The sequence below is a fragment of the Aphelocoma coerulescens genome, chromosome 29, assembly GCF_041296385.1.
Source record: "Aphelocoma coerulescens isolate FSJ_1873_10779 chromosome 29, UR_Acoe_1.0, whole genome shotgun sequence".
NCBI classification, from domain to species: domain Eukaryota; kingdom Metazoa; phylum Chordata; class Aves; order Passeriformes; family Corvidae; genus Aphelocoma; species Aphelocoma coerulescens.
This window is the reverse complement of record NC_091042.1, coordinates 3,130,412-3,198,102: the sequence shown is the minus strand read 5'-3', so window position 1 is coordinate 3,198,102 and position 67,691 is coordinate 3,130,412. Positions and strand designations below refer to the sequence as shown.

Below are 67,691 nucleotides of genomic sequence, written 5' to 3'. Positions count from 1 at the left end.
CCCCCTTTGCTCTTTTCCCAACATTTTCCCCCCATTTTCCCCCCTTTTTCTTCCTCTTTTCCCTCTTTCCCCCTTTTTAACATTTTTTTTTCTCATTCCCACTCGAATTATTCCCCATTTTTATTCCCTTCCCGAGCTTTTTTGGCCAGGAAAAAGACCCCAAACCCCTCCCTCCACCCCAATTTTGGGGTCAGGATCCCCATTTTCCCCATTTCCCCCCTTTTTCCCTCCCCTCCCTCTCCAGAGCCGCCGCGGGGCTGTGCAATAAAACCCTAAAATGTGTAAAAAACCCCATTTTTGGGCGGTTTTGCTCCAGCCCAACCACGTGCAATGGGAAAATTCAATTTTTGGGGTGGCGCCGAGGGGAAATTTCGGGGTTTGGGCGCTCTCAGAGGGGATTTTGGGGCTGTTCCATGTCCTGGAGGTGCGAAAATCATCCCAAAACCCCAAATCCACGCAGATTTTGCTGCATTTTGGGTTCTAAACCCCCCCCGGGCGGGGATGGAGGAGGGTGGGACGTCAGGAATTTTGTGGGATTCATCCCAGAAAAACCCAAATGGAGCCGCCTCCTTCTTGTCCCGCTGCTCAGAGGGGCGAAAACGCCCGGGAAACCCAAATAAAACAAAATAAAATGAGAAGAAAATGAGAATAAGTGAAAAGAAAATGAGAAGAAAATGAAAATAAAATGAGAAGAAAATGAGAATAAAATGGGAAGAAAATGAAAACAAAATGGGAATAAAAGGGAAAAAATGAAAATAAAATGAAAATAAAATGAAAATAAAATGAAAATGAAATGAAAATCAGGTGAAAAAATGGAAATAAAGTGACACTAAAATGAGCCTAAAATGAAAATAAGGGGAAAAAATGAGAATAAAAGGAGAATAAGATGAGAATAAAACGGAAAGGAAATGAAATCCCAACTCCCGGAGCCTCCCCGCCACAAAAGCCGAGGCACCAGCAGCGAAATGCCGGGAAAATGCAAATTTCTGCCAAATGTGGGTCCCAGAAAGAGGCGCTCGGTGGGGTTTGTCCGTCCTGTGTTTGTTCCGTGTCCGTGGCGTTGTCCCCCTGCTTGTATGGCCTAGGTTAGGTTAATTACCGTTGTTAATTAGCGCGGAAATCCCTTTCCGAAGGGGTTTTTTCAATCCTATGCAATGTCTGTCCTGTACAAAGTCGCTTCTGGCTGATAATTCTAATGAATGGAGGAGTTAATTAATGTATTCTGATGTCATTTCTGGAGGAGAAGAATAAATAAACTCAGCCCAAAGCCGCGCCGTGGTGATGGACTGTTGTTATTATTATTATTATTATTATTATTATTGTATTATGACGTTTTTATTTTTAGTTTTATTATTTTTCTTTTTATTTCTTTATTATTTCATTTTTTTATTATTTTTATCATTTTATTATTTTTATTTTTTATTATTTTTATTTTTTATTATTTTTATTTTTTATTATTTTATTTTTTATTATTTTAATTTTTTATTTTAATTTTTTATTATTTTATTATTTCTATTAATTTTATTCTTTCATTCTTTTCATTCTTCTATTCTTTTATTCTTTTATTCTTTTTTTTTTCTTTTATTCTTTTATTCTTTTATTCTTTTATTCTTTTTATTCTTTTTATTCTTTTTATTCTTTTTATTCTTTTTTTCTTTTTTTCTTTTTATTCTTAAATATTTTTTAATTTTTATTATTATTATTTTATTAAATTTTATTTTTAATTTTTATTTTTAATTTTTATTTTGTTCACGATTCTTTTGATGTGTTATTAGCAATTATTGTCCGCGGTTAAAATGGAAACAATCGCGGCCGAAGTTCATAAAAAAAAGAGGGAAAAAAATCAAAGCATTGGAGGGTTTATTGTGGGGGTTTGGGGTTTTTTGGGGGGGCGGAAAATAATTATTTAAAAAAGGTGATTCCGTGAAGTAAAATGTGCAGGGAAATTAAAAATATCGAGGGGAATAATTGGGAAAATTCCCCGGAAACCAAAAGCGGGAATTGAGCTTTGAGGGGGAGCGGAATTCCGCCCTAAAGCCGCGGTTTTGAGGGGAAAAAAGATGGAATTAGGATTTTGGGGGGGAGGAAAATATCTGGGATTTGGATTTTCGGGGCGTGAAAGGTGGGATTTGGGATTTTTGGGGGGAAGAAGCGGGGATTTGGGATTTTTTTGGAGAACAAAAGCCGGGATTTGGGGTTTTTTTGGAGAACAAAAGCTGGGATTTGGGGTTTTTTTTGGGAATTTGGGATCCTTTTGTCCGAGGGAAGCGCCGGGGGCGCTGCGCCGCTCCGGGGATGAGATTCCCCATGGAAAATGGCCCCAAAATGGGAATAATTCGGGGAAGAGCCGCGGTTTGAGGGGGAAAAATGGGATTGGGGTTTGGGATGGGGCGCGCGGAGCCCCCGGGGATTGGGACCGGCCGGAATTCCTTTAACGGGAGGAAAAAACCCCAAATCCCCCCAATTCCCATGGGAATAAAGCACATTTTGGGGGCCCCGAGTGGGGATCCCCTCCCAGATTCCCGGGATTTTCCTTTTGAGGATTTTGGGGCGGGGGAGGGGATTTTTTTGGGCTCCGGGAGGGATTTTTAGGGGCTCCAGGGGGGATTTTTGGGGCTCCAGGAGAGATTTTTTGGGGCTCTGGGAGAGATTTTTTGGGGCTCCAGGAGGGATTTTTTGGGGCTCCGGGAGGGATTTTTTGGGGCTCCAGGGGGGATTTTTTGGGGCTCCAGGAGGGATTTTTTGGGGCTCCAGGAGGGATTTTTAGGGGACGAATCCAGGGATCCTTCACCAGCCCCGGAGCTCGGAGCCCAGGCCAAGTCGGGGCAATTTTTGGGGGGAAAAAACACCCCAAAATTCAGCGGAAATTCGGATTTTTCCAGCCCAGGCTCCGCCAGGATCCTCCCAGGACAAATTTCGGGGGATCCATCCCGGCCTGGAGCCGTTTCCTGCTTTTTTTTCCCAGGAGCTGCCGGAATTGGGCAGGAAGGGGGAGGAAAAGCAAAATCTTTCCGTAGGAATGGGGCCCATCCCGGCCCCTTCCAGCGGCAAAATCCAGCCGGGAAGGAACTCGGGGGATGCGGAGGGTTTGGGATTTTCTACGGGAGGAAAATTCCCATTTTTTCATGGAAAAGTTGCTTTTAAAACACTTATTTTATTTTATTTTATTTTATTTTATTTTATTTTTATTATTTTAAAATTTATTTTATTTTTATTTGCTTTTAAAATTTCTTTTAAAATGTCTTTTATTGATTCCTATTTATTTTAATTTTATTTTTTTCCATTTTTCTTTTCTTTTATTTTCTTCTATTTTTAAAAAATTATTTTATTTTATTTTATTTTATTTTTTAAATTTTCTTTTATTTTATTTATTCATTCATCTCATTGATTTCATCCCCCTTTATTTTATAGGATTTTATTTTCGATTTCCATTTCCTGCTCTGTTTTATTCACCTTTTCACTCCATTCAATTCCATTTCTGCCCCCCCAGCACTTCCCGCATCCCTTATCCCGAAAAAACCCAAATCAACCCCAAAATCCCCTTCGATCCCCTCGTTTCTCCAGGAAAAAGCGGCCGGAGGAGCCGGAATTCTCCCAAAAATCCTGGATTTTCCTTCACCTCGAGCGAGAATTGTTGGATTTCAATCCCAAAAAAAACCCCAAATAAAAGGGAATTTATTGCCTGGGGACAAATTGCTGCTGGGCCATAAAAATTCCATTAAAATTCCATTAAAATTCCATAAAAATTCCATTAAAATTCCATAAAAATTCCATAAAAATTCCATTAAAATTCCATTAAAATTCCGTAATTATTTCTGGGATTCAGGCGCGGATTTCACTCCCTGGATTCCAAATTAATGAGGAAAAAACACCCCAAAGCCAACCCCAAATTCAATGCGTGACCCAAAAATTGGGGATTTTCCCAGCTGCCCCCAGAATCCTGGGAAAAACCCGGGATTTCCCTCCGTTCTGGGGCTTTCAGTGGGAAATAAAATTGGATTCTTGGGGATTTTTTTGGGATTCGGGGTTGGGTTTTGGCACCTTCGTGTCCAAAACTTCTTTGAACTCGTGGCCAAGCCCGGCCTAATTAAACCCGAGCTCATCTCGGGGCAATTAAGAGCGGCTGTAAGCCGAGTTTAATGAGGAAAACTGAGGTGAGAAGTCCAAATTCTCTTTTTTTTTTCTCAAAAATATCTTTTGTTTCCGTCCCAAATTTGGGGGGTTTGCACCCAAATCCATGCGGGAAGAGCAGAAGGAAAAACAGAATTAAAATTGGAGTAAAAACCCCGAAATCAGGAGGAAAAAAAAACCCAAATCGGGAGTGAAACCCCCCAAAATAAGGAATAAAAAACCCCAAAATAAACCCCAAAACCGCCCCGAAGCCAAGGCTGGAGTTCCAGGCCGGAATTTCCCCACCTGGAAAGGATTCCCCCCCCCAAACCGCCCCAAATCCCAAATAAATCCAATGAAAATCCAATTTTCCCCCTGGCAGCGGCGCTTGGGGCCTGGAGCGAGCGGAATCATTCCAGAGAAATCCCAATAATTCCAAATAAAAGCGATGGAATTCCCTCTTCCCGCGGCCGCGCTCCATCCTTGGGTCAATCCCATGAGAAATCCAATTTTTTTCCCCTCCTGTGCTTAATTTGAGCCTTTTCCCCCCCTTTTTTATCCCTAAAAAGCAGCTCATAAATATCCAATAAACCCCGAGCGGGGCTAATTAGCGGCGTTAATCAACAGCCGGGGCCCTCCCCAAAAAAATTGGGAATAATTTGGATTTTAAGTGAATTTATTCCAGCGGGAAACTTGCGGGTAAATCCTGAGGAAATGAGGGGGAAAATGGGGAAAAATGGGGAAAAATCGGGAAAAAACGGGGGGAAATCGCTTTTTTTTCTGGCTGGCTGGGCCACGAGGAGCCCCGGCGAGATTTTAATTAGCGAGGGGATAAATAAATGAATTAATGAACCTCGTTTAAAGGAGATGGATGAAGGCCCGGCCTCGTTAACCAAAGCAAGAGGAAAATGAGGAATAAAAGAGGAAAAAGCGCTCGGGTTCCGCTCCGCGCTGCGGGAAAACGGCCGCGATTTCCCCTCCTTGGGTGGGAGCTGGAAGAATTCCCTTTTTCCCCCCTTGTTATTCCCTTTTTCCTCCCTTTTTATTCCCCTTTTCCCCCCTTTTTATTCCCTTTTCCCCCTTTTTATTCCCCTTTCCCCCTTTTTATTCCCCTTTTCCCCTTTTTATTCCCTTCTCCCCCTTTTTATTCCTTTCCCCCCTTTTCATTCCCTTTTTCCCCTTTTATTCCCATTTTCCCCCCTTTTAATTCCCTTCCCCCCTTTTTATTCCCTTTTTCCCCTTTTTATTCCCTTTTTCTCCCTTTTTATCCCTTTCCCTCTTTTTATTCCCTTTTTCCCCATTTTTATTCCCCCTTTCCCCCTTTTTTTCATTTCCCCCCCTTTTCCCCCTTTTTTCCCCTTTTCCCCCCATTTCCCCCTCCTTTCCTCCCCTTTCCCCCTTTCTTCCCCCCTTCTCCCCTTTTTCCCTCCTTTTTTATTCCACTTTTTTCCCCATTTTCCCCTTTTCCCCCTCCTTTTTATTCCCTTTTCTTCCCCTTTTTTGGGGTCCAAAGGCACCACGGGGCCGTTTTTGGGGCTCTGAAAGGATCGGAGGGGCATTTTTGGGGTCTAAAGGGGTCCTGGGTTCATTTTTGGGGGGTGGCTGAAGGGACTGCGGGGCTTTTTTTGGGCCCTAAAGGGACGGGGGGGACTTTTCGGGGGCCCTAAAGCGACCAGGGGCCTTTTTTGGGGGCCCTTAAGGGGCCCAGGGCATCTTTTTGTGGGGTCTCCTGGGACCGTGGTGCGGTTTTGGGGTGGCTGAAGGGACCAGAGGGGCGTTTTGGGGCCCTAAAAGAACCAGGGCTCCATTTTTGGGGCCCTAAAGGGACCACGGCTCCATTTTTGGGGTTCTGAAGTGACCACGGCCCCATTTTTGGGGCCCTAAAGGGACCAGGGCTGCATTTTTGGGGTCCTGAAGTGACCACGGCTCCATTTTTGGGGTCCGAAGTGCCCACAGAGCCTTTTTAGGGTCCCGTGTCCACCCCATTTTCCCACCTTGGACTCCCCCCCTCCTCTTCCCTCCTTTTCCCACCCCATTCCCCCGCCCCGAATTCCCAAATTCCCACTTTTCCAGGCCCATCCCAATCCCGGACTTTATGGGGTTTCGAGCGAGCGTCTTCATCCGTAATTGGGGCTGAGGAGCGTTTATGGCTCCGGCAGAAAATGATCTTTATGGGGCGCCGCTGAAATAAAACATCTGGTCCTCCCCTGAGCGCGGCAGCTGCCACATCCGCACCCAAAATTCCCTTTTTCCCCTTTTTTTCCCGCCCCAAATCCATGACTCCAAACCCGCCCGCGCTCGCCTTAAATTGAAAAAAATCCCCGCGGCCCTAAAATGGGGATTTTTAAATTTTTCCCCTTTTTCTTTTACCTAAATGGGGTAAAAAAAAATCTGAATTTCCCGTGCTGGTTTCAGCGGGGCTTTGTTGGGGTTTTTTTAGGGGGCGGAAGGGATTTTAGGGGGGAAAAGGGGATTTGGGGAAAATCTCGGCGCCTCTTTGGGATCAGAGCGGATTTTGGGGGGAAGTTCGGAGGGAAAGGGAAGAATCCGCTGGAAAAAACCCCAAATTTCAATTTTTATATCAATTTCCCTCCCCCCTTTCCCTCCATCCCCACCCAAACCCGCCCCAAAAATCAGCGAAAATTGCGATTTTCCGGCACTTTTGGGGTCGGAGCGCGCGGGATTCTCCCCCGCCCGTGGTTTATGTTTATTTTTTAAGATCTTCATGATTATAATTGGATTTTGGCCCAGTTTTGGTCCCTCTCTGCCGCCTTTTCCCGGGATTTCCGCGCTGCCCGCGGGAGGAGCCGCCGGGATTTGCCCGTCTGGGTGGGCGGGCAAAGTGAAGGTCAAGTTAAGCTCAGCCTCGGCTGCGCCAATTCCCTTTTTCCCCCTTTTATTTCCCTTTTCCGCCCCTTTTTACCCCTTTATTTTAATTAAAACCTTTTTTTCCCGCCCCCCTCCTCCATCCCCCAACTCCTCCAGGTCGATTTTATGGAACATTTTCCCCCCAAATCCTGATTTCCCCCCGGTTTTTTTCTCTCCTCCACGAGGCTTCAAGCCCAAATTTTCGCCTTTTTTCCTTCGTTTTTCCCCCTTTCCCTCCCATTTTCCCCCATTTTTCCCCATTTCCCCCCCATTTTCCCCCATTTTCCCCCCATTTTCCCCATTTTTCCCAATTTTTCCCCATTTTCCCCCATTCCCCCCCATTTTTTCCCATTTTCCCCCATTTCCCTCCATTTTCCCCCCATTTCCTCCCATTTTCCCCCCATTTTTCCCCCTTTTCCCCTCATTTTTTCCCCTTTTTCCCAGCGAGACGCCGCGGAGGGGATGAAAAACCACCAGGGAAATCCCAACTGAGGTTTAATGTCCGAAAACAATGAAATCCGCTCGGTAAGAGGGGGAAAAAAGGGGGTGGAGGGAGGAAAAAGGGAAATTTTCCCTCAAAAAAAAAAAAGAGGGGGAAAATCCGATCCTAAAATAAAAACGGGGCTCGGGGGTGTTGGGATATTTGGGGTGGAGGGAATAAAAGAATTTGGGTTTTAAGGGGATTTTTAAGGTGGTTTTTGGGCGCTTTTGGCTCCGGGAGAAGGGTTGGGGTTAAAGAAGGAAAATTCAGGGAATGGGGTGGGAAAAATGGGGGGAAACCCCTTAAATTCACCCCAAATCCTTCTTCTGTCCCTCGCGTCCTCCTCGGAGCTGATTCCACCCCAAAATTCAGGAAAAAGAAATGGAAATCCCTTTAAAAACGCGGTGGGGACCGAAAACCCCAAAACAAAGAGAAAATCCCAAAAATCCCCCCCAGAGCCGGCAGGAATTGGACAAAGCTTGGCCGGGAGCGGAATTTGGGGGGGGTTTGCCCCAAATTTCACCCCAAATTTCGCTCCCCGGGTGGGGCCGGGCCCGCAGGGGGAACCCTAAGGGGGACAATGGGAATATTCTCAATTTTGGGGCTTTTTCCTCTTTGTTTTGGGGATTTTTTTGCTCTTTTGGGGGCGGAATTTTGTTCTTTGTTTTGGGGTTTTTTAAATTTTTGGGGGGGAAATTTTTGCTCTTTTTTTGGGGATTTTTTTACTCTTTTTTGAGGATTTTTTGCTGTTTTGGGGAGTTTTTTGCGCTTTGTTTCCCTCCACGGCGTTGCCCGAGCTGTGACCGAGGCGCCGCATCGCCCCCGGCGCCAAAAAATGGGGAAAAAACCTCAATTTCCCTCCAAAATCCCAATTATCCCCTGATTTTCACCCTTGGAGTGACTCAAAACCTAAAAAAAAAAATCAGAATTAAACCCGCGGAGGGGGAGGGGGAAGACGGGGGCGGCAAAAAAAAAAAAGCGTTTTTGCAGAAATTCGCCAAAAATTGGAATTATTTGAGGGAAATCTGCGTAGAAATCCCCGGGGATTTCAGCTGGATGGGGGTAAAGCAGCGATAAAGGGAATAAAATGCGAATTTTTGGGTAAAACCAGCGAGTTTCGGGTTCTTACAGAGGTGCCCGGGGTAGAAATTAACATTTTTAAAAATAAATATGGGGGGGAAAGAAGGAAAAGAGAGGAGGGGAGAAAAGGAGGAAGAAAAGAAGAAAAAAAAAAAAAACGAGGGAAAAAAGGGAATTTTCCCCATTTTTAATGAGATGAAGGGGGGAAAAAAAACCCCATAAATTTCTTGTTTCGCAGGGGAATGAGGAGAGAAATAAAGAAATCAATCAAAAATCTGATTTTAAAGGGATTTCCGCCCCTAATCCCGAGGATTTGCCAAGAGATGGAGGCGGGTTTGGCGTGGAAAATGCAGATTTTATAGGGAAAAAGGGCTGGGAGCGCAGGGAATTCCAGTGGATCCATGGATGGATGGAAAAGGGGACAATTTTCCTTCTTTTCCCCCCAAAATTCATCCCCCAGGAGCTGAAATTCCGCTGGGAAAATCCCCCTGGGAAGGATTTGGGGTCCCAAATTCGATTCCCATTTAATGCCGGGAGTTCTGGAATTCCGGGAGTTTCTCCCCCAAAAAAACCCTTTGGGATTGAGGGAAATCCAACTCTGGGACAGGAAAAAATACGGGGAAAAAATCAAATATTAAAGACAAAATAATAAAAATATTAAAAAATGCTCAGAAGTTGAATCCTTGGGAATGATTTCCTGGGGATTTTAGGGATGAAGGACCCGGGAATGCGCTCGGAGCAGGGACGGGGGAAGTTTCTTTTATCCCCAAATCCTCATTTCGGGGCTATTTCGCCCAGAAATGGGGTGCCCCATTAAAAAACTCCCATTTCCCCACCCAAATTCCCGATTTTTTCCATGTTTTTCCCCCCATTTTAGCGGCGCTGCTGAAGCTTTCCAAAGGAACCGCTGGAGAATAAAGGAATATTGGATTTTCCTAAGTTTCGGCGTGGTTTATTTGGGGTTAAAAGTGGATTTTTTGGGGTTGGGAGGAGGGGGAACAGGAGGAGCTGGCGCTTCGTCTCCTTTCCAGGGGGATTTCGTGGGAATTTGACTCGAATTCCCCAAAGTTTCACCTTTTTCGGAGCCGGGCGGGGGGAATACAGGCAATACAAAATGGGAATGGACAGAAATTGAGAATTCCCGAGGCCTCAGCTGAGGCAAAATGGGAATAAATGGGGGAAAATGGGAATAAATGGGGGGAAATGGTGAAAAAATGGGGGGAAATGGTGAAAAAATGGGGGAAATGGTGAAGAAATGGGGGAAAATGGGAATAAATGGGGGGAAATGGGAAGAAATGGGGGGGAAAGGGAATAAATGGGGAATATGGGAATAAATGGGGGGAAATGGTGAAAAAATGGGGAAAATGGTGAAAATACGGGGGAAATGGTGAAGAAATGGGGGAAAATGGTGAAAAAATGGGAGGAAAAGGTGAAGAAATGGGGAAAAATATGAAGAAATGGGAGGAAATTGTGAAAAAATGGGGAAAATGGTGCAGAAATGGGGAAATGGGAATAAATGGGGACAAATTGTGAAGAAATGGGGGAAAACGGTGAAAAAATGGGGGAAAATGGGAAGAAATGGGGGGAAATGGGAATAAATGGGGGAGAATTATGAAGAAATGGGGAAAAATGGGAAGAAATGGGGGAAAACGGTGAAGAAATGGTGAAGAAATGGTGCAAAAATGCGAATAAGGGCCCCGGCCGAGGGGAAAATGGGATTTTTCTGGGCGCTGCTGAATCCCAAAGCCTCCCGAGCTCCTCGGCCCCATCCCAATCCCAAACATTTTGATCCCAGACATTCCCGGCCCCGCTGCGGTCGGGAGAGCGGAGCTCCCTCGGCTTTTATCTTGATGGGATCCACATGGAATTCCCGAGCTCGCGGCTCGGGGACATCTGAGCCGGGATTTATTTGAATTATTTCAGGTTTTTCCCCTTTTCCCTTTGAATTGTTCGCGCCTTAGCTGAGTTTTTTGGGTTGGTTTTTTTTTTTTTCTCTCCCTCCTCTCGCAGCCGAATTTAATTTGGGGCCGATCCCATTTTTCCAGGCGCTTCCCGCTTGGAGCTGTCGCCTCTTCCCTTTGGATATCTGGGGTCGCTTTCCTCTTCTCCCTCTGGCATTTTGGAATTTAATTTAGGGTTTTCTATCATTTATTTCACCTAAAAAACTTTTTTTGTTGGTTTTTTTTTTTTTTTTTTTTTTTTTTTTGAACTCCAGCCGAGGAAATCCCTGAAGGAAAAATCCGGGAAGGGAGGGAAAAACCACGCCGGGAACACCCAGACGCACCCGGCAGCAGGAACTGGAGCAGCTGCTGAAAAAGCGCTTTTTTCACCCTCTCACAGCTCATTTTCACACCCTAAAATCGCTTTTTTTTCCCCCAAAACGGGAGGCGAAGCAAATCCTGCTCGGGAGGCCAAACTGGAGGTTCAAATGGGATTTTGGGAGAGCCCCGGGAGCGCCGTGCTCGGCCCGCTTGGTCTTTCCGCTGGTTTTTATTTCACTTTTTGGGGCTTTTAAAGTCCCTCCAACCCCTTTTTTTTTTTTTTTTTTTTTTTTTTTTGGAGTTTTTAACTCCCTCAAACTCTATTTTTCTTTATTTTTTAACTTTTTTTCCCCCACTTCACCAACAGGACAAAGAATCCTTTATGGCAAGGTCGCCAAAAAAAGGAACTTTTTGGGAGGCTGAAAACATTTCTTTAACTGCGGCCCAGGGCGGAAAAAAAAATCAAAAATTGTTGGGGAAAAAAAGGAAAAAAATAAAAGAAAAGATGATTTATTGGGAAGGGTTCAAGTCCAGGCTTAACCTAAATCAAAATCAAACTTCAGATGTTTACACAGCTCAGCCCGAGCCAACTTTCACAACTTCCAGGGATTTTTTCGCCAGGCGAAAGGCCTCGAACATCCCCCGAAAATCCCCAAATCCCAAATCTTTGAGGCTTTTTTTTTTCTTGTCCTTTTGGTGCTGAAAACGCTTTTAAAATGTGGGAAGTGCTCGCGGTTTCTCGGGAAAAGCAGGGGCTGGGATTTTGATTTTTTTTTTTCCGTCTTTTTTTGCTCTTTCTGGATGAGAATTTGGGATGGGGAGAAGCTCCGGGTTTCGGAAATGGGGGGAAATGGGGAGAAAATGAGGGAAAATGGGGGAAAAAAAGGGATTTTCGACTTAATTTTGGGGTGGAAAGAAGTTCCCCGTGGAAGAGGCAGGGAAAAAATGGGATTTTGCATTTAATCTGGGGTTTGGATAAGCCCCCGGCTGTGGGAAAAAAATGGGAATTTCTGTTTAATTTTGGATGGGGAGAAGCCCCCACTTGAGGAGAAGGATAAAAATGGGAATTTCCATATTTAATTGTGGAAAAGGCACCGGGAACTCGGGGCTTTTCCATCGCTGTGGCTGCTAAAAATCCCCCGAAAAAGGGGGGAAAAAAATCTCCGGATTGGGGGAATTTCATTTGTTCCACTCAGGGCTTCCAAACCCCCCCAAATCTGATTTTTCCTGCCCTTTTTCCAAGTCCCCCTGGATCTTTATTCCCTCCATTCCCACAAAAGCAGCTTTTCCTTCCTCTCCTCCGCTCTGGCAACTGAATTTTGGGGTGGAAACCGCGGGGATTAAACGGCTCCCGCTGCCTTTTCCCCTTTTTCTTTTCCTGCTTTTTCTCCCGGTTGGTTTTTTTTTAAGGAATCCGAGCCGCCAGCCCCATTCCCGGTTTATGGTGGTCACTTTTGGTGGTCAAATTCAAGTGCTGGGGCTCCGCAGCTGCCTCTGCCCTGCAGGAAGCGGCCAAATCCCCGCCTTAAACCCGGCTTTAAAACCCCAAACCCGGCTTTAAAACCCAAACCCACACCCAGGCTCGGGTTTAAATCCTTTTACCTCCAAACCCCCATAAATTATCCCCGCACCTAAAGGGGTTTGTTCTCATTTGGGGGTTTTGGGGGGTTTTTCTGGGGGACTTCAGGATTTTAGGACGGGCTCAAATCCCCCCCTCTGGATAAAAAAACCGCGCTCAGGTCTTTCCGTGGGGGTCTAAAAAGAAATAAATAATAAAAAACCCCTGGATTTTAGACCCTTTTTTTCCCGTTTCAGAGGGAGATGCTCCAGAGGAGGGAATTCGGGGGGGAAATAATAATTACGCTCATAAAAAATCCCTGAACATCATTAGTTCGGAGTTTGGGATTAATATCGCTCCATAAAAACCCGAGTTAAAGCAGCGCTGACACTTTAATTAAAAGTTTTGCCCCAAAACGCCATAAAAAAAAAAAAAAGCGGATTAGGAACCTGGAAAAATCCCCGGGTTCCTGCTCCGAGTTCGGATATTTATTCCCATTTTTATTTCGGTTTTTATGGTGATGTTTCAGGGGTTGGGGAGAAGCCTCATCCCGCAATTCCTGGGATATTTATTTGTGTTTCCAGCCCGAAGGGTCCCGCACGCCCCGATCCCTTATAAAAAAGGGATTTTATGGGAACGCCACTTGGAACGGGGAGGACAAAGCCGAGGAAAAGGGGGGGGGAAAAACCCCAAATTACCGGGAATTATTGGGGTTGGGAAGCTCCGAGTGAGGAGGGCGCAACCCTCCAAGAATTCCCAAAAAAATGCCCCCAAAGAAATCCGGGCGAAACGCCCCGATGGAGTTGGGAAAGCCCTGCTCAGATTCCCTGGATTTTTTTTTTCTCGGGAATCTCGGGATTCGGCTTTGCCATCGGGGCTCCTTTCTTCATAAAAATCAACTTTTTCCCCCTTTTCCCCCCAAATTGCTGCGGAATTTCGGGATGTTTTCATTTGAACCTCTGTCCGGCTCCTCCAGGGACGGTTTTTTTCCCGAGTTTTCCCATCTTTTCCCAGGAATTCAGCAACTCCCTTGGAAAAAATTCCAACTGCGGGGAGGATGGGAGCGAAATAAACGGAATTAAAGGGGGGAGAGGCGCTGAGGAGCCGCCCGGGGTGCCCGGCCCCAAAAGGCACCTCCTTGTTTTGGGTGAATTGGTCATTTTGGGGTGAAACTCGGGTGATTCGGGGGGGAAATTGGGGTTGTTTGGGGTGCGTTTGTTTTTTCCTGTGGGTTTTTTATCTCAGTGAGCGAAGCGAACCCGCGGCAGTCGTCGAGGCTTTTCCTGCTCCTGAGATTTCCCTTTCCCCCCTTTTTCCCCCTTGAATTTCCTGCTCGATTTGGACAAAATCCCCTCTAAAATCTTCTCCTCTCTCCCGGTTTTACCGGGAATATTCATCCCCCCTCCAAACAAATCCCAGACTGGAATTAATTCAGGTTCGCGGGCAGAAAAATTCCACATTTTTATTTCATTCCATTCAAAATTCCTTTTTTTTTTTTTTTTTCCCGGGGCGTTTAAAAGGGAGAATGGAAGGGGAAGATTCCTGAGGGGCATCCTGGAAATAAAAGGATGGGGGGAAAAAAAAACCGGGATTCGCCGAGATTTTTCTATCTGGAGATGAAAGCGGTCGCATCCTCCCGCCCGGGAAAGGTTCCCCGCCTCGGAATTCCCAACCCAGGTGAAAACCCGGTTTACTCCCGATTATTCCAGGGATTTTGCTCCTCCAGAACTCTTGGAATGCGGCGGGAGAACCCCGGTGCCGCAGGATTTTGGCGTCCTCCAGGTGCGCCTTTCCCAAGCGATTCCAGGAGGGAATTTTTTTTCCCCCCTTTTAAAATAAATTTTACTGATTCTGTGGCAAACTCTCCCAATATCCGGCAACGCTTCAATATCTCGATTTTTTCGGGATCAAAATCCAGCGGGACCGGGATCAGAGGAGGCTTCCAGGCGCAAGACAAACGACTTTAATCAGAATTATCTTTTTTTAATTCAGGCGGAATGAGCGATGAACGCGGCGTCATTGATTGACAATAAACACTGCCATGAAATATTCAATACCGGGATAAATATTTAAAGGAGAAGGGGAACTTTGGGATATTTATTGGGCAGCGATTTAATCCATTTATTTCTTTGATAAATCGCTGATTCCGTAGCAAAATTCATTTTAAAAAACCCCAAAAAACCACCCCGGGCCTGCTTGGAGTTTAAAGTTGGGAAACTTCGCGCACTCCCCGGCGCTGCCGAGCTGGAATTTTTTCCATAAAAAGCCGCCGCTGGAGCGTTGATGTGCACGTGGAGAAGGAGTAATTAGCGTTTGTTAGGGGCTTGTTAATTAGCGCTAATTCCCCCGGTCGGGATTGATTTGTAATTTCGCTGAATCCCCGTTTATTGGGAAAGTTCCTCCCGAAACTCCAGAGATTTTATTGAGCTGCCTGAAGCTTTTCCAGGGGATGGGAATGGCCGGAATAATAAATTAGAATAATCAGAGTAATTAAAATATTTCTAAAAAGGGGGGATTTTCCACCCTTTGGAGGCTCCCTCGCCCTCTGCTCGCCCCCTGCCCAGCCCTGGTCGCCCCCACCCCATCTCCAAACCCCGCTGGAGGCAGCGAGAGGGGAAGGAGAGGAGGGAAAAGGGGGAAAAGAGGGGGAAAAAGGGAAGAAAAAGGAAAAAAAAAAAGGGGGGGAAAGGAGGGGGAAGGAAATAAAAGAAGGGGAAAGAAGGGAAGAAAAATAAAAAGGGGGGAAAAGGGGCGGAAAAAAAGGGGGGAGAAGGAAAGAAACGAAGAAAAAAGGGGGGAAAAGAAGGGGAAAAGGGAAGAAAAAGAGGAAGAAGGGAGGGAAAGAACGGAAAAGGAGAGAGAAGGGAGAAGGGAAAAAAAGAGGAAGGAGGGGAAGAAAGACACAAAAAGGAGCAAGAAAGAGGGGAAAGAGAAGAAAGAGAGGAAGAAGGGGGGGAAAGGGAAAAGAAAAGCAAGAAGGGGGGAAAGGGAAGGAAAAAGAGCGAGAAATGGGGGAAGGGAAGAAAAGGGGAAGAAGGGGGGAAGGGGGAAAAGAGCGAGAAGGGGGGAAAGGGGAAAAAAAAACCAAGGGAAAAAAAAGGGAAGAAAATGAAAAAGACCAAGAAGGGGGGAGAGAGGGGGAAAAAAAAAGCGCAAGTTCCCAAGGCAGCCCTTGGACTTGTTCTGCTGTGGATGCTCGCGGGGAGGGAGAGAGAGAGGGAGAGCGAGAGAGAGAGAGGGGTGTGCCTTCCCCGGCGGCAGAAAATGCCCCCAAATCTGCGCCTGATTTTCATAACGCGGCTGCGGTGTTTGCAAACCAATCGTTTGAACCTCCGGCGCTCTTACCTAAGTGAAGCGACCCCTCCTCCGCCATCCCGAGCGCTCCAAACTGATATATGACAATATCTACTTTGGGATCACGTGGCGCTCGCCAGCGACTAAGACGGATCGCGCGTCATCTCGCCTCCCCAAATTTTTTCACCCTCCGTGCCTCGGCTTTCCCCAAAAAAAAACCCCCAGTCTCGAGGAGCGTGGCTTATATATATATAAAAAAAAAAACCAACCCCAAAAAAACACCTCCAAAAGCCGACCCCGCGCGCCGGGGCAAAGATGTTTAACTCGGTGAACCTGGGCAACTTCTGCTCGCAGTCGCGCAAGGAGCGCAGCGGCGATTTTGGGGACAGGGCGGGCTGCGCGTCCAACCTGTACCTGCCCAGCTGCACCTATTACGTGCCCGAGTTCTCCACCGTGTCCTCCTTCCTGCCGCAGGCCCCTTCTCGCCAAATCTCCTACCCCTACTCGGCCAACCTGGCGCAAGTGCCCGCCGTGCCTCGGGAGGTGCCCTACGCGCTGGAGCCCTCGAGTAAATGGCACCCGCGCGGGAATTACGCGTCGTGTTACTCCGCCGAGGAGCTGATGCACAGGGAGTGCATCCCGCCCGCCGGCATGAGCGAAATGCTAATGAAAAACGAGAGCGCCTACAGCCACCACCATCACCACCATCACCACCATCCCCCGGCCTCCAGCGCCCCGGCGCCGTCGGGTTTTTACTCCGGGATGAGCAAAAACTCCGTCCTGCCCCAAGGCTTCGACCGCTTCTTCGAGAATTCCTCCTTCTGCGGCGCGGAAAACGCGCCCGAGAGCTGCGCGCAGAAAGGGGACGAAGGCAAAGCGGCCGCGGAGACGCTGGAGAACGCGGAGGAGGAGGAGGAGAACACAAATCCCGGCTCTTCCTCGGCGTCGTCCTCGTCGGGAGCCAAGGAGAGCTCCAAAAGCGGCGCTGCGAGTAGGTAGAGCAGTAAAGGGAAAGGTTAAAAGGGGGGGACCGAGCCCGGCTGTGTTTTGTCGGGCAAAGGTTTTTTATGTGGAGTTTTATAAGCGCTCCAAGGATTTTATTAGAAGCTCCGAAGCGCTTTCTTCTCCTTTTTACGATGGGAAAAAAAAGCGCTGGGAGAACAAAAAAAATAAAATATAAAATGGAGATGTTAAACGCGGCCACATCTCCCTCTCCCCTCTCTCTCTCTCTCGGCGGAGTCTGTGAAATTTTAAAAGCGCGGCGTCGTGACAAATATTAACTTTGATCATGAACTTACACGGGCGTTTTAAAAGGATTCGGGGTTGCCGAGGGTAAAAGGCAATTGGGCAGAACGCGGCTGGAGCTGCCCGGGCTTCCCCGCGCCGCTCGGAGCTGCTTCGCGAGGGGTTTTGCGTTGTTTTCTAAATTAATATCTAATTAAAGCTCTCTGGCGAGTCCTCTGAGTCGGGGCGGGCGGGGGTTGAGGGAGGAATCGGCCGAATTCGCAGGGAAAAGGAGAATTTCCCTCGGTTTTCCTGCTGAAAGCGGCGCTTCTTCCCCTCCCAAGCCTGGGCTTTTGTCAGGGGAGGCTTTTCCCTGCGCGAGGGTCCCTTCGAGTCACCTAAAACCGGGATTTTCAAATCGATTTTATTTTTCCCACGCGGCCCCATTCCCCGGGCAGCCTCGGCGCCGCTTTCGGGGCTGAATCCCGGGAATTCCGGGGGCGCGGGGGCTCTTTTGGGGCGTTTTCCGGGGGTGTTTTGCCTCCCCGCTCGCTCTGAGGATGCAAATCCCCCTCTCGCAGCCCAGACGCGAAGTTCCCCCGCACTTTGATTCCTCTTTTCTCGCGTGTGTGGCGAGGGCTGGAGTTAATCAAAAACTTGTGCGGAACCAAATCTCTCGTTCCTCTAATCCCGACCTAACCCGGGCTGTTCCCTCTGCTGATAACAGCTCTGCGTTTGATCCCCCCCTTCCCCTCCCCTAAACTCCGCTTAACTCCGCTCCAAACCCGCCTTTTCTTTCCAAAAACACCCCGAAATCTGCGTTAATCCCTGTGCGGGGTGGAAATAATTCCCCAAAAACCCCACTTTACCCTCTCCCTACAAAGCGCTGCGCGCCTCTCTGCCCTCTCAGCAATCCCAATTTCCAGCTGCTCCCACCCCTCCACGCCGCGTTTTCCCGGGATATTCATCCCTCCGGGGCTCTTTATTCCCTCGGGATGTTTAATCCCGCTTTGTGCTCCTTTTCCCAGGTGCTCCCAGGACGAGGAAGAAGCGCTGCCCCTACTCGAAATTCCAGATCCGGGAGCTGGAGCGGGAATTCTTCTTCAACGTCTACATCAACAAAGAGAAGCGGCTGCAGCTGTCCAGGATGTTGAACCTCACCGACCGCCAGGTTAAAATCTGGTTTCAGAACAGGAGGATGAAAGAAAAAAAACTCAGCAGGGACCGCCTGCAGTATTTCTCTGGGAATCCCTTGTTGTGAAAATCCCTGGAAAAAGCCCCTCTGACCCAGGAGCCTTGGAGGGGACAGTGGCGAGCGGGGGCTCCGCGACGAAGCGACCTCAAAAATGAAGAATTTTCCTTTTTTTTAAAAAATTTTTTGCTGTCTGAGGTTTTTTCCCCTTGGGTTCTCTCCCCCCCTCTCCTCCCCCCGATTTCGAGGACTTGAATTCCACGGACTTTAATTTAATTTTTTTTTTCCCTTTATTTTTTTTTCCTGGACGGGTTGGGATTCCTTTTTATATATATATATATTATTATATATTATTATTATTTTTATTTTTATTTTTATTATTATTCTCCTTCAGGCACACGGGAATTTGAATTCAGTCGCGGGGCTGGCGCTGCCCTGGAGGTTTCAGTCCCCAAAATCTCCCTGCAGGATCAAATCCCCAAATTTGGGGCCGTCCACACCCCAAAAAGGAGCATTTCCACCTCCTCCAGCCGTCTTTCCCCCCCAAAATCCCAAATATCCGCAGCTTTAGGGGAGTCTGTGCATAGAAATCCATCTCTGTCCATCCCCACGCTTGGAGCTGGGATTCGGGGCAAAATCCAGGCAAAAAAATTCCCATTTCCAACAACCCCGGAGCGGTTTGTATATACATTTCGTAGCTTTTTTTTTTTTTTTTTTTTTTTTTTTTGTACTCTAATTTTTTTGTTATTTTCCGGGGAAAAGGGAGGCGAGGGACAAGAAGGAAAAAAAAAAAAAAAAAATCCCGAAAAAGCTGAATAATGATGAAAACAATTCCATTTCTTTGTGTATGTAAAGTGAGTCCCCGGGACACCTCTGTGAAATTCTGTGGCGAATAAAGACGTTGCAAGGCCTGTTCTCCATCATGATTTTATTTGACCATTTTATTAGAATTTCCCCCTCTTTAAAAGCCTCGTTGCGGTCATTGTGGTGTGGGGGGTTCCCTTCCAGCCGGGCCTGAAAAAACCCGGAGAAAAAAAATCGGGAATCTCCTCCTCCTCCTCCTCCGCTCGGATTCAGTGGGATCCATCCCAAATTTCCGCCTCGGAGTTGGGGTGGGGAGCGGCAGCGATTTGGAATTTAGAGGATATTATTATTTTTATTATTATTATTATTATTATTATTATTATTATTATTATTATTATTATTGCTACTACTACTATTACTGTTACTGTTACTATTGCTATTATTATTATTACTAATTTTTTTTACATTATTTTTATTTTTATTTTCTTATTATTTTTTATTATTTTTAGATGATTCATTATTTTTATTGTTATTTTTCGCCCCCTAATCCCGCTCCCCATTTGGCTCCAGCTGCTTTTTCTCCCCTCCTTGTCATCAAATTTTTCCCCCCTTTTTTTTTTTCTTCCTAAACCTTTCCAGGAGCTCGATCTCCTTCCCAAAAAAACCCATAAAAATACCAAAAAAACCAACCCAAAATACCCCAAACTCGGAATTCCAGCGCTCTGCGTCCCCTCAGTCAAGGATATCCCGGAGCTCCAAATGCAAAGTCAAGTCCTGCAGGAATAAAAACAAGTTCAACTCCCAGGCAAAGGCCACAAAGTGATTTTTTTTTTTTCCCACTTTTTGTTTTTTTTAGGGACCTCGAGGAGTTTTTTTGTTGTTTTTCCCCCGAGCTTGGGGAGGACAAAGGGACCCCGAAGGTGCCGCCGGGGATGCGGGGCTCGGATTTGGTGTAAAAAACGCCAATTCCGGGGTTGTTCCGGGGGGGGAGGGAGGGATTTTATGGAGTTTCCACTTTCCTGCGTTTTCATGGGATCGGGGATGCGGAGGGGGGGGATAAAAGGGGAGGAAACCCCCCCCAGAAGCCCTAAAAAATCCCATTTATTCCATTTATTCGCGTGTTCTTGTAAAATTCTCATCTCCCTTGAAACCGCGGAGCTGTTAAATGAAAAAAAAAAAAGAAAAACAACAAAAAAAAAACCCAAAACCCCTTTGATGGCGGCCTCGGATTTTATTTGACAAAAATATTGAGAAAACCACAAAAATCCTCTGGGTTCGCGCCCATCCCAATCCAACCCAAGCTCATCCCGCGGGAGATCTTGAAAGAATCATCCCGGGGATGTTTCTGATTAAAAGAGTGGGAAAAGGAATGGGAATCCAAGATAAAACAGGGACGGAGGGCGAGGCGCTCCTCGATTTTATTCCTCTTCGTTTTTGCCGCTCGCGCTGGGCCTCAAAGCTGAAATAATTTGATTTTTCAGGCGCGGGGAGGGCGATTTTTTGAGGGGGAAAAATGAGAATAAAGGCGGAGATCCGGGGTGGCTTCGAGGCAGATGCAGCGGGGCTGTGGAGGAGGCGTTTTGCTGTGGAAAAATAACCCCCCAAAAAAGCAAAATGAAGCCCCCAAAAAGGGAAAAATTCAATAAAAAAAAAAGGTCAAAAAGGGGAAAAAAAAAGGCCAAAAAAAAATGAAGCCCCCAAAAAAGGTAAAATTTAAAAAATAAAGGTCAAAAAAGGCCAAAAAATAAAAAGGCCAAAAAAAGAAAAATAAATACTTTAAAAGCCAAAAAAGCCCCCGAAAAAGCAAAAATAAATGTTTTAAAAATCTAAAAGAAAGCAAGAAAAGCAGAAAAAAACCCAAAAAAAATGAAAGAAAAAGCAAAAAAATAACCCCAAAATTTTTTTAAAATGCCAAAATAAAGCAAAAAAAAAAAAAGCCAAAATCCCCAAAAAAACTGCTTTTTTTTTTTTTTGGACGAGCCTTTCCCAACGCTTCCCAAGGTTAGGAAAAAGCGGCGAAGGTGAATTTTGGGGGGTCAGAAGCGCCACTTAATGCCCCGGAACAGCAGCGGCTGCCGGCGGACAAAAGCGGCCAGTCTAGACATTGTAATAAAGCCCGCGGCACTAAACAGCTTAATTTTTCTTAATTACCCCGTCTGGCTGAGGCCAAAGACTTCCGCAGTAAATAGTAAACAAATCAGGCCGCTCGGCCCGCTTAATTTGATTTTTTCCCTCTTTTTTCCCCCATTTCCCCCCTTTTTTCCCCCATTTCCCCCCATTTCTGGTGTTTTTTTTGCAGCAATAAAATCCTCGGCCGAGTTCAAAGTTGGTTTGGTTTTTTTTTTGGGGGGGGGGTTTGGTTTCTTTGGGCCTTTTTTAGGTTTTTGGTTTTGTTGGTTCCCCCCCCCCCCCCCTCGGAAAATGGAATGCGAGTTGTAAAATCCAAGTTTATGGAGCGTGGGGGAGTTTACGGCGGCTCCGTGTAGGAAAAGGGTTGTTAATGTTCCAGGGCAAAGGGGGAGGGGGGAAAATGGGGAAAAAACGGGGGGAAAAGGGGAAAATCGGGAGCGGGCCAAGGTGGGGACGGCTCCGATCGGCCCCGCGGGGAGGGGAGAGCCACAAAACCGCCCCAAAACCGCCCAAATTCCCCCAAAATCAAGATGAAAAATTAAACATAAAGAGACAGAGCGAGGGACGCGGGGTGGGCGCGAGGGGAAAAATGTGAATTTTGATGTCTTTGAACTTCAATAAAGTCAAGTCCATCACCTTTAACCTCCGCGGAGCGAGGGGGGCCCGAGGGGGACGCGGCTCCGCGGCCGCTCCGCCCCTCCCGCCGGGGGGGGGGTCCCGATTTTCCCCCTTTTCCACCCAAAAAAGCCCCCCCAAAGGTGGAATTTCCGAGGCGCCCGTGACGTTTCGGGTTGAACTCGGCGTTGGCCGCGCTTTGTTTTCGTTGTAAAAGCGGGGCCGGCTCCGGGGTTATCGCGGCTTTGGGTGTAAAAGTTTTACAAGGGGGTTTTTAAAATTAATTTATTTATTTTCCTTTTTTTTTTTTTTTTTTTCTTCCCCTCTTTTCTTTTAATTCCTGCCGGGTTTTATCTCATTAAAAAAAAAAAAAATCCTCTTTTCTTTTAATTCCTGGGGTTTTTTTAATTCTTATTTTCTTTTAATTCTTATTTTTTATTCCTATCTTTTAAAAATCCTTTTAAAATCCTTTATTTATTCTTTTAAAATCCTTTATTTATTCTTTTTTAATTCTTTTTTATTCCTTTTTTGTTCCTTTTTTATTCATTTTTTATTCCTTTTAAATTCCTTTTTAAATTGTTTTTTAAAATCCCTCTTTTTTTATTCCTATTTTTCAGTCCTATTTCCTTTTAATTCCTATTTTTCCCTTTTTCTAAATTCCTGTTTCCTTTTAATTCCAGATTTTTGAATTCTTCCTTTTTTAAATTCATTTTTCAATACCTATTTTCTTTTAATTCCTCTTTTTTGTTTTAATTCCTGTGTTTTAAAATATTTTTTTTTATCCTGTTCTTTTAAATTCCTATTTTTTCATCCTATTTCCTTTTAATCCCTATTTTTTTATTCTCAGGTTTTTAATCCCCCCCCTTTTTTTTTTTTTTAATTCCTTTTCTCCTTTTTTCCTCATTCCCACCCCATTTTTGGGGCCCTTTTTCCCCCCTCAACTTTTCCCGTCCCAACAAAAAAAAAATCTCCCTGCTGAGCCGAGGCGCGGCGTTAATGAGCCCCGCGCTAATTAATAATTAATGAATTCATTCCCAAGCTCTCCTCGGGATTTTCCCTCCCCAAAATTTTTGGGAGCAGCTCCGGGGGCGATTTTGGGGGGAAATCTCGGGAGGGGAGGAGGAGGGGGAGAGGGGCCGGGGCTTAATTGGATTTTGGGGGATAATTGGGGGGAGGGGGAGGGGTTTGGCTTCTCTGGAGAGAGAAGGAATTCTTCAAAACGTAGAAAAAATAGAAAGAAAAGGGAAAAAAAATATCCAGAGGGAAGAAAAAGGGGGAGGAAAGGAAAAAATGGGGTGGGGGGGAAGGAAAAGGGATTTAAAACGAGTAAAAGAAAGAAAAAGGAACGAGACGGGAAAGGGAGGGAGGGGAAAGAAATGAAGGAGAAAGGGAGGGAAGGAAAAGAGGAAGGAAAAGGAGAGGAAAGAAACAAAGAAAGGGAAGGAAAAAGGAAGAAAAGGGGGGGAAATGGAAGGAAAGGGGGGAAATAAAACCCAAAAAGAGGCAAAAAAGGGCAAAAGAAGGAACCGGAGCGCGGCCGGGCCTGGGGATCCCTCGGAGCTGGAAACGTTGGAATTTTGGGATGCGGAGATTCCCGGGGGCTCCGCGCACCCCGCGCACCCCGGGGCAGGCGGCGGAACCTCCGCGGGGGCGGAAAATCCGCGCTGGAGCCGCCAGCAAAGGCCTGGAGGGGGAGAATTCCCCACCTTGGGATCATTCCCGCTTTTCCCGGCTGGAGCTGGCATTGGGCAAAGGCGAAGAAAGGGGGGGGGGGGAACCGATTTATTGGGAAAAAAATGGCTTTTTTGGCCAAAAAAAATCGCTTTTTTTGGCACCCGGCCTCGGAGCGAACATCCCTGAGCGATCCCGGCGGGAATTCCTGGATTTGGGGGAGCTGGGCGGATTTTTCGGGAGCGATCGCAGCTCCCGAGGGCTGGGAATCCGAAGGAAGCGACCCCGAGCCGGGGGGAACCTTGGTGGCTTCATCATTTTGGGGGGAAATGCGAGGAAATTGGGGTTTCCTCGAGGAAATTTGCGGCTGGAATATTGGGAATCCACCGGGGGAAAAAAAGGAGGAGGGGAAGGGGAAGAAAGGAGGGAATTTTGGAGGAAGAAAAGCACGGATTTGGGGCGAAATCGACCAAAAAATGGGGTTTTTAAAGCGCTCCCCCCGCTTTAAAAAATGATCCGAAATTGGATGAAACTTCCAGGGAGAAATAGGAACTCGTGGATAATTAATTAATAAACAAATCGATAATTAAATAAATAAATATATATATAATTAAATGAATAGATAGAGAAATAAATAAATAGAGAATTAAATGAATAAACAGAAAAATAGAGAAATAGAGAAAATAAAGAGATCAATAAATCCTCCCAAACAAGGGCGCCTCAAAAACAGAATTGGACTCTTAAAAACACAGAAACCGCCCCAAAACAGCGCCGCAAAAATCGGAATACGCCCCCCCCCAAATTAAATTCCAGCCCCCAAAAAGGAACAATGAAAGAGAGGAAATGAGGGGGATATTGGGGGGAGAAATCAGGGGTTTACAACTGCTTGAAAAGGGGTAAAAAACCCGAATTTCCACGGATTTTGCCCCAAAATGGCGGCGGCTCCGCGGCCTTGGAGTGCCAGGGATGCTCCGCACATGGGAGCGGGAACGGCTTTGGAGAATTCCACAAAAACCACGGGAATGCGCCGGGAAACCTCGCCGGGATCCTTTCATTTCTCATTTCGAGCGGCGCAGCCGGAGCGGGAGCCTTGGGCTCAACCGAAACCCATAAAAAACTTCATTTTTGGGGCGGAAAAAAAACCCCCCCAAATTAAATTAGGGCCGGGAGAACGAATGTAAACATCGCGGCTGCTGATGTGCTACAAGTAGCGGGGGAAATTTGGGGGTTTTGATGGTCCAAAAGGGGCCTCTCTGCTCCCTTTTGATACCAAAAATCTGCGGCTTCTGCTCCAAAGATGTGCCTTGATTTAAACCGGCTGCGAGGGGCGAGCAGAGGGAGGGAGGCGCTCGGGGGGTTCTCTCCGGGCTCTGCAGGCGCGGAAAAATTCCCCAAAAATATTCCAAATTTCACATATTCTTGAAAAAATTCAATTATCCCCTCCGAAATGTCAAAGATGCCCCTTGAAATCGGATTTTTCGCGTCGTTTTCCTGCGCTGGAAAGGCCAAAATTCAATCGGATCCCGTTAAGTCGCGGCTGGTAAGGGGCGATCCTAAAGCCGGGCTTTGTCTCCGCGCTAAAGGTGTGAAACCGGGATTTTGGGGGAATTTTTTCCGTCTCCACGAGGCTCGGGAATGTCAACGCTCCCCTCTCAATGTGAAAATTGCCGTTGGCACAATAATGTTGATTTTAAGGTGGAAAAAAAATCCTTTTCCTATCGTCAGGTTAGGGAAAAATGGGAATTCCTTGAGGTTTGTCCCCAATTCGCAGGGCGGAGCCCCGTTTTTTCCTCATTGTTCTCGATTTTTGCCTTTCATCGTTTGCTCTTCGCCCTCGTTTTTGGTTTATTTCATCATTTTTTAACCTTATAAAAGAGGCTCCCAAATCCACATTTCGCCATCACCTCTCAGCTCCGTAAAATGTGATAAAACAACAAAAATAATTTCAATTTCCCAAGAATTCCCAGAGCTGCCGCCCGGATTTCTCCACCTCTGCTGGCAAAAAAAAAAAAAAAAATCAAAATTTTATTTCATTTTTTTTTAAAGGCAAATTTGAGGTTTGGAAATCAGAATTAAACCCCAAAATTCCGCTTTTTTTGCCTTTTTTTTTGGGGGGGGGGAATGGATTTTAAAGGAGGATCCAGCGCAGGGTGGGGGGTCAGAAAAAAAACCCTTTAAAATCATTCCATAATTCCTTGGATTTGGGTTTCCCGGCGGCGCAGGAAGCGGGGAAAGAGGGATTGTAAAGTTTGATGGATTTCTGGTGCTGAGAGTTTACAGTTTCTAAGCCAACATATAAAAAAAAAAAAAAGGCGTTGGGGTTTTTTTTTTCTTTTATTTTTTGGCGTCGCTGTTATTGTTCTCCCCCCGGGCCATAAATCAGAATTATTTCCGGCGCTGGGAAAAAAAAACCCAAAAAAACAAAAACCAAACCAAAACAAAAAATTCCAAATTTAAGGTGATCATTAAAGGCACCCAACAACTTCCTAGAGGGGAAAAAAAATGGATGTTTGCCATAAAAAAAAAAAAAAAATCCAAATAAAGCGGGGAAATTCGGGAGGGGAAAAATAGAAATTTAATGGAATCGTTAAAGGCACCCAACAACTTCCTAGAGAGGGGGAAAAATGGATGTTTGCCATAAAAAAATCCGAATAAAGCGGGGAAATCCGGGAAAAAAAAATTACGGGGAGAGCTCGGGATAATAATTCACGGTGAAATAATTAGGGAGGGGGGGAGGGGGAGACAGGGAAAATATTCCCGGGATATTTATTTGGGAATTGTGGACATTTATGGACTCGCGGGGATGATGGGTGGGATTGGGGGAGGTGGGATCTCCTCTCTTCCCTCCTCTCCACATTCGCGGTGATGTTTTGGGGGAAATTACGCCTTTTTGGGGCGTTGGGGACACGCGGGGACAACCCCAGGGGGGTTAAAAGGGAAAAATCCTCATTTGTGGGGTTCGTTGGACAAAAACCCCTGAAGTGACCCCAAAATGTGTCCCCAGTCTCCAAGGGGACGAGGAAAGGCAAAATCCCCTTTTTTGGGGGGGTTTATTGGACAAAAATCGTCCTGAAGTGACCCAAAAATGTCCCTCATCTCCAAGGGGACGAGGAAGGGGGGGAATCCCCGTTTTTTTAGGGTTTGTTGGACAAAAATCCCCTGAAGTGACCCCAAAATGTGTCCCCAGTCTCCAAGGGGACGAGGAAGGGGAAAATCCCTTTTTTTTTTAGGGTTTGTTGGACAAAAATCCCCTGAAGTGACCCCAAAATGTGTCCCCTAACCGCAGAGGACGAGGAAGGGGAAAATCCTCATTTTTTCAGGCTTTATTGGCCAAAACCCGCCCTAAACTGCCCCAAAAAAGGCCGGGCTGGGGCCACGCGGCTTTCCCGGGATTGAGGCCATGGAAAAGGGCAGGAATTCCCCCAAATCTGCCCAATTCCAGGCGTTTCCCGCAATTCCTCGCCCTCCCCTTTTTGCGTTCGAGGAGCATTTGGGGGTATTTATTTCCCGTAATTGGAGCGCGGCGTTTTTCCCCACGGGGGTCCCACTTAGGCTGATGAATTTTATTCCTCTCTCCCCCATTAATGAGCCGCTTTTTATCAGACTTCTTAATTATTTTGAACTTTAAGCAATATTCGCTCTCCCGGAGACTCGCGGAGGTTTCCATCCCCCCTTTTTTATTCCCCAAAAATGAATCCCCGGTGCGATCCCGAGGAAGTTTCAGGCCGTAATTTATGAATAATCTGATTTTTTTTTTTTTTTTATTATTTATTCGTCACTTCGCGGCCCCAAGATGCCGATCAGGAACTCGCAGAAGAGCCCTAAAACCTTTCAAATTTCGCACCGGGAGCTCGAAATTGGCAAAATCTGCTCAAAACCCGCTGTAAATCCAGATTTTACCCCCGCAGCGGCCACACTTCCCTAAAATTGGAGGTTTCCAGCACTTTTTTCCCCATTTTTCCACCCATCTTTGTGGGAGTTTCACTCGGGATGCTCCTGCGCGGAGGAGAAAATTCCAATTATTTGAACGGCTCGGGGTGAATTTTTTCAAATTTCCATCGGCAGCAGCAAAACCGGGAGGAGAGGGAGAAAAAAATCGGGAAAAACGCCGGGATAGAGGGCGAAAAAATGGGGAAAAGCCCATTTAATGTGCAGGCAGGTCAAATGTGGGTATCCCAAAAACCTGCAACTGCTGGAGGAAATTCTTGGGCCGCCAAAAACGGGGCGGAAATGCGGAAAAAAATCAAAATCAAACCAGCGGGGGGGGAGGAAAAAAAAAATCAAATTAAATGGGATTGGGAGGGGGGAAAAAGCGGAATACAACCAAAATCCGGTGCTGCTCTTTAATTTCATCACCCATAAATGAGGAAATATCGGCTCCCACACTAAAGTTTTATCCCGAGCTTATAAATATGAGCTGGAATTTTCCCTGGATCCCATAAAACCGAACGATTCCTATCAAAGCGCTTCCCAAAGTCCTGCGCAGATCCCACAAATTGAGGCAATAAAGTCGCAAATCGCTTTTTTTTCCCCTCTCCCCCCCTTTTTTTTTTTTTTTTTTTTTTTTTTCCAAGGGAACCAAATGGCGCCGGAATCCCAGGAAAGCTCGGCCCGGGCTGGGTTTAGGATCGGCCTCTTTTAGGCCTAAAAAAATGGGAATTTGTCGCATTGGATGCGGGGGGAAACTCCGGGAAGGGGAATCGGGGCGATTTTACAGCCCTGGCTTTGCAGAATCTTTGGGAAAACAGCTTTGGAGACGTGAGAATATTTAAGTGGGACTTTGCCCTAAACCGTTACAAATCGCCCCAAACGGTCAAGTTCCACTTTTTTTCCGCCCCTTTCCTCCGCGATTTTCTTTCTTTTCTTTCTTTCCCTCGATTTCATTTCTTCCCCTTTGTCCTTTGTTTTTTTATTCCCTTTCCCCCCCATTTTTCCGCATTCTCCCCTGGTTTTTGTTGGTTTCTCTTTTCTTTTTTTTTTCCCTTTTCCCCCCCCCCCCTTTTTTAAATGAACGCTGCCGTTTTCTTTTTGTTTCCCTTGAAAGTGACTCTGAACCCGCCTCTTTCCCCCCCGTAATGATCTTGAAATTCCCGGACTATTTCCCATTTTATCCATTTATTCCCCATTGTCCCAAACCCCAAACGATGGAAAAACCCCATCGATCTCAATTCCGACGCGATTTAGGGAATAATAAAGGAAATAAAGTTGGAGGGGGAGGGCGCGGCGGCCACGAAAAGCTCCAATTCCGGAGGTTTTGGGCATCAAATTTTCTCCGGGAGATTCAAAATTCCCAAAAAACCAACTTGAGCTGGCCTCGATGGGAATCGCGCCACGGAAAAAGAAGAGAAAGGAAAAAAACAGGGAGAAAAAAAGTAACTTTACTCCGTAATTCGCTGCGGGAAAACGAGAATTGAATTAAAAACTGCAGGAAAAGAATGAGAATTAAATTAAAAACCGCCCAAATCTGGAGAGTTTCGGTTTAAAGATTTTTTTTTTCTTTTTTTTTTTTTCCGCGTGGTTTCAGCGAGTCCGTGGATGGATCGGAGAATTCCCGGAGAAAAAGAGGGATCGGAGGGAGCCAGGCGGGAGCGGACCCAGCTCAGCCCTCGCCGTTCGCCCTCTCCAAGTTCCTCCTTTTTTCCCAAATCCGACCTTTTTTTCCCCCCTCCCCAGCGGGGTTTTCCCCCCTCTCCCTGCGCACTCCACAGATGCCATTTTATCCCAGAAACTTAAGACAGTTCGGGAATGAGAGCGGATAATTAAAAAAAGCTGCTTGGGCAGAGCAAGGGGAGGCGAAGCTGCGGGGAAAGGGGGGGAAAAAGGAATTGAAAAAACAACAACCAAAAAAAGGGGAAATTAAAAAAAAAAAATAATGAGGATTTCACCGTCCTTTCCTTCATTAGGGGAAGCCGCTCGGGAAAAATCCGACCTGCTCCGAGGAGCGGCGGTGTTTCGGGAGAAGCCCGGATGAGGAATTTTGGGGATTATTCCCCAAATTTCTCCCCCCGCAGCCCCCGCCCCTTTTTTCTCCAAAGGGCCGAAGCCAAGCGCGACCCCCAAAGCCCCTCCAGCCCCGAAATAAACGGAATAAAAATAAAAACGCGGCCGAGGAGCGGCGGCGGCTGAGCCCGGAGCGAGATCGGGAGGGGGAGGAAGGAGCAGCCGAGGGAGGAAGGAGAAGGAGGAAGGAGAGACCAGGGCGGGGGTCGCTTGTTGGGAAGCGAAAATTAAACCCCCCCCTCAATTTCAGGCCACAAAAACAGAGGTTTTGACCCATCCACGGAAGCCGGAATTAAATTAAAAAACCCCAACAACAAGAGGGCAAATTTTCTCTTCTCTCCCTTTTTTTTCCCCCCCTTTTTTAATAACTCCACTTTCCCCCCTTTCTCCCCGCGTTGACGCCACCCCCGGGGGGGTGGATTGGGGGTGGGAAATTGGGGGGTTTTTCCCCGTTTTTTCATCCCCACGCGGGGCTGGGTTGGTAAACAAACGGGGCGGGAGGGCAGCGGCAGCTCGGGCTTTGTTCAACGTGAAGGTCCCGGCCGGGAGCGGGCAGATGTCGCTGTTGCTCCACGGTGCCGCTCCCGGTGGCGACAACTTGACCCCCGTGACGTCTCCGCCGTCTGAATCATCAAGGCCATTTTCAATCCTCATTGGCCTGAACATCACGTGGGGGTGAAGGATGGAGGGGGAAAAAAAAAGGAAAAAGGGAAGGGGGGGGGGAGTGAAAAGCGATGCGTGGATAATTATGGGGCTTGATTTTTTTTTTTTTTTTTTTAAATTTTTTTTTTTTCCTCCCTCTCTCCTCCTTCCCCCCTCGCTAAAAAAAAGATGTCAGCCCCTGGCTGGAGTATTCCTCCTTAAAAGCCCTCTCGGAGAAAATGTCATGTCCCAACAATGTGACTCCCAACTCGTTTTTGATGGACTCGTTGAGCCGCGGGGAGAATTTCGCCTCGGGCCAGGGGATGTTCGGGCAGCCCGGCGGCGATTTCGGCTGCGGGGTGATGCGGAACTGTGGCATCCTCCCTTCTCTCCCCAAACGCGACGAGGTTTCCCTGGGATCCTACCCGTCCTACCTGGCTCAGCTCGACACCTGGGCCGACCCCAAAAGCGCTTTTAGGATCGAGCAACCTGTTGCGAGGCAGCTGCCGTCCTGCTCCTTCCCGGCCAGCGTCAAGGAGGAGAATGTCTGCTGCATGTTCACGGCGGAAAAAAGGGCCAAGAACGCCCCCGAAGGTGCCCTGTTCCCCTCCCCGCTGCCCGAATCGTGCCTGGGCGAGCACGAGGTGCCCGTGCCCAGCTACTACCGAGCCGGCCAAGGCTACCCCTCCCTGGAGAAGGCGCAGAATTGCGGCAATTCCGCCGATTTCGAGGCGACTTTTGAAGCCCGGGCGAGCCTGAGCGCCAGGAACGAGCATCTGGAAGCGGCTCCGCCGCCCCCTCCGCCTCCTCCGCCCGTGGTGGAGCGAATTTCGCCCAAATTCCAAGGGAATTTCCCCGAAAACGCCGGCGCGGAGCAGCCGCCGAGCGAAATTAAAACGGAAAAAAGCGGCGCCGCTGGAAAAGGCGGCGCGGCCGAGGCGGAGAAGGAGCTGAATAAAAGCACCGACACCACCAGCACCGATAATTCCGACAGCGAGGCGAAAGGTAAGCGAGAACCGTTCCTTATTTAATCGATTGGAGTGGTTAAGAAGAGAGAATATTCAGGGAATGTTCAGGGAATATTCAGGAACGCGCTCTCTGCCCCGCCGGCTTCTCCCGCAGAAATTGGCTTTGAAATAATCGGGATTATGGAGGGAAAAAAACCACCCAAAACGCAGATATTCTGCCTCAAATCGGGCTGTTTTCAAACGTGTTCATAAATTGAAATACCAGAGCGGAGAAAAGGGAGCAGAGAGCGCGGTCGGAGCGGAAGAAAATCTGTTGTGCGCGTGTTGAATGCCAGAAAAAAGATGGGAATTCGGTGTTTGCGGAGAGCGGGAGTGGCTTTGCTTTGGAATCGCGGAGATTTGGGGCTCTTGGGGAGGGGTTGTTGTGATTTTTTGAGGCGGATGAACCCCGATTTTCGCCCCTTTTTCAGGGGGAATTCTCCATTTCCGCGCGCGAGGCGAGAATTGGTTTCCTCTGGCGTTGGCTCGGGGTTTAAAAAAAAAAAAAAAAAGGATTAAAATAAAAATAATGGAAATGAAAACGCGCGGAGAGGAATTCGCAGCTCCAGGCGGGAATTGTGGCTCTTCCCAGGCTTGGGAAGAGGCTCAGGGAGAGGAAAAAGCTTTTTTTGGATTTAATTTTTGTTGTTGTTGTTGCTGACGAACCGAGGTCTCGTTTGCGGAGGCAAAAAAATGTTTCTGTTGTGCTGAGCAGATGTTTTAAGTTTGGGATTTTTCCGAGGCGAGGCTTTGCATGGAAGGCGCTCGGATTTTTCGCTGGAGAGGCTGGAAATCTGGGAATATTCGGGGTTTATTCCCCCCTTAAATCCAAGCTGGGTAAATCCAGAGGCGGATTCAGCGAGCGGGAACGATGGGAAGGGATGGATTTGGGTTTTCCGGGGAAAAAAAAAAAAAAAAAAAAAAAAAAACCCAAACCAAAAAATCTGGAAAATCCCGCTCGGATCTAAGCCTGGCTTTGCCTGTGCTGGGTGGATTAAAATATCCTCAAATTCAGGCTCTGCTCTCTTGTGGACTCCCCAAAAATCCTGGCCCCCCAACAAAACCTCTCCTTCCCCATCAAAATTGGCCTTGGGAGAAGCAGAACCCAAAAATTCCTTTTTTTTTTTTCCCTTTCCCCTTCCCCCGCCCTCTTTATTTTATTTAAGAATTCCCATTTCTGTTTTGGGGTCCGGAGGGGAAATGATTTGATCCGACAGCTGAGCTGCGATCACACCCAGCAAAAACCCACAGAAAAAAAAACCAAACAAAGGGGAAAAAAAGCAAAGTCAAGGTTATCAAAACGCTGCAAACTTAATCTGCACAAAAGCGCCTTCAACGCCCGCGCCGGGAGAGGTTTTGGTGCGAGATAACCCCAAAATAAAGAGGTTATTTTGGGCTGGATTTGCGCTGTGGGTGGAAAGAACTGGAAAATAAATAAAGGGAGCGGGTTTCTCTCAGCTCGGATGTGGAATTTGGAGCGGATGCGCGGGGCTGAGCAGATTTTGGAGCTTTTTTGGGGTCGTTGTCACCGAGGTTTCACGTTTGGAAGGGTCCGAGGCGATTTGGGGAGGATTCGGGCGGTTTCTGTTCCTGGCGCTTCGTCGGGAAACCGCTCAAAGCTGCGATTTTCGTTTCCGTCGAGCCCGAATTTTGTGGTGTTTTTTAACTAAAAATCCCTTTCTGGTGGAATTTCAGCATTTGGGGGAGGGGGCGGAGAGCGTTCCAAGGGGATTCCCAAGGTTTGGTGGCATTCAAGGTTCTGGGGTCAACCCTGAAGGGCGAACCCCAAATTTTCACGGATTTCCCCCAAATCCGGTGCCGAGGATTTGCTGCGATTCTCTTGGATTTTCCCTGGGATTCAGGCTCAGATCCCGGCCGGGGATTTGGTGCCGGAGTTTTTCCTCCTCATGACCAAATTCAAAGCCCAAGGATCCGCCGGTGTTTGTTTAGGGACGTGTGAAACGCGGGCGCCTTTCCCGAAATTCCTCCAAATTCCCCCCGTTTGTGCCCTCGCAGCTCAGCCGGGCAAAACCTCCAGGGAAAGGCTGCTCGGGAGCAGCGAAAATAAATTTATTTCACCCCAAAAATATCCCCAGAACGCGCCCATTCCAGCCCCTGGATGAGCTGGTAAAGGATGGGGGTTTTGGGGTGATTTGGGGAAGCCCCCAGAGCTGCGGCGGACCCCACAATTCATCTCTGACCGCAGGGAGTTTTTAATTAGCGGTGTTTAATTGCCGTGGGGGAGGCAGGAGATCTTCACCCCGCGACCTTTGCGGGTTCCTCGGCGGTGGAGGTGCTTTCCCCACCCACTTCTTCCCTAAAACCCCCTCTTTTTACCTCCTCCAATCCCCATTTCTCTCCCCAAACCCCGATTTATCTCCCCAAACCTCGATTTATCTCCTCCAGACTCGATTCTTCTCCCCAAAAACCCCATTCCCCTCCCCAAACCCCGATTTATTTCCTCCAAGTTCGATTCTTCTCCCCCAAAACCAATTTCCCTCCCCAAAAATCCCGGTTTCCCTCCCCCAAACCCCAAATTTCCCTGCCCCAAATCCCCATTCCCCGCCCCAAACCCCAACTGATCTCCTCTAAACTGGATTCTTCTCCCCCGAAACCCGAAATTTCCCTCCCCAAAACCCCTTTTCTCTGTCCAAAACCCCCATTCCCCTCCCCAAACCCCAACCGATCTCCTCCAAACTGGATTCTTCTGCCCCAAAACCCCTTTTCTCTGCCCAAAATCCCAAATTACCCCTCCCCAAACCCCACCTGCTCTCCTCCAAACTGGATTCTTCTCCCCCAAAACCCCTTTTTTCTGCCCAAAACCCCACCTGCTCTCCTCCAAACTGGATTCTTCTCCCCCCAAACCCCTTTTCCCTGCCCAAAACCCCAACTGAACTCCTCCAAACTGGATTCTTCTCCCCCCAAACCCCCTTTTCTCTGCCCAAAACCCCCACTCCCCTCCCCAAAACCCTGAACCCAGCGCAGCCAGCGCATCTCTTTTTTTTTTGTTTGTTTTTCTTTCCAACCCCCCACCACCTCTCGGCAAAAAGACCAACCCACCTCCACAAACGCACCCAAACATCTTTATTTTAACGCGATTTTTTTTTTTGGGGGGGGGGGGAGGGCGGAAAAAGAGCCGTCTCAGCGCCTCGCTGCCCCTGCCAGGGTCTCTCACGCCGGGCTGTTATTTTTAACAGAGGACATAAAGGCGGAGAACGCCACAGGAAATTGGCTGACGGCAAAGAGCGGAAGAAAGAAGCGGTGTCCGTACACCAAGCACCAGACGCTGGAGCTGGAGAAGGAGTTTCTGTTCAATATGTACTTGACCCGAGAGCGCCGCCTGGAGATCAGCAAGAGCATCAACCTGACGGACAGGCAGGTCAAAATCTGGTTCCAAAACCGCCGCATGAAGCTCAAGAAGATGAACAGGGAGAACCGGATCCGCGAACTCACCTCGAATTTTAATTTCACCTGAGTCGCGTCCTCCTCGCCCCGCGCAGCGCCCGGAACCGCCCGCGATTTGTGGTTTTTTTATTTTTTTTTTGGGGGGGTGCGGGGTGTTTAGTATCTATTTTATTATTATTTTATTATTTTATTGTTATTTTATGTTATTTTATTCTAATCGCCCCCTCGGGTAGAAAGGCGAGGCGCCCACCGGCAAAAAAAAAAAAAAAAAAAAAGGAAAAAGAAAAAGAAAAGAAAAAGAAACAATCCCAAAACGACTGAAATAAAATCAAATCAAAGGACCTCGAGTGATTTTTACAGAGGGAGAAGACGCAGCGCTCTGAGCGCCAGGAGGAATTCTGCACCCGCGGTTTCTCGGTGGAAAAATAAAAGGTGGAGACGGTCGCTAAAAAAAAAAAAACCAAACCCGACCTTATCAGATGCTTTAAGTTATTTCCGTGCAGCACAAGGCAGAAGGACTTTCCCCCCGGTGTGTTTTGTACGTTTAGGAGGGAATAAATGCGTCCCGAAGTTGTTTTTTTTTCCCCCCCATATCCTAGCGTAGCCTGCCCATTGTAAAATAAAAACGGCGAAAAAAAGGAAAAAAAAGATGTATTTCATGGAAGTGTCTGTAAATTCAAGTTGCAGTGGGGACACCTCACGCCCGGCGTTGTGCAGTTCCTCCCAGGGAAAGCGATGCCATCCATGAAACAAAATATTTAAGGGGAATAGAGAAGAGGGGGGGGAAAAAAAGAGGGGGGAATAAAAGAGAAAAAAAAAATTAAAAAATCGAGCAGTGTTGGGTGATCCGCTGATGGGGGGGAAAAAAAAAGAAAAAAGTCCATTTCTCGTGGCTGTGGTATTTAAATATATCCTGTACGTGTTATCCTTTGCATGTATCTTCCTTTATGGAGCGAAAATAAATTTCATAGAACCGTGGACGAGCGGGTTCCTTAAAGTGTTTGGGTTTTTTTTTTTGTTGGTTTTTTTTTTTGGGGTGAAGAACCACTTCTTTTCCATCTCCCCCTCAACCCCCCCCCCTCTATATAAGGGTTTTTTTTTTTCTTTCTCTCTCCTCAGGACTCATCCTTTTAAGGCTTCCAGGAGCCTCTCCTGGCGGGGGTTTTTAATATAAGCGAGAGCCCATAACGTTGATTTAAATATTATCCAGGTGACCACAATAAGTCAAGGTCATAAAACAGTAATGTCAGGACAGTCTCGGTAAGCGCTGGAGGTGGATTTTATGATCTGCAAATATAATGTGCCGCAGCAGTAAAAGATGCATTTAAAGGTGACTGTGGAGGAGGGAAGGGAGGCAGAGCTGAAGCAGCAACCTTGGGATGCGCAACTCCTCCGCGCTTTGGGGTTTTTTGGGAAGCCGCGCGCGCTCCCCGCGGGCGCTGCCGAGGAGGGATCGCCCTCCCTGGGAATACACCTCGGAGGCAGCGGGATTTGGGGTGGCAGCCGCAAGGTAAGGCAGGCGATTTCTCTCTCCGCGTGGATTTCTTTTTCCTCCCCCTCCTCCGCGCCAAAGGTAAAGCGGCGGAGCCGCGCTCAGCCGCAGCTTCTCCGGACGTGCCTCAGCTCCGCGGCTTTCCTGGAGGATTTGGGGGCTCGCCCTCCGCGGGAGCGGCTCCCTGCGCGCCTGACAGCGGAATTTCCGCGGGGGCCATGCATGCTGCAGGACGGATCGCGCGGATATTCCCATTTTCCCCCGGATTTTCTGCCCCAAAGCTCCCTTTCCTGGAAACTTCTTTGCGCGGAGTTGGCTCGGAGAGCGGCAGCGGCTTCGCTAAACGTGGGAATTGGCGGAATGTCGGGGTTTTTGGGGGGGACCAGGAGGGTTTGGAGCGTGCGGAGGTGCCAGCGCTGCTGGCAGAGGTGCCCGCGGTGCCTTTCTGAGGAGGATGCTGAGCGCAGCGCGGGCACGAGGTGATTTTATTTGGCTGCTGGCAGCCCCGCTGGCCGCGCAGGGCTCTCGGGGAAGGATTTTTGGGGCTGGATCAGCGCGATTTGGACGGGAGAAGGTCAGGACGCGGCCGCTTTGGCAATGAGAGAGCGCAGCCCGCAATAATTCAGCATTTTCGAGCTGTTCTCGCCCCAAACGCCTCCGCCGCCGCCGCGGCGAGCAGCGAGCCAGCGCCGGTCACAGCGATTTCATGGACACATTAAAGATGCCGCTTCGGGGCTTTTATTTTTGGGGGTTTCCCTTCCTTTCTCCCGGCCCCCAAAGCATTTTCTGGGCTGCGAATTTCGGCCAGAGACGGGAGGGGGGCGAAGGGAGACCAGCAACAAAGGGGGCGAATTTTCTTCTTTTCCTCTCCTTTTCTTCCTCCTTTTTATTTTTCCCCCCACCTTCCTCCCATCCCTCTTTTCTCTCCCTCCTCCTCCTCCTCCTCCTCCTCCTCCTCCTCTCGCTGTCTGCTCTCCCTGGATTTTTTTTCCCCCTCTTCCCTCCTCTCTGACAGAAAATGCGTGGATCTTCCGCCCCTTCCCAGCGCAGCTGATCTGTGGTTTAGGTAGTTTCATGTTGTTGGGATGGGCTTTTAGCTCGGCAACAAGAAACTGCCTTAATTACGTCAGTTCGTCTTCATCAAGGGCAGCACTCGCAGCTCCGCCGGGCGCGCCCCGGGGCGCTCCTTGCGCGCCCCGCGCAACTCGCAGCGAGCGCCGGCCACCCTAAAAAAAGCCCCCCAAATCCCATCCCGTCCCCACCGTGATGGGGATCAGCACCAGCACGACCTAAACCTTCACCGACCCCCTCCCGGAGATTTTTGCCCTTTTTCTTTGATTTTTGGCCCCTTTCCTTTGAGTTTTTTGGCCCCAATTTCCCCCCTTTTGTTGCTGAAATGAGGAGGACAAAGGCAGCGCTTTTTGCGCTTTTCCACCCCAAATTATCGGCAGCGATTGGCAGAGCCCCAGCACGGGGGTGATGCCTTTAAAAAAGGAGATGAAAAAGGAAATAAATCATCATAATAATAAAAATTAAAATCAGAAATCCCACCCTGTCCCCCCTCCCCGTGGCGGCTTCTGCATTCATACAATTTTTTAATTTTTTTTTTTTTTTTTTTGAGCTGGGAAGGCGATTTGGGGATTTTTTGGGGTGAGGAGGGGTGCTGGGGAGCGCTGATTTTTTTTTTTTTGGGTGGGGGTTGTGCTGGTGCAGGGAGCTCCCCTTTTTCTGCTGATCCCCCCTGGCACCTAAAAAAACCCTCCAGAACTCGCAGCGTTCCGGGGAGGTGAAAACGGGGGAAAAAAAAGCAGAATTTGGGGGTTTCGACTTCTCCTGCTGCCGGTGTCTCCAGGCAGGGATTAAATTCAACATCCCCCCCTTTTTTTTTTTCCACGCTTTAATCTGGATTTCCAGCCCCAGGTTGCTCTGGGAAGCCAGGATTGGGAATTTGTCTGGAGTAAAAACACCTAAAAACCTCAGGAATTGGGGATGGAGGAAATCAGGCGTTTGTGTCACACGAGTAGAGGGGGAAAAGTTGCTCTTTTACCCCTTTTTCCCCCCTCTGGGAAAGTTGGGAAAGTTGTGCCAGCGTTTGGATGCCAAAAAAAAGAAGGGGGGGAAAAGGAAAACTGAAGGAGTGAAACAAAGCAAAAATCGCGGGGAAAGAGGGATCGGTGAGGATTGAAAATGCCAAGAGGCGAAGGTGAACGGCAGAGGGGGAAATCGGGAATTCCGAGAGCCCTTTGCTCCTGGTTTTGGGCGGATTTGCGCGTCCTGGCATCCCAGAAAAGCCGCCCCGTGCCGGGTGTCGGGGAGAGCTTGCACGGCGCAGGTTGGCGCCGAGGAATTGAGGCGAAATCTCGGAGTATTTGGGTTTTTCGGGGCCGGGCTCGCAGGTTCGCTGCGGGCAGGTTGAGCTTTGGCCGCAGTGGTGGTTTCTAGGTGCTGCTTTTGCTGGTGCGTTGTGATTTTCCCGTGTTTCCCCCGCTTTTGGCTTCCCCCCCGCGAGCCTGAGGGCGAGCTTGCTGTGGCAGGAGTTGATTTCGATTGCAGAAATCGCGATTTTCTCCATCTGGGGCTGGGAGTTGTGGCCCAAAGGAGAATAAAAGGAATGAATCTTTGAATATCTGGGTTTTTATGCTCTGTTCGGTGTTAAAAATGCTCGGGTTTAAGCTCGGAAAATGCGTCAAGTGTTGCTGGTTTGGGGCAGAGCGCTGCTGGTTTGGGGTATTTTCATCAGCCCGGGGGGCAAAAAAACGGAATTAAAAAGTGGCTAAAAGGGCAAAAGAAGCGGAAAATAAAAAAGAAAAGAAGAAGAAAAAAACCACCCCGCACTCCTTTAAATTAATATTTCAACAGGGACAAGGTTGATTACTGGTACGTTTAACCATAATTATTTGATATTAGTGCTGTGATAATTGAATGATTTAAAGGATTCATTACATGTATGATGAGTTTTGCCTTCTCGGGATTAACAATCTGCAGATTTCTTCCCCTTTTTTCTTCGAACAGCGTGAACCAGACAAACCAATTTCTATTCTGTGCATATTAAGATTGATTTTTATTTCCGAGCCACCCCTGGAGAGAGAGAGAGAGAGGAATAAAAAAGAAAAAAGCAGCGAAACTTAAAATATGCTCAGCAACCCCAACCCCAGAAACGCCATAAAAAGTTAAAATCTCCCCCACTGGTTTTTAATTATGATATTGGAGCGGCGGAGGGGCGCGGGGGGGGATTTATGGCTCCGAGATTTTCCTGGGATGCGCCGCTTTTTTATGGAAAACCAGGAGTAGTCACAGGGACCGCACGCTGCTCTCCGCGTGTTTGACATTTCTGCGCTTTTCCCCTCCGCTCCCCGCGCGTTGATTCCGCGTTATCAGGGTCGGATATTGGCGATATCGCCAATTTGGCGGTGCCTGATGTTTTTTTTTTTTTTTCTGGCGGCTTTTCCTGGAACGCTCCGCTCCCAGCAGGTGGAATTTCGAATTTCGAAACCTGGAGGTTTCTCTGTGTGGACGAGCAGCGCCCTGGGGGGGTGGAATTTATCCTTTGCTGCAGGGGGGGTGTGGAAAAATCAGAAACTACCTAAAAACAGCCCCCCCAAAAAAGCAAAAACCTCCCGGAAAAAGCGCTGGGGTGGGGAGAAGCTGCGCTGATGAATTCCCTGTATTTTTTGGGGGGGAGCTGGGATTTATTTTGGCGGCGTTCGCAGGGATTCCATCAATTCTGGCTCCTCGTGGGCCTTGGCTGGTGCGGATTTGGGGGAAAAGCCCCCCCAGATCTTTGGGCAGAGAGGAGCCGGGAAAGGGCCTGAGAAATGCTGGGAATGGTGGGGAAAGGCAGGAATCGCCCCAGGCTGCGGCGCGGAGCCGCGGGGGATCCGCGCAGGTACCGGCCCCGCACTGCTCTCCCCGCACCGCGCCCCGCGGGGCAGCTGGGATGGGACAGATCCCGAAAAACCCATCCCAAGGCTTTTTTTTTGGGGGGGGGGGGGGGGCCGGGAAGCGCCGGCTTGGAGGGGCGCGCGGATTTCCCGCAGCAGGCCGGAGATGCTGGGCTGGAATCCATCGCCTCCAGCAGCCACCTCCGTCCTCCCTCCGCCCCGCTCCTCCCTCCCCCGCCGCGGTTCGGGGCTTTTTTGTCTCCTCCGAGGGCACCGGGCTCTTCCCCAACACCTTTGGGGCTTGCGGGGGTGCCAGGAGCGGGCAGACAATGGGATTTCGCAGACACAACTCGCAGCTCGCGCCCGTGGTTATCTATGCTAATTACAGCCTGTCTGACAGAAACATAATAAATGCAGAGGCAGAAAGGATGGAAAAATGTTTCTCCAGGCAGTGCTCGCCTCGCCTCTCTGGGTTCAGGCTTGTTCCCCGCTCCTCTTTTCATTTATGAGTCGGGGTTTTTTTTAGGGGTTTGTGGGTTTGGTAATTTTTTTTTCCCCCCTTCTCTTGACCCGCCGCGCGCATCGCACCCAAAAAAAAAAACCCCGGGCGAAGCTGGAGAGAAACGCGGATTTTGCGCCTCTCCGCGCTGCTCGCGGGGCTTTGGGAACATCCGCAGGAGGCTGCGGCGGGCGCAGACCTGAAATTTTATTTTGGGGGGGGGGGGGGGAAGAGACCACAACGCACTTAAAGAAATCGTTCCGAGCTTTAATTGCGGCTCGGAATTTATTGTCCACCCGCGGTACCTCCAGCGCTGGAGGGACAGGAATTCTGAGCCGCAGACACGAGGGGGGGATGCGAGCGGGGGGGAGGCACCCGAGCAGGTAAAAAACTCCCGCAGCGGAATTTTTCCGGCGGAAAAAATGGGAATTTTTTTTACCTCCGTGGCTCAGCTCGGCGTTTCCAGCGGGTAATTCTTGTCCCGGACAGGTTTTCCATGGGAGGACTTGGGATAAATGGGATTTTTTTTTGTTGTTTGGTTGGGTTTTTTCCCCCCGAGGATTTTAGCAGGGAGGGAAAGGCAGAGGGAGATCCGCGGATGGCCTGAAATTGATTTTTCCCCGCATTTATTTACTCCGAGAGACAATCCTGGGATAATCAGAGGCACCGGGAAATATTCCGCAGCCTCTGCCTCCATTGTGGGCAATTTCCCCTCTTTTCTGGGTTTTTTTTAGGGAAAGGAAGGACGAGGCAGGAACAAAAGGGAGCGAGCAAGAACTTGGGCAGGCAGGAGAGGAGAGGAAGGGGACGGAAAAGGGACAAAGAAAGGCAGGAAAAGGGAACTTTATTCGGGATGAAGGTTGGAAAAGCGGCCGGGAGCGCCAGCGGGAGCTGCCCGAGGGCTCCTTTCGCTCGGCCAAGGCGGATTCGCCTTCCCCGAGCGGGGCCGGGGGGGCCCGAGGGGCGAAAACGCCGATTTCGGGTAAAATCCGACCTTGACTGTGGGAATTGAACCGCGGATCGGGCATGGATTTGGGATTTTTGGCCCCCCCGCGCTGTCCCCCCTCCCCCGGACCCCCCCGGGACCCGCAGCATCCCCGGGGGATCCCGGGGTCCGGGGACCCCGCTCGGGGCCCGGAGGTGCGCTGGGAGAAGGGGGAAAGCTCCCGAGCTTCCCTCAAATCCCGGGCGCCTCCGGCTGCCTCTGCCCGGCCGCCACTTCCCGCAAAAAAAAAAAAAAAAGAACCAAAAAAAATCCCCAAAAGAATTAAAAAGCCAAAAAAATCCCCCCAGAAGCAGCGTCAGCGCGGCCGCGAGCGGGTTTATTTCTTTTATTTTCCTGTCCTCACTCTCCTGCTCCTTTTTATTTCTTCATTTTATTTTATTTTCTAATTTTTTATTTGGGTTATTTTTTTGTCCCCGTTCCTCCCAGTCAGGGCAGAATTTCTCGGAGCGAAGGCGAAAGATTTGGAAGTGAGGGAGGCAGATCCCGGCTCGGGAGCATTTTTTAGGGACAAGGGCAGGATTTTAGCTCCAAAAAGGTGCCAGAAGTGGCCGGGACGGGGCTCAAACAAAGGCTTCATTCTCTGTAACCTCACCCGCTGCTCTCCTTCCTGCTTTTCATTATTATTATTATTATTATTATTATTATTATTATTATTATTATTATTATTTTATATTTGAATTTTCTTCTCTCGGCCAGGAAATAATAAATCTGAAAACCCGCGCGCTGCCGGGGGCTGAGCTCGCTCGGCGCTCTCGGAGTTTCTTTTTTCCCCCCGCGGATTCCAGAGGGGAGGTGAGAGGGAAGGAGCAGGGATTCGCCAGGCAGGGATGCGACGGTTCCACCCTCACTGCCAGGAAAAGGGAATCTCCCCTAAAAACCACCCCCGGAGCCGCAGAAAAGCTGCGAGCCCCAACCTGGGAGCTGCCGGATCCCAGAGCCGGAATTCCAGCCGGGATCCTGGGAAAGGGGAATATTCCCGGAGCTCGCTGCTCCCCCAGAGGACTTTTCCCCCCAGAACTTTGCCCCCATCCACGGCGATGTTTTCGCCTCGAGACGAGCGGGAAAGGGACGAGATTTTATAGGGAGAAGTGGAAATTTTATGGGGGGGGGGGGTCCCACCGTGGTGAATTTTATGGGGTTTCCCGTCGTGGTGCGGGATTCAGGGGGGGAACCGCTGCCTTAAGCCGTGGCTTTAGCCTCAAACCGAGTTTTTAGCCTCAAAACCTTGTTTGAACCTCAAAAAGACCTCTGATTTCAGCCTCAAAACCGCGTCTCCAGCCTCAAAGCCGAGGCTTTAATTCGCTTTAAGGTGAAGCGTCCCCATCCCCGCTTTGTGCTGCTCCATCCGCGGCCGCCCCGCGCTTCGCGCTGCGATCCCGAGGGGGATTTTTAAAAAATTCATTCCCCACCCCACGCCGGGGGAGGGCGGGGGGGGTGGGAGGTGAACAAATCCCGCGTTCCGCGGGTTTTCCATGTGGAAATCCAAGGAATCCTCGCCTTTGTGTGACACCGACATCCGCGGCTTCATTCCGTGACCTTGCCTGGCCGCGCTGGGCTCGCAAAATCCGCTCCTCGCCCCAGCTCGGATCGCTCCTGCTCCTCCCGCCGGTCGCCTGTGGGGTTTTCCTGACAGAATTCCCTTTTTCCCCCCGCTGGAGAAACCTCCCGGTGCTCCTCTCCCCTCATCCCGCTCCGTCTTCGCTTCCTCTCTCCCTCCTTCCCTCTCTGCCTCTTCCTCCTTCCTCCCCTCTCTCCCTTTCCCGGCTGCTTTTGTCAGGATTTCTCCTTTAAAGATCCCCCCCAAAAGTGGGAAAAGCCAGGCGGATTTTCCACCCCCTCCCCTCCACCAGGAAGCGTTTGGAAAATGGGGATAAAGAGAAGAATAACGAGGATGTTTTTATATTTTTTTACCCCCTCGTCAACGTAAAAATACCCCCGAGTGGAGGCCGGTGATTGACAGATAAATCGGGCTCTGGGAAGGCCAGGGAAGACATCCAGAGCCCGCTGGAATATTTCCCTTTAAGGGCTCGCAGAAAACAGGAGCCTCAAAACGGAGCGAGGCAGAAATTCTGGCGGGGGGCAGCGAGGCGAGGACTTTTTGGGCAAAATCCGGAGTTTTCCGAGACAAATCCCTGGTTTTAGGTGAAAATCCCATTTCCCCCAGCAGCTCTGGGACATCCATTCCTTCATTTTTTGGGTTTTCCTGGGGTGCGGTGCGGGCTTTGCGCGGGGGCGGACTTTGGAGGGGCTGGGGGGGATTTTCCTGCCAGTTCCGCTCATTTTGGGCTCTTTTGCCCGGTCCCTGCCTCAATCCTTGCCTCGATTTTCCTCAGCCCTCTCCTCCTGCTGCTCGCGTCTCTCGTGCAGCATAAAAAGGGGGAAAATGAGTGAAAACCGCGGGGTTTTGGGTCCGTGGGACTCGAGCAGAGCCACTCTCAGAGGTGACATTGGGGACACCCCCCCAGCGCTCCGCACTTTTCCCTCTCCTCCCCAATTTCGCCCCATTTCCCTCCCAGCTTTAGGAAACCCGAGCGGTTGGAGAACCCTGGAGAAGGCAGAAAATCCATTTTCCAGGGGGGTTCTGTCTTTACAAAAAAAAAAAAAAAACAAAACAAAAAACCAAATCCTGAGAGATAATTTCATTTTTAAAGGGATTTCATTTATTTTATTTTATTTTTTTGCTTCCGAAGAAATCGCCCAAGTCCCTTCTTGGAGACTCCACGGGGCGGGAGCTCTTCACCTACCTGTCTTTCCTTACAAAAGCAAGGTTATTCCCTCAAAACGCAGCCGGGCTACCGTGGAATTTTTAACTCTCCCAACTTCTCCACTCGCTTTGGCGCAAAAAACCCAAAAGTTTCCGGGCGTCACCCAAAAAAAAACAAAACCAAAAAAACCACAAACCCAAAAAGGCAAAAATAAAACCATCAAACTCATGTGCCCAGCACACGTCGCTGCTTCCTCCTGCCACCAAAAGCTCCCTCGCGTCCCCCCCCGAGCTCCCGCGAGCTGAAAACTCCGTCCTGCGCTTTTATTTAATGAACGACACATTTATGAACAATCAAATGATCCTCGTAAAAATTTTATTGAAGGACATAAAAAACATCCCCGGCTCCTCCTCGCCCAACATCGCAGCCTTTGCCTCGCAAAAGCGCAGCTTTCCCTTTTTATATTTTTAATTTTTTGGGGTTTTTTTTTGGGGGGGGGGGTGAAGGAGGGGGTTTATCATTATTATATCCTCCCTCCTCTTTTTCTAAAGCCGCCTAGAATTCTCCATAATTTTATTTTTTTCGCTGCTGGAGAAGCTCCTTCCTCCAAGCAGGACCCCGCGGATCCCTGGAGCAGCCCTGGCGAGGAGACAGCGCTGCCAAAGATGACAAAAGCCCTTTTTTTTCCCCCCTTTTAGGCTCCGAGCTTCTCTTCCCCCCCTCTCTCTTCCCCTCCCCGGCTCCGGGTGGGGATCCCACCTCCAGCGCACTTCTCCGCTCGCCCCTTTTCTCACCGAAATTCAATTTAACGCGTCCATTAGAGCCGCGGGAGGAGAGGACAGAGATAAATTACGTCAAGAAATAGTTCCTGGGCTACCTTCCACAATTACCTTCCACCTTCTCTGCCTCTCGCTCGGAGCATCGGGGAGAATCTCCCCCCTCCCAGCCCGCGGGGCTGAGCATCCCCCGGCCGCCGAGCAGCCGAGCATCCCTCCCTCCTCCTCCTCCTCCTCCTCCTCATCTCCGCCCCCGTTTCCAGCCGCTTTTTCTTTTTTTTTTCTTTTCTTTTTTTTTTTTTTTTTTTTAAGGAAAAGCCGGGTGGCGTTATGAGATTTAAAAAAAAAAAAAAAAAAGGGAAAAAAAAAAACAGGGGATAGGAGGGGAAAAAAAAAAAAGGGGAAAAAAAAAAAAAAAAAAAAGCCCTGCGGATTGATCCAGGCGATATTTTTGGGTAAATACAATCACGTGAGGGCGGCAGCCAATGGCACAGTGGGAACGGCTGAAAAAATAATTACCTGCCCTGATTGTTCTATGAGCAGATAAAAAGTACACATACACTTCATACAATAATCTTATGAATGTAAAAGAGGGGGCGAGCGAACCATGTCGGCTTCGGGCCCCATCAGCAACTACTACGTGGACTCGCTGATCGGCCACGACAACGAGGAGCTCTTGGCCTCGCGGTTCGGCGGCCCCGGCGCCGCTCGCCCCGCAGGATTAGTGCCGGACTGTGGCGACTTCCCCTCGTGCAGTTTCGCCCCCAAACCGGCCGTTTTCACCACCTCGTGGGCCCCCGTGCCCTCGCAGCCCTCGGTGGGCTACCCCCACCCGCACCCCCCGCCCCCGTACGGGCCGCAGGCGGCCGAGCCCAGGTACGTGCGGACTTGGCTGGAGCCGCTGGCCGGGGCCGTGTCCTTCCCGGCCTTCGGGGCTCGGCCCTACGGGCTCAAGGCGGACGCTTTTGGGGGGAGAAGGGCGGAGTGCGGCCCCTCCGACGGCCGCGGCTACGCGGATTTCATGTACGGGGCTCCCGGGGAGCTGCGAGACAGAGCGGCGCAGACAATTCCGTCTTCCCCGGAGTCCGAAGCCATCGCTTCCAGCAAACACAAAGAAGAAAAGCACGAATTAGACCCCAGTAAGTCCAAGTCATTCTTGTTTACGACCGCGGAAGGCATTACGGCTTCCAGGACCCTACTCAATAAAATGAAATTACCTTAGAGAGAGAGAGAGAGAGAGAGAGAGAGGAGAGGGACAGAGCCCGACCCTAAAACTCCAGAGCCGCAGGAAGATTCTGGGGGTTTCAGCGAGTCCACTTTGTTTCGGGCTCTTTGGGATGTTTTTCACCCCCCCCCCCTCCTTTTTATTCTTCTCTATTTCCCCCCTTTTTTAAAAAAAGATTTTTATTCCACTGACGGGGCTGCTTTGATCCCCACCCCCTTTCCAGGGGGGGAGAATTAAACCAAAAATAATAATAGTCATCATCATCATCATCATGATAATAATAATAGTTCTAGAGGAAGAGCGTGCGTGTGCGAGAGAGGGGTAAAGCGGAGGGAGAAGCCTCTTTGGCTCCCAAAAATTCCCACTTTCCAAGAACAAGGAAGAGTTTGGAGATGCCTGGGAGCGAACGTGCGGATGTGGGGGTGGATTTTGGGTTTGGTTTCTTTTTTTTTTTTTTTTTTTTTTTTTTTTTTTCCCAGGGAGGGGAAGGGAACATCTCTGGGTGAACGCAGAGGTGCCCCCTTTATCTCTTGGAAAAATCAATAAAAGCTCCGGCGGCGCGGTTATTCCTAAATTATTCCCCCCCCCAAAAAAATCCTCCTCCACGTGGGAATAAAGGGAAAGGTGGGAGCCTGGGGAGGGCTGCAAAGGAGAAAAAGGAGGAAAATCGGGATTTTAGAGGCAGCTGAGGGGGCAGAAGGCAGCGAGCGCAGGGCACTGGAGCTGCTGAGGAGGGAGGGGGGAAACTCCCAAAAAAAACCCCCCAAAAACCCCAAACCCGAGGCGGGCATCAGCAAAACCTCGAGCACTTCCAGGGGCAGCGATCAGGTAACGGCCGCTGCAGGAAGAGGGCGAAAATCGCCTCAAATCACCCCAAAACCTCGCGCAGGCGAGCTTGGGGACACTTTTGGGGCGACTTTGGGGCCAGCCCCGGCCCGAGGACGGGGGGATTTGGGGGCGGCGGGGCGGTGACAGCCCCTGGGCACCGCGCTGGCAGCGGGGCTGGGCTGGCACCGCTGTCCGTGACAGGCGGGCCGGTGCCAGGCACGCTCGGGATGGGAATGGGGCGAGGAATTCGGGGGGGAAAAGCTCCCCTGGCTGCCCGGAGCATCCTAAAAACGCCCGCGGGGGGAAAAGCTGCACCCCCGAACCAGCGGGGCGAAATCCCTTTCAAAAGGCAAAAAAAAAAAAAAACAAAAACCCCCTAAAAATCCGATTTTTGCGACACCCCGCGTGTCATCCCGAAGATATTAAAAAAACCCAGCGCGGCTTTGCAGGTCCGGGAGAGCTTCTGGGGAAAGTCTTGGCGAGCTGAGGTTGTAAAAAGAGTTTATGGGCCTATGAAATGGTGGGAATTTTGACTTTTTATGACTACGTTCTTCGATTACCGCCAGCAGCAGCAGCCGCCATGTGGAGAATTATTATTATTTTAAACCCATCGCGCCGGTTTTATTTTTGATTCTTGATTCTTGATTTTTTTTTCCGATTTTTTTTTTTTACTGAAAGTTTTGTTGTGGTTTTTTTTTTGGTTTTTTTTTTTTTTGTTTTTTTTTTTTAACGTGAGAACGGCAGCGAAAAGAGAAAGGAAATGACCCCCTCCAAAATAAACAGATTAAACCCTTGTGAAGGTCACTTAAAATATTTAGGTAAGAGCTGCTAATTAAACAGGTTCTGGCTGTAGGGCGTGGAGGGGGGAGGGAAAAAATTTTTTTAAAAGGCCAGATTTGTAAATTGATATTTTCCCCAGGCCCCCCCCCAAAAAAAAATTAAAATATTTTAAAATTTAAAAACCATAAAAAAAAAGAAATATATCTATAAAAAAATCTTCTTTCTCAGACAACCCCGTGGCAAATTGGATTCACGCGCGCTCCACGAGGAAGAAACGATGCCCTTACACAAAATATCAGACCCTGGAACTGGAAAAAGAGTTTTTATTCAATATGTACCTCACGCGGGACCGGAGGTACGAAGTGGCGCGGGTGCTGAACCTCACGGAACGCCAGGTCAAAATCTGGTTTCAGAACAGGCGAATGAAAATGAAGAAAATGAATAAAGAGAAAAGCGATAAGGAACAGCAATGAGAAAGTTTGGCGGAGAGAAACGAGGGTGGAGAGGAAAAAAAAAAAGAAAAAGAAAAAAAACCAGCAAAAAAAAATACCGAAAAAAAAAACCAGAAAAAAGAGGGGAAAAAGAGGATAATGATGATAAAAAAGGGGTGAAACGTTTCTGACTTTGAATGTGCGGATGAATGTTTAGCGTTAGAGGTCTGGGGACTCGAGGCTGTTCTGAAATGCGACTGAAAAGAGAAAAAAATAATAAAAGCAAAATGCCCGGGGGGGGTTTGGTTTTCTCTTCCTTTCTTCCGCCTTGCTCTGCCCTCAGCAAAAGCGACACGAGAAGTACTTGAATTTTTATTTTTGTGGTTTTTTTTAATTATTATTATATTTTATTTCCTAAATTAAAACTTCATCCAGTATTTTGAAATTTTTTTTTTTGAATTTTTTTTTTTTTTTGGAATCCCGCGAGCTCGCGAGTGAATATTTTGTACAAAAAAAAAAAAAAAAAGAGAGAGGAAAACAACAAAAAAGGAGAAAAAAAAACAAAACAAAAAAAGGACTGGAGGGAATGATGGCTCTCGATGCTGATGTTCTGTCACGGTGTTGAACGTTTCTGCTGTACCGATTTTGTGTATTTTATTCTCGTCTCAGACCCGTTCTGTAATATTTGTTCTGTTGCCTATTGTAGAGCAGCTCTATGTAAATATACCTTAAACAAAAAAAAAAACCAGAAAACACCCGAAAACAACGAAACAGCAAAAAAAAAAATCGGCATTGGAGGTGTCTTTTTCTTTCAAAGCAGCCCCGGGGCTCGGCCCGAGCATCCCCGAGCGGGTTTTTTTTTTTCCTGCATTTTCCATGCCCGAAACGCGGCGGTAAAAAGGCGCTGAGGTAAGGGTTCTGCGCGCCATCAATTTGGAGATTGCGATAATTAATTGTGCTAATTTACGGCCGCGGGCGATCGAAGGATGTGCTGGGGAAAAAAAAAAAAAAAAAGGGAAAAAAAAAAAAAAAGCTGGATGTGGATGCTGGGAATGGATGGAGGAGCTTGGCACGAGCGGCCGCTGATCCAGGGGCTTCTGCAGGCCTGGAAAGGAGGGGGAAAAATAGGAAAAAAGAAGAAAATGAAAATACCCGCGGTGGGGGAAGGAGCGGGGGGAGGAAAAAGGAGCCGGGAAATCAGCGCGCGGCGGCCACGCGGCCGCAAATTTCGGGGCGGAAAGGCCAAAAAAAATCCCGCAGAGCCGCGACCCCCCCCGTCCCCCTTTTCTTTTTCGCTCTGCGAGGGGGAAATGATTAAAAAAAAAAACCCAAACCAAACCAAAAAGTGGGGGGAGGCTGAGGAAAGGTCAAACCCCCCCCGGCCCCCGGCGAGGAAAAGCCGGGTCCGGCCCCGGCCCCTTCCTCCCTCCGCCGGCGCTTCCCAGGCGGCTGCGGGAGGCAGGAAAAGGCAGAAAAAACGAGCAGCGAGGGATGTTTAATCATAAAAACTTGTTGGAGGTGCCTTTCTTTAATGAAACGAGCTGGAATCGCCCTAATCAGGACCAGACCGCGCGGGCGGGACGCGTTCGTCGCCCTCGTCCCGGTTTTCCCCCCAAATCCACCCCCTTCCCGTTCCCCCAAAAAAACCACAACAAAATCTGGTAGCGATTATTTCCGCCGATCTGCTAAAACATCGCTCTTTAATATTTTCGCTGCTTCTGAGGGTTGTTTTTTTCCCCCCTGTTCCTTCCTCCCCCTTTTTTGGGGCGCTTTTCCCAGGGTTTTTTTTTTGTCACCGGAGGGGTGGGGGGGACAGGAGCGCCGCGGGCGCATCCCTGGAGCGCGGGAGAGGGGGAAAAAAATCCCGTTTACGATCCCGGTTTTGTGCTAGAGGAGGAAAAAAATCCCACAAAACCTCAACGAGCGCTCCGTGAAATGCTCCGGGTGGAAAAGATTTTTTTTTTTTTGGGGGGGGGGGCTGAGCGGGAGATTTACGGGCGAAAAAATAAATAAAATAAAATAGGAGAAAAGAGGGGGGGGAGGAATCTTCCCACGGAAAGGCGATTTATTTATTTTTTTTTTTTTTTACGAAATAATAATTATTATTGTTCTTATGATGATTTTTCCTTCTCCGCCTGGAATAAAGGATAAACCCCCCGCCCTCCCAGCCCGTTTTATCATCGTTAATTGAGAGATTGGACCGAAATCACCGCCAGCATCCCTCGGACAGCGCCTGGAGGCCGCTCCCACTCCGGTTCTCCGCGGAGGGGTCGGGCAGGAGCGGTTTTAGGGCCGCTGAAAGGGCCGTGATCTATGGGAAGTTCACTTTGGCCCCCGATCCCATTTCCCCCCTCTCTCCCCATCCTCTGTCGCTGCCTCCCCACCCTCCGTCCCCCCCTCCCCAAGCGCTGTCCCCTCCCCGCGGCGGCCACCGAGCGCTTTTAGGGCCGGCGGTGCCCCCTTTGTCTGCGCCGAGCTGCGGGGTCGGGGCTTCCCTTTGTTGGGAGAAAGCCGGGCCGCAGTTTTAGTTCATGTGCAAGGCCCGCGGTCCCCTCCGCCCCCGCTCCGCGTCCCCTCCGCCCCCCTGCGCGTCCCCCGGGGCAGGGTTACACCGGTTATAAAATCCCATTTGGCCCCGGGGCGGCTCAGCCATTGAATTTCTCCTCCGCGCGCTAGCACGCACCAAAAAAAAAAAACCCCAAAAAAACAACCAAAAAAAAAAATCCCAAACCAAGCCCAAAATCCAAACAAACCCCACGCTGGAGAGGCCGGGAATAAATGATAATAATTGTTAAGGATCCCGAGCCGAGGCGGCTGGCGGCAGGAGCGGGGTTTGGCGGCGCTGGATGCGTCAAAAAGCGCCGATTTCGGCGGTTTTTTTTGACATATGGCGCGTGTGTGCAGCCGCATACTGATACAGCCTTTGTGTGAACATCCCCGGCCTTGCCCAGACCCCAAATGTCAGGATATTCCCGGGAAAAAGAGCAGCAGGCATTGCGTTCCTCTCATGCCCTGAATCCCAGGAGGGGCTGGGAGTGAGGGTGGGGAGATGTGGGGGGCACCAAAACCCGAATATTTCTCCCCAACCCCAAGGTGAGATTATTTGTATTTTTTGGAGGATCCTCCCGGCAGAGAGAAAGGGGGGGAAAAAACCCACCAAAAAAAACCAAAACAAAACAAACCCCAAATAAATCCAGAGGAGTTGTTTTTTTTTTTTTTGGGGTGGCTTTTCACGCGGGGTGGGTCCGAGCTTGGCTCCCTTTTGTGAAGGACACAAAACCAGGGCCCGGGAGGCTGCAGCTGGCCCAAGGTGCATTTCCGCAGCCCCCAAAAAAATGCGCTTTTTACAGCTCTGTTTGTCTCCCTGCTATGCGGGGCTGAATAGGGGCGAACAAAACAGGGCCCGGGCCGTGGCTAGACGTCTGGCTTTAATTGCTTTATGGGTTAAATAAGGTGGGTGCTCTTCCCTTTGAAACCGGATTATTGGAATGTTTTGTCTACAAGCTACAAACAACAGACCCCCCTCGGGTGAGGGAGGGGAGGGAGAGGGGGGGGGGAGGAAAAAAAAAAAAGGAAAATCCGAGCAGAAGTCGAAGGTAAAAAATTGGTGGAAGGGGAGGGGGGGTGGAGAGGGGGGGAAAGGGGGAAAAAAGGGGGGAAAGAGGGACAAAAAAGGGGGGAAAAAAGGGGGAAAGGGGGAAAAAAGGGGAGAAAAGGGGAAAAAAAGGGGGGAAAAAGGGGGAAAGGGAGAAAAAGGGGGGAAAGGGAAAAAAGGGGGGAAATGGGGGAAATGAGGTAAGGGGGGAAAGGGGGAGTTGGAGGGAAAAAGGGGGAATAGGGGAAAAAGGAGGAATGGGGAGAAAAAGGGGGGGAAGGGAGAAATGAGGGGGAAAAGGAGAAATGAGGGGGAAAAGAAGAATGGGAGGAAAAAGGGGAGATGAGGGGAAAAAGGAGAAAGGGGGGAAAGGAGGAATGGAAGGAAAAAAGAGGGAAAAGGGGAAAATAGGAAATGAAGGAAATGAGGGAAAAGGGGAAAAAAGGAGGAATGGGGAAAAAGGGGAAAGGGGAGAAAAGGAAATGCGGGAAAAGGGGAAATGAGGGGAAAAAGGAGGAAAAAGGAGGAAAAAGGAGGGAAAAGGAGGGAAAAGGAGGAAAAAGGAGGAAAAAGGAGGAAAAAGGAGGAAAAAGGAGGGAAAAAGGAGGAAAAAGGAGGGAAAAAGGAGGAAAAAGGAGGAAAAAGGAGGAAAAAGGGAAATGGGGGAGAAAAAAGCGAAAAGAGTGGGGGGGAAAAAAACCCAAAAAGCGGGATTGAGAAATAAAGGCCCCCCGCGCCCCGCGGCGATTCCTGGGGGTCTCCAGGCCTGGGCTGGGCCAGCGCGGGGCTCGGAGCGGATCCAGCGCGGCCGCGGAGCCCCCCGGGCCCCCCCCCCGGTTCCGCGGCGCTGCGCGGGCGCGGCCGCGAGGTGGCGCTGTCGGCCCAGGGTTCGCGCAAGGGCCCCTCCCCCCCCCCTTCCCCCTTCCCCCCCACCCCCCATTCCGCACCCGCGGAGCGACCCCGCGACCCCCGGTTAGTCCCCAACCACCTCTCGGTCAGTCGACAGATTTTTTGCTTATTTTCTATATTTTTACATTTTTTTAATTTTTTTTTTTTCGATTTCCTAATAAATGTTTTGTGGTTTTAAATAAGCGGGTTTTAATTTTAAATAAATTATTTTTGATCCCCCTTCCTCTCCCCCTCCCCTCCCCTTTGGGGTGCACCCAGCAGCGGCATTGGAGGACGTAAAATCTCCCAAAAAATGAAAATGCTGGCGCGGAGAAAATCTCCTCTTTTTGAGTGGTTGTGGCGCTGATTTTTCCTCATTTTCCCCCCCTCCTTCCTCTTTATTTACGCCCCTCACGTCTCCCGCCCCGCTTTGGGGTGGGGAAGCAGAAAATGACATTTTCCAGTGAAGGTCAGGGCAAAAGGGAGGAGGGGGGACAGAAAATCCGCTCGGGGAGAGGGCGATGAACCCTCAAAACGCCAGAAATGCCCCCAAAAACAACCCCGACCGCGCATCCAGATCCAGCCCAGACAAAGAGCGGCCCCCAAAAGTCGGGGATGTTCCCTTAAAAACCGCAGCGTTCCCAAAAACTCCGGGGGGCGATGGGGGGGGGGGGCTCCTCTCTCCCCCCGACACCGAAATCCCAGAGATTTTTGGGGGAGTCTCGGCGCCTTTATCCAGGGGGAAAAAAAAACCCCAAAAACTCCCCAAAATCCTTCCCCCCCACCCTGAGCTGAAAATTCATTTTCTTTTCGCCCCTGGCTCGGCGCTGGGGGTTTAAAAATAGAAATGTTATTGATTAGGGAGGGGAAATTCGGTCACCTCGGCGCTCGCTGGGAATTAAGGAGCCTCTGTTGTCCCTGGCTGCTCTTCCCTTCTCATTTTTGGGGGAAAAAGGGGCGGAATCTGGGGGGGAAAGGAGCCGGAGTGGGGGGATTCTGCAAAAATCAGCGCCGTCCTGGAGAATTGGGGGTGTTTTGAGGTTGTTTCTTGGCAGAAAAGGCGCCTGGGTTGTTCAAAAATATGAATATTTTCAGGCTCAGCGCTGGGGAAAAATCAGCTCATTGTCTGCTCGCGGGAACCCCCCTCCCCGCGCCGCCGCTCTCCGCGGAAAAAAAAAGGGGAAAATCTGCTCGAGGGGAGCTGGGGCTGCTCCTCTCCTCGGGGACGGGGCTGGGAGAATGCAAAAAAAAAATTAAAATTGAAAAAAAATCCGATTTTCAGCCTTGGCAAAGGTCGGAGCCGCCCCAAGGCTGGAAATCGCCCTGGAAATGGGAATTTCGCCGGGCAGGAGCCGCGGGGGTTTTGTCTGGAAATCAGAATTAGGGCTCTGCTGAAAATAATTTGGGGTTTTTTGGGTGGTGGGGGGGGGGGGCGAGGAACGGCGGGGAAAGGGTTTGGAAGGGCTGGGGACTCTGGAAGGGTTGGGAGTGATGGAATTTTGGGGGGATTCGGGTTTTTTTTGGCGGCTCTGCAGCAAAGATTCCTGTGGGAAATGTTCTCCTCCTCCCCTCCCCAGGCTGGGAAAAAAAAAACCAAAAATGAACAAAAATCCTCAGGTTTTGGGGTGATTTTGGTGTTTTTTAATGAGTTCCGTCAACGCGAGGTGGCCGAAGGGAAAGGTTGCAGGGAATGGTCACTCCCAGCGCCCAAAAAATGAGGGCCGAGGGCACAAAAATGGGTTGGAAAAGGGGGGAAATGGGAAAAAATCGGGGTTTGGAGCTGGAAAAGGAGGGGGGGAAGGGTCTGGGGTGGATTTTTTTTTCCAGCGTGCACAAAGGGCAGCCTGACTTCGCCTCCAGAGTGGATTTTTTACAGCAAAAACTCGACTTTATCCCCTTGGAATTCCATCCCTGCCAATTCCAGCCGTGGATTTCCAGGGGTTGGTTGGAAAGGTGTGGGGGGGGTGAAATTGGGGGGAAAAAAAGGAAATAAATGAAATAAAATGGATAAACCCCGCGGTTTTCTGCCTTTATTCGCTCTCAAGGACAGCGAGGAGCGGCCAATCCAGAGGGAAAAGGATCCCTGGATTCTCGCTCCCGGTTTTTTTGGGGGCTTTTGTTTGGTTGATTCCGACCTTGCCGACCACCATCGCCACCAGCACCACAACAACACGCGAGAAATGGGGGGAAAACGGGCAAAAAAGGGAAAAATCGGAGTGGGAAGGGAAAAAAAGACGGGGTAAATAGGGGGGGAAGGATAAAATGGGGGGAAAGGGGGAAAAAAGGGAGGAAAAAAGAGGGAAAGGAGAAAAAGGGGGAAAAAAGGGGAGAAAGGGGAAGGAGAGGAAAGAAAATGGAAAAAAAGGGGGAAGAAGGGGGGAAAGGGGGGAAAAGGAAATAAAAGGAAAATAGAAGGAAGCAAAAGGGAAACAGAAGGAAAAGAAAAGAAAACAGGAGGGGAAAAAGGGAGAAAAAAGGGAAAATGAGCTGGGGGGGAAAAAGCAAAAAAAAAAAGGGAAAAAAAGGTGAAAAAATGGGAAAAAGGCCAAAAAAATAAGGAAAAAAAGAGAAAATCTGGTGTTAGCCCCTGCAGCCCCCCCAGAGCCCCCTCCCCTCGCCAGGTGGGACCCACCCCGCCCTCCCCCCCCGGGACCCCCCCAGCAATGACAACAACAACAACAACAACAGAACCCCCCGGGGAGGGGCTGGGGGGGCGGATTTGGGATTTTGGGGGGCCGGGGGGGTCTCGGGGGGGGTCCTGGGGCCGTTTTTTACCTGTTGAGGTTACCTAGGGTGACCTCCCCGCGCTGGCATTCGCTGCCAGGGGGACGAGGCTGCTGCCGGGAAAAAAAGGGGGGGGGGGAGGGATTTGGGATATTAATGCGCCCCTTCCCCCTCGTCTTTATTAGGGGAGGGTCCCCCCCCCGAGCGGAGGGGGCTGGGGGCGCGGGGGAGTCGCGAATCGGGGTTTTTTTGGTCGTAAATTCGCCGCCCCCCCCCCCCCCCGAAAAAAAACGGCCGAAATCGGGGTCATTTGGGCGCTGCGAGAGGCGGCGGAGGGAGGAGAGCGGCGAGGGGGAGAGGGGAGAGAAATTGGGAGCAAAAAAGAGGGGGAAAAGGAGGAAAAAGGAGGGGAAAGGAGTGGGGAAAAGGAAGGGGGGGGAAGGAGAAGAGGGAAAAAAAAAAAGGAGGAAGAAAAAGGAGGAAAGGAAAAAAAAAAGAAAAAAAAAAAAGGAAGGGAAAAAAAAAAAAGAAGGGAGAGGAAAAAAAAAAAAAAAAAGCCACACCACCGGGATTTTGAGGAATTTGCCTGTGGTGTTAAAGGGAAGGAGCAGAGTTCCAAGAGAAATTGAGAGAGAGAGAGAGAGAGAGAGCTCTACCTACCGACAGATTACAAGAGGAGTCAAGAGCACCGAGCACCGCGCGTGCAGACACACGGAGCCACCATGAAACGCCTTTGAGAGCGCGTTTAAAAAACAGAACCAAAAAAAAAAACAAACCAAAACCAACAACCCTCCAAAAACAACAAAAAAAAATCCTGAAAAAAAAAAAAAAGGAAAGGAAGGAAAGAGAAAAGGAGAGAGAAAAGGAAAGAGAGAGGAAAAGAGCCACTCTTAAAAAAAAAAAAAAAAAAAAAAAAAAAAAAGCGCAGGACTTCCCCAGTCCGGGGACGAGCCTCGCTTGGCGTTTTTTGGTTTTATTTTTCAGAATTAAAGCGTTTTTTTTTTTTTTGCTGCTTTTCAGCCGTTTTTCTGCCGTTTTTTTTTTTTTTGTTATTGTTGTTGTTGTGGTTTGGTTTTTTTTTTTTTTTGTCCTTTCTTCTTTTTTTTTCCCCCTTTTTTTTTTTTTTTTTTTTTGCATGCGAGGGTCATGAGTTCCTACTTTGTCAACCCTCTGTTTTCCAAGTACAAAGGCGGCGAATCCCTGGAGCCAACTTACTACGACTGCCGCTTCCCCCAGAGCGTGGGCAGGAGCCATGCCCTGGTGTACGGCCCGGGCAGCGCCGCTCCCACCTTCCAGCACCCTTCCCACCACGTCCAGGAGTTTTTCCACCACGGCACCTCCGGCATCTCCAACTCGGGCTACCAGCAGAACCCGTGCGCCCTGGCGTGCCACGGAGACGCCTCCAAATTCTATGGATATGAAGCTCTGCCCCGGCAGTCGCTCTATGGGGCGCAGCAAGACGCGGCTGTGGTACAATATCCTGACTGTAAATCGTCGGCCAACAGTAACTCTAGCGAGGGACAAGGGCATTTAAATCAAAACTCGTCTCCCAGTCTCATGTTCCCATGGATGAGACCTCACGGTTAGGATCTTGAGCTTTTTTTTTTCCCCCCCTTCTCCCTCCTGCTTTGATGTGTTCGGCTCGGTTCGCGCTGGGTTTGCTGTGTGTGTTTTTGGGTGGGTTGGGGGGGGGGGGTGTGTGTGTGTGTGTGCGCGCGGGGCTCTTGGAATGCCGCGTTCTTAGCAGGATTCCCACCTTTTAGCCCAAAATCCCGGCCTTTTACGGCTGAATTCCCGCCCTTCGTCCCGAGATTCTGACCCCTCGTACCGAGATTCAGACCTTTGGTGTCCAAATTCCGGCGTCTTGTCTCAAAATTCAGAGGGTTTAGCCCCAAATTCCGACCTTTTATCTCGAAATTCCGGCCTTTAATTCTAGAATTCAAACCTTTTATCTCAAAATTCAGACCTTTTATCCCCAAATTTCGGCCTCTTCTCCTAAAATTCTGACCTCTTCTCCCAAAATTCCCACCTTTCATCCCCAAATTCAGACCTTTCATCCCAAAATTCCGGCCTCTTCTCCCCAAATCCAGACCTCTCCCCAAAATTCCGACCTCTCGCCAACACGCCCATCCCCACTTATGCATACATGTATCCATATTTATATTTATATTTTTATTTATATTTGTATCTAGATCTCAAAAAAAAAGAGTAATAATATCAGCTGGGACCCAGCCGTTTGCTGCTGACCTTTCCTCTTTTTTTACCAAAACCAAACCGAGGGGATTCCCTACAAAAATAATAATAATAAAAAAACCCTTTAAATCGCAATAAAAGTAAAACTTGGGGGGGTTTTTTAGGTTTTTTTTTATGGCTTGCCTCGAGGATTGGCAATAAGATACGGCTCCCACGAGGTTGTTTGCATGTTGATAAGAACAGAGCTCTTTAAAATGTCACAAATGTCCTTTTTTAACCGCTGGGAGACGCAGCCTGAAAGGTGGGAACTCGTCCTGAGGATTTCCTGATATAGAAATATATATTTAATTTATTATTATTATTGTTATTATTATTATTACATCTTGTTTCCTAACGCCTCGAGAGGAAGAGTTGCAGCAAGGGAGGGGAAAAAAAAAAAAAAACTTAGCTCGGGGCTGTGGGGCTGGGATTAAAAAAAAAAAAACAACAACCAAACCCCAAAAGCAACAACAACAACAACAAAAACAAAGAAAAGGAGTGGGAAATTCAAAATAATTGGGAACTTCAGCCTGGAAAAACGGCAGGGGGAAAAAAAAAAAAGGGAAATAATTGAAAGTTGCAGCTCAGCCCCAAGGTTGTGCAGGACTCCGGGTAATTCAAACCATGTGAAGGGCGATGGGGATTTGCAGGAGCGGGGCAGAGCCCCCCCAAAAGGTTTTTATTCCTCCCCCACCTCTGCCTTCACCCCCAGCAAAAAACTCAACCCCGCGGGAAAATTTCCAACATTAAAAATAACCCTCCCCACCCCCCCAAAAAAAAAAAGGGGGAAAGCGGAGGAGCTGCGGCTGCTGGCGAGAGGATGTGGCCCAGGGGCTGCGGGAGAGGAAAACTCGTTTTTTATCTAAGCTTTGACCTAGAGGGAGGCTCCGGGACGGGATCAGCTCGATCCCGAGCTGGCTTTTTTCCCCCCAAAATAAATTGGTTTTCTCATTAGCGCCCGAGGAAGTGCGGGGGCTGCAAGCGCAGCTCTTTTCCTGGTTTTTTTTGCCCTCATTTCTTTCGATTTTCTCTCCTTTCCTTCCCCCCCTCTCGCTCTTCGCCGTGGCTGCGAACGCCCCTCTCGAGTTGTTTTTCCAGACAAATCCCGGGCTTTGCGCAGGGAAATCCCCGGCTCGGGGTTTGTTTTGCAGAGAAAAATCCCGATTTTCAGGGAATTTGGGCAAAAAGGAGCTCCCCCCTCCCCAACCCCGCCCCCCTTCCCTGTGTTTTGGGGGGGAATGCCTGGAAAAGCAAAAGGGATTTGGGGAGTTTTGGGGCGGGGGAGGGAAAAAGGGGGTGGGGAGGGAGAGGGATAAAGGAGTGGATGAGGGGAAAGGGGGAAGAAAAGGGAAAAAGGGAAAGAAATGGGGAAAAGGGAAAGAAAAGGAGGGAATAAAGGGGGGGAAAGAGGAAGAAAGAGGAGAAAAGGGAAAGAAAGAGGGGGAAAGAGAAGGAGAGAATGAGAAAGAAGGAGAGAAAAAGAGGGGGAAAAAAGGAGAAAAAGAGGAAGGGAGAGAGGGAGGGAAGGAGGGAAAGAAAGAAAGGAAAGAAAGAAAGAAAGAAAGAGAGAAAGAAAGAAAAGAAAAGAAAGGAAAGAAAGAAAAAGAAAGAGAGAAAGAGAGAAAGAGAGAAAGAGAGAAAGAGAGAAAGAGAGAAAGAGAGAAGAGAGAGAGAGAGAGAGAGAGAGAAAGAAAGAAAGAAAGAAAGAAAGAAAGAAAGAAAGAAAGAAAGAAAGAAAGAAAGAAAGAAAGAAAGAAAGAAAGAAAGAAAGAAAGAAAGAAAGAAAGAAAGAAAGAAAGAAAGAAAGAAAGAAAGAAAGAAAGAAAGAAAGAAAGAAAAAGAGAAAAAGGAAAAGAAAAAGGAAAAGAAAAAGGAAAAGAGGGACCAGAGAGGCTGCAGAGGGGTCGATGCTGAACAATGCACCTTTCCTAGGAAAAACGAGAATTTTTGGGAAGAGAACGGAGCTGCCCCGGGGATTTCCCCTCCAGAACCCCCCTGTGGGGCAGCTGGAAGGGTCTTTTGTGCATGAGCTTGACACCCACCTCCCCCAGCGCTCCCGGGAATCGGCCCCAGCGCTATCCCGGAAACCCCAGCGCTGCCCTGCAGCACCTGGAGGGCGAGAAAGGGCGGAAAGGGGGCAAAAAGGGCAAAAAAGGGGAAAATCTGGGTGAGAAAGGGTAAAAGAGGGGTAAAAAGGGGGCGAAAAGGGGCAGAAAAAGAGGGGAGAAAGGGGTGAAAAGGGGCAGAAAAAGAGGGGAGAAAGGGGTGAAAAGGGGCAAAGAAAGGGGGAAAAGGGGTGAAAATGGGTGAGGAAGGGGTGAAAAGGGAGTGAAAAAGAGGAGAGAAAGGGGCGAAAAGGGAAAATAGAGAGAGGAGAAAGGGCTAAAAAAGGGGGATGGAAAAAGGGCAAGAAAGCAGCGAGAAAAGCACGAAAAAAGGGGCCAAAAGGGGCAAAAAAGAGGCGAAAAAAGGGCGAAAGCAGCGGATTATCGGGGTGGGTTTTTTTTTTTGTTGTTGTTCACCAGCAGCTCGCCGAGGTGCTGGGGCCGGGCAGAGGAAGGGGGTGGGGAGGGGGGGGGGAGAACAGAGGAACTGAGAAGTTTTGCGGCTTTTTTTGTGCCCCCACAGCTCCCGGCAGACGCAGCGGCCGCCAAACTTACAGCCGGTACCAGACCCTGGAATTAGAAAAGGAATTCCTCTTCAACCCCTACTTGACTCGCAAGCGGCGCATCGAGGTCTCGCACGCCCTGGGACTGAGCGAGAGACAAGTGAAGATCTGGTTCCAGAACCGCCGCATGAAGTGGAAAAAGGAAAACAACAAAGACAAGCTGCCCGGGGGGGTGCGGGACGAGGAGAAAGCCGAGGAAGAAGGGAACGAGGAAGAGGAAAAAGAAGAGGAGGAGAAAGAAGAAAGCAAGGACTGAGCTGGGCTCAGCTCCCCTTGAAGTCGCGGTTTTATGGCAGATGATAAATCGAGATGTTTACGACGGTCATTTGCTTTTATAGAGTATAGAATGGAGAGGCTCACCCAGCAGTAACTACCTGTCAAGCAGTTGTAGCCTTTTTTTATTGGCGCGGAAACTTCCCTTATTCCTGCTTTTTTTATCCTTTTTTTTTTCCCCCTTTTTATTTTTTTTTTAAAGTCCCAGAAATGAGCGCAGAAAAGGAGCGGGGGCGGTGGGGGGCAAATGAATGAAAAATGAAATTAAAAAGGAATGAGAAGCGAAATGAGCTCGCTAAAGCGAGGTACTGCAAGCCTTAAGCCGGGCTGGGAGGGAAATGCCGCCGCTCGTCCCAAATTCGGATTTATTTAAACAGCTTTGACTTTGTCCCGGTTTTTATTGTGGTTTTTGGGGGGGGGGGGGTTGGGGGTTTCTTTTTTAACCTCGAGGTTTCCCCCCCCCTCCCAATTCTCCCGAACGACCCCGGAGGGGGAAGCGAGGGAGCTTTTCCCAGCTTTTCCCTGGAATTGTCCCTTTTTCCCCCGTGAGTTTTGCGGGGCGAGCCTCACCTGGCAGCGCCCCCGAACCCCCGCCCCCCCCAAATCCCATCGTTTTCCAGGAATTTTTGGGAATCCCAGGATAGGCCAAGCCGCGCTTCCCACCCCTTTTCCCCCCCCCCGTGTTTTTCCAGGCGCTGTTTGTGAGCACTCGAAATTCTTCCTGTACTACCTAAAGGGAAAACCTGCAATAATTTAATTATCGACCCTAATTAGCAACCAGGGGCTTCCAGATCTTCAACTTCGCTCCGAATTTATTTAAACGCGAGAGGAAGAGAGAGAGAGAGAGAGAGGAGAGCGAGCTGCGTTTTCGCCCTGATGCAAGCTACTAAGTAGCCAAAAAAAAAAAAAATTAATTAATAATACTAATAAATAAATAAATAAATAATAAAAATAATAATAAATAAATAAAAAAAAGAAGAAAGAAATAAAAACACCAACCAACCTTGTATTGTACTTATCACTACCTATAGAAGGAGTCATGCTTTGGAAGTATTTGTAATGCGGTTTTATTGTCGTTTGTTGCTGCTTATTTTCTTGGAAATAATGATGATGATGATGATAATTAAAAAAAAAATAATAAAATTAAAAAAAAAAATCCCAACAACTGAAACTGCCTAGTTGAGAACGCACAGTATTGTATTATTTTATTGTGCTTATAAAGTAGTGTAGAACTAAATTGCACTGAATGTAGAGTTATTATCTATTTGTCTTGACTTTTATCTGTTCATGCTCGGAAAATAAAAAAAAAATAAAAGAATAAAAAAAAAGATGAAAAAAATCGTCATTTGTTTTATGTAAGAAAAAAAAGAAATAAAAATTAAAATAAAATTAAAAATAATAATAAAAAAAAAAAAAAGCGATCCCATAGTTCTGCGTGTTCCACCTCTGAATGTAGCAAAACTCCCGCCGGGAAAACATTAAAAAAAATCAATAAAAAAAAGGAAAAAAAAAGGGAAAAATGCAAAAAAAAAAAAAAAAATTACGACACTTCTGGCCAGCGTGGATTTGTATTGTATACGTGAGACATGACGTAAATAATAATAATTATTCTAAGAAAAGAATAAAAAAGGTTTTAAAACGAGTGCGTTGTGCGGGGTCTCTGTTTCCACCGCCCCACTGTGCGACCTCACCCTTCAAATCACCTCTGGCTGCAAAAAGCACCGACCTCGAGCACCTTTTTTGGGGGGAAATCCCAATATTTTGGCTCCTTTTTGGAGGACTCCCCCTGCGAGCGGGGCAGCAAAAGAAACCTCATTAATCGTCGCTGTTAATTGTCCGCCTGGAGCTGCGGGGCCGCCGAGAAAAATCCCAATAAAATCCAAATATCGAAAGATTCCGGCGTTTTGTCGCCTTTTTGTCGCCTCTTGGAGGGCTGGGAAAAGGGGCACGAGGGGGATTTGGGCTTTTCCCGCTTGGAAAATCCCCTTGGAAAAAAATCCGCGGAGTGCGCGAGGGGCAGGAAAAAAAAACCTGGGATGAGGCAGGAAAAAAAAACCTGGGATGGGGCAGGAAAAAAACCTGGGATGGGGCAGGAAAAAAAAACCTGGGATGGGGCAGGAAAAAACCTGGGATGGGGCAGGAGAAAAAAACCTGGGATGGGGCAGGAAAAAAAAACTGGGATGGGGCAGGAGAAAAAAACCTGGGATGGGGCAGGAAAAAACCTGCGATGGGGCAGGAGCCGCCTTTTCCTCGCTGCTTTTTGGGTGGGATCGCGGCGTTTTCGGGTGAGGGATGCGGAGATCGGAGGTGCGGGGAACCCGACCCCATTCCCGGGGGGAAAACCCCAAAAAACCGTGGGAAGGCGGCGGGGTCCTGGCGGATTTCTCCCTTTCTTTCTTTCGTTATCCCTTCATTCCTTGATTCCTCCCTTTCCCCACCCGCGAGGACAAAAATCCCTTCTTTTATCCTCCCTTCTTCCCCTGCGGACACGGCGGGCAGCGCCTTATTAATACAATCATTAATACGATTATTAATGATACTAATGATTATTATCACATCCATCCCGCTTTTCGCCCTCCGCTGCGGGTTTATATTTTATTCCCTTCCATTCCCTCCTCCTTTATCCCGTTTTTAAGATGTTTTTTATTTCATTCCCATCCAAAACCCTCGCGCCGGCGCCTCCGGGGCTGTCGTGCCCTTCTCCAAGAGGAGGAAAACTTCCCGAATATTCCCATCATTCCCGGCATTCCCGCTTTAAAACCAATTTCATCTCCTTTTCCCCCCGATTTTTCAATGATAAACGGAGCAAATTCCCTGATCCAAACTTCCCCCCCCCCCAGCCCGGGATTAAAGGGATTTAAACGCCTCGGGAAGGTTTGGAATTGTTGGATCCTGCCCTGGATCTTTGGGAAAGGGGAAGGAAAAAAGAGGGGGAAAAAGGGGAAATCGGGGAAGTTTTGCAGCGCAGGAAATCGGGACTCGCGTGGGCGCCCCCGCAGCCACTTTTGGGGCATTTCCAGCCCGATTTTTGCTCTGGAATGGGGTTGGGAAGGGGGGAAAATGCCCCAAAAATGGGATTAGAGGGATGGGATCCCGCGTGGGCGCAGCTCCCGTGGGCGCCCAGCCGGGAATTGCCCGAAATCCCCAAATTGGGGAGGTTTCCCCTGAAAATCCCCCCCTCCAAATCCCTGAAAATTCGGTTTATTCCCGTTTTTTCCCTGTGGAAGGCAGGCAGGGAAGGTGAGGGCTTCTATCAGTCATAAAGCAGCGGTTTATGCTAAAAAGCGGATTTTTGGGGGGAATATTTATCCACCTTTTCCAACGAGGAGCTTTTCCCTCCCTTCATCACGGGAGGATGCGAGCTCAGCCCATTCCCAGCCATGAAAAACCCCCCAAAAAATGGGGGAAAATCAAAGATTTTCCGCTTTGTCGCTTTAAAAAAATTAAAAAAAATAAAAAAATTAAAAATCTCCCTCCGAGGCTCGGCAGAGGCGCGGGGAGGGGAGAGACAGAGAACTCATCAAAGTGTTTAAAAATAATAATAATAAACCCAGGGAAAAAGCTGCTTTCGCATCCCATCCGTCATCTTTAAACCCCCAAATCCGCCGAGTTTTTATCCCGCCGTGACATTTATCTCCGCCGAGAGCGCGCAGTTAAATTATGGAATTACGGCCGCTCTTTTCTTTTTTTTTTCTTTTAAGAGGGGAAAAAATGTTTATTTTCTCATCGTCTTGGGGTGACATCCACTTATCTCCGGAACCATTTCGGGAGGCGAGGGAAAAAAAAAACAAAACAACCCAACAAAACCGACAGCAAAAAAAAAAAGAGATTTTTTTTGCCTTTTTTTTTCCCTCCCTCTTTTTATGGGGGAATTTAATTCGAGGGAAATTTCGCCTCTCGCAAAGTGCTTTATTCCGAAATGATCCTCGCGCCGGTATTACCGAAATTAGACCCATCCTCGCCGCCTGAAATAAGAAATATCGGCCCATTCCAAGCTTTTTTATGGACCAATCAAATTTTGCAGCTTCTCCCCCGCTTCCGCGGGTTGTGAAAAATTGCGGAGCCGAGCGCGGGCAGATCGCTTATTCCGCCTTAATTTATTATTCCAATCACAGCCTAATGCGGCCGTTAGGCGCAAAAATTCGTTCCGTTTTTATTCTGCCCCCGAATATTGGCGAGACAACGAATTTCTGGGGCGTTAAATTCATTTTTTATTTTATTTTATTGGGTTTGTTGGTTTTTTGTTGGTTTTTTTTTTTTTTTTCCCAGGCGGAGGTGGGAGGGAGGGGAGGAAACTCCGCGGGCTGGGTTTGGGCTTCGAAAATGTTCAAAACGGCAATTCCGCTTTTATTTGGTTTAACTCCGATTTTTGAACTCCCCCTTTCAAATTCTCGGCTCTTTTTTTTTTTTTTTTTTTCATTCCCCCTCTCCTCTCCCGAAATCCCACCATTAATTTTGGGAAGGGCCGGCGATTTGGGAGAGGACGGTGGGAAATGATGGGTCTGGCTACAAAAATTCGCACCCAGGTTACTTTGAAGCATCAAAATTTTCCCTTTTTTGCTTTGGTTTGGGTTTGTTGGTTTTTTTTTTTTTTTTTTTTTTTTTTTTTTTCCCCCATTATGGAATTTATTATCGTGGAAAAACGGGATCTCCATTGTGCTCGGGAAGCTGTTGTGGTCGGAGCTTCCCCCCTCGTAACTTTTAACTACCTGTTATAAAATTTATTGGTGGTTTGTAAAGTGAATAAAGTAATTTCCCGTCCATCCGGTCGCGTTACAACCTTTGTGTCCTTCGGGCAGCCCAGACACGCTGGGGGGAAAAAAAAAAAGAAAAATAAATCCCCAAATCCACCCCCCCGCCACCTCTCTCGGGGTTGTTTTCATCAATTAAAATGAAATTAAGGCGCGGAATTACCTGGGAGGGAAAACGGAGCCGGTTCTGGCACGAAACACGTGGGGGAAAATGGGAATATTTTGTATTTTTTGGGCTTTTTTGGACCAGCTGTAGGTGCGCGCCTGGTGCCGATTGCTGGGGATTTGGGGGGGTAAAACCGAGCAGGATTTTAGGAGGGGAAGAGGCGGCTCCGAGCAGGGTTTGGAGGAGGAGGAGGAGGAACCGATGGGAGCCAGGCTGGGCTTTGCGGTCGCCTCTTGTGGTTCGCGGGTGCCTCCGAACAGGCCTCGACACGGCCAAAAAAATGTCGTTTCCTATTCCCAAATCCAGATTTTCCAGCCCTTTACAGGCCCCCAAACAGGCCCAAAAAAAACCCCCCAAAAAATCCAAAAGCAAGGCCACCAAAAAGAAGAAGAATAAGAATAAAAAATTAAAATTCCGCCTCAAAGCGTCGCGGCCCCGACTCGGGAAAACAAAAGGTGGAGAGAGAGGGGGGAAATGTCCTGGAGGGCAAAAAAAATTGGAATTTTTCTTTGGAGGGGTCCCGCCAGCAAATCCCAACTCGGGGAATTTGGGAAAACGCCCGGCTCCGATTTTGGGGCGAATTTGGGCTTTTCCAGGTGCCCCAGGGATGGAGAAGGGAGAAGGGGAGGATTGGGGGCTGCGGGGGGTGAAAAAGGTGGGAAATGGGAATTTTTGCGAGCTGGGAAGGCGGAATTTGAGGCGGCCACACCCTGGGCAGGGTCGGCGCGGAGGGAAATGGGGAGGGGGGCTCGGAATTCGCATTTTCCCCCAATTTTTTCCCAATTTTTTCCCGGCTCTGATTGCCTTTGCCAATGAATTAAACGCGTTTTTAAACCGAGGCGCCCTCGCTATTCCGCGGATTTCTTTTCCCACCCCAGCGCGCCGCATTTTTCTCCCTTCTCCCCTTTTTTCCCCTCGCTGTTCCCCCCCTCCCACACCCTCCCCACCCCCGCCCCAATTAATTACCAGCGCGGAAATTAAAATTAAGGCTCAGAGGCCAAATCTTAACAAACGCTGAAGGCACAACGAGCGTGCAATTAAACCCCACCCCGGCTGCAAATCCCATTTATTCCCTCCCCACCAGCGCGGCGGCTGAAAGGCACAAAAAGAAGGAAAAAAAGGGGCGGGAGGGGGGCAAAAAGAAGGGGAAAAAGGGCGAAAAAATGGGAATATTGGGGCAGAATTGCCCAAACATGGCGACAGACGAGAGCATTTGCACTCGTCACAAAAAAATGCAACGCATTCCTGGTTGTTTGCAGAAAATTTACAGCTGAGCAATAAAAGTTTACGACTGAATCACAAGTTGGATTGGCCACAGGAAGTCATGTGGACTCCATCCATGAACGTGAACTTTTTATTGTGGTTTCTCTTATGACTCTTTCGCAGTTGTCTTGCCTTGAACAGTCCAAGCAGTGCCAGGGGTAGGATGGGGGGTTGTGGGGGGTTTCGGTTTAATTTTTTTTTTTCTGGTTTTTTTTGGGTAATTTTTCCTGACCCCCCCTTTTCAGCAGCGGCGCGATGTTGATTTTCGAATTTTTTTAAAAATTATTTCTCTATTTTTTTTTTCTGCTTAAAAAAATAATCTCTTTTTTTTTTTCCCCTCTCTGATTTTTTTTCCCGGGTTTTGGTTTTTTTTTCTGTTGTTGTTTTTTTTTTCTCCTTCCCCCCCCCTCCCCCCCACCTCCTTTCCCTCCCTCCCCGCGTCTCCTTGGGGTTGGAATTCTCGCTCGCTTTGGGCATTTTGGCATTAATGACTTTACTGCTGCTCGGTCTGGTCGCCGCCCTCCTCTTCCCCCACCCCTCGGGGGCAAAAAAAAACCCGCGCAGCGCTTCCTCTGCACGATGCGCGGAGGAGGGGGCGCCGAGCAGTTGTAAAAACCTCTTTTTTTTCCATCTTTTCCACCCCAAAAACCCCTCCTGAAAAAGCGATTCCTCCTCCGGCTTCCCCCGGGCCGAGCAGCGAAGAATTCGCCGTCGCTTTTCTCCTTTTATTTTGAATTTTTTGGCCGATTTTTTTTTTTTTTTTTTTGCGCGGGTGGTTCTTTCTTTCTTTTTTTTCTTTTTGTTTTTTTTTTTTTTTTGTCTTTTTCGGGGGAGCTTTTTTGGTGTCTCCGCGGAGCTGAGCGGCGGCTGAGCAGCAGAAAGAGGGAGAGGCAGAGGAAAAAGAGAGAGAGAGTGAGAGAGAGGGAGAGGGGGAGCCGGGAGCCTCGGGTAAGTGTTCCCTTATTGGTTCAAACGTGGAACTAATGATCCATAACCCGGGCTGAGGATGATGATGCGGCGCGGGCGGGGGAAGGAGCGAGGCGGGGAGAGAGAGAGAGGGGGAGGAAAAGGAAAAAAAAAAAAAAAATCGGTGATTTCTGCTCGAAAAAATAGCAAAAAAATCCGATTTTTCCTCCCCCCGCCGCGCGCTGATGTCACCTGGAGCG

General features: G+C 48.8%; 5 protein-coding genes across 5 annotated transcripts in view; all 5 read left to right on the top strand.

The window, feature by feature from the left end:
* Positions 1–15,967: 15,967 nt before the first annotated feature.
* On the top strand, positions 15,968–18,137 carry HOXC11 (homeobox C11). Its single transcript, XM_068997708.1, has 2 exons — positions 15,968–16,643; positions 17,905–18,137. Exons 1-2 carry the CDS (start codon positions 15,968–15,970, stop codon positions 18,135–18,137), a joined length of 909 nt encoding a protein of 302 aa, XP_068853809.1.
* Positions 18,138–30,169: 12,032 nt separating this feature from the next.
* On the top strand, positions 30,170–34,608 carry HOXC10 (homeobox C10). The gene is made up of 2 exons (XM_068997675.1): positions 30,170–30,935; positions 34,135–34,608. The coding sequence occupies exons 1-2, from the start codon at positions 30,170–30,172 to the stop codon at positions 34,410–34,412; spliced, it is 1,044 nt and encodes a 347-aa protein (XP_068853776.1). The 3' UTR covers positions 34,413–34,608.
* A 10,644-nt stretch (positions 34,609–45,252) lies between these two features.
* On the top strand, positions 45,253–48,734 carry HOXC9 (homeobox C9). Its single transcript, XM_068997666.1, has 2 exons — positions 45,253–45,840; positions 47,763–48,734. Exons 1-2 carry the CDS (start codon positions 45,309–45,311, stop codon positions 48,005–48,007), a joined length of 777 nt encoding a protein of 258 aa, XP_068853767.1. The 5' UTR covers positions 45,253–45,308; the 3' UTR covers positions 48,008–48,734.
* A 7,584-nt stretch (positions 48,735–56,318) lies between these two features.
* On the top strand, positions 56,319–61,634 carry HOXC8 (homeobox C8). Its single transcript, XM_068997637.1, has 2 exons — positions 56,319–56,754; positions 60,033–61,634. Exons 1-2 carry the CDS (start codon positions 56,319–56,321, stop codon positions 60,326–60,328), a joined length of 732 nt encoding a protein of 243 aa, XP_068853738.1. The 3' UTR covers positions 60,329–61,634.
* Positions 61,635–66,946: 5,312 nt separating this feature from the next.
* The window catches only part of HOXC5 (homeobox C5), a 20,578-nt gene continuing 19,833 nt past the window's right edge, over positions 66,947–67,691 (top strand). Inside the window, exon 1 of the transcript XR_011146784.1 lies at positions 66,947–67,473. The gene's annotated coding sequence lies outside the window, so the exon portion shown is untranslated. The remainder of the gene's footprint in view (positions 67,474–67,691) is intronic.

Coding starts and splice junctions, on each gene's coding strand:
- HOXC11 (XM_068997708.1), top strand. CDS start 15,968: ATGTTTAACTCGGTGAACCTGGGCAACTTCTGCTCGCAGTCGCGCAAG. Junction 16,644..17,904: donor CTCCAAAAGCGGCGCTGCGA/GTAGGTAGAGCA, acceptor TCCTTTTCCCAG/GTGCTCCCAGGACGAGGAAG.
- HOXC10 (XM_068997675.1), top strand. CDS start 30,170: ATGTCATGTCCCAACAATGTGACTCCCAACTCGTTTTTGATGGACTCG. Junction 30,936..34,134: donor TTCCGACAGCGAGGCGAAAG/GTAAGCGAGAAC, acceptor TATTTTTAACAG/AGGACATAAAGGCGGAGAAC.
- HOXC9 (XM_068997666.1), top strand. CDS start 45,309: ATGTCGGCTTCGGGCCCCATCAGCAACTACTACGTGGACTCGCTGATC. Junction 45,841..47,762: donor AAAGCACGAATTAGACCCCA/GTAAGTCCAAGT, acceptor CTTCTTTCTCAG/ACAACCCCGTGGCAAATTGG.
- HOXC8 (XM_068997637.1), top strand. CDS start 56,319: ATGAGTTCCTACTTTGTCAACCCTCTGTTTTCCAAGTACAAAGGCGGC. Junction 56,755..60,032: donor CCCATGGATGAGACCTCACG/GTTAGGATCTTG, acceptor GTGCCCCCACAG/CTCCCGGCAGACGCAGCGGC.